This window comes from Petromyzon marinus, unplaced genomic scaffold (assembly GCF_048934315.1).
Source record: "Petromyzon marinus isolate PM22_M1 ecotype Great Lakes invasive population unplaced genomic scaffold, UKy_Petmar_22M1.pri1.0 PM_G_Scaffold_14, whole genome shotgun sequence".
Classification (NCBI taxonomy): domain Eukaryota; kingdom Metazoa; phylum Chordata; class Hyperoartia; order Petromyzontiformes; family Petromyzontidae; genus Petromyzon; species Petromyzon marinus.
The window spans coordinates 4,229,546-4,290,493 of NW_027422695.1; the positions used below are offsets into that span (position 1 = coordinate 4,229,546).

General features: G+C 44.5%; 1 protein-coding gene across 1 annotated transcript; it reads right to left on the minus strand.

Annotated features, from left to right (window-relative positions):
• Positions 1–21,690: 21,690 nt before the first annotated feature.
• On the minus strand, positions 21,691–52,725 carry LOC142910266 (uncharacterized). The gene is made up of 3 exons (XM_076059967.1): positions 52,721–52,725; positions 22,415–23,737; positions 21,691–21,703 (listed from the first exon to the last, which is right to left on the minus strand). Exons 1-3 carry the CDS (start codon positions 52,723–52,725, stop codon positions 21,691–21,693), a joined length of 1,341 nt encoding a protein of 446 aa, XP_075916082.1.
• Between the last annotated feature and the right edge of the window lie 8,223 nt (positions 52,726–60,948).

Genomic DNA, 60,948 nt, shown 5'->3' on the forward strand with positions numbered 1-60,948 from the left:
GTGTATTTTAAGAGCAGATGACCGTGAAAATGCCTTCCCACACACACTGCACTTGAAGGGTTTCTCTCCTGTGTGAGTTCTCTGGTGGGTCTCAAGAACTGATGGCCATGCAAATGCCTTGTCACACACAGTGCACTTAAAGGGTTCCTCTCCCGTGTGTGTTCTCTGGTGTGATATAAGACCATATGACTGTGAAAATGCCTTCCCACACACACTGCACTTGAAGGGTTTCTCTCCCGTGTGTGTTTTCTGATGTTTTTTAAGAGCAGATGACCGTGAAAATGCCTTCCCACACACACTGCACTTGAAGGGTTTCTCTCCCGTGTGTGTTCTCTGGTGTGTTTTAAGAGTAGATGAATCTGAAAATGTCTTCCCACACACACTGCACCTGAAGGGTTTCTCTCCCGTGTGTGTTCTCTGGTGTGTTTTAAGAGCAGATGAATCAGAAAATGTCTTCCCACACACACTGCACAAGAAGGATTTCTCTCCCGTGTGTGTTCTCTGGTGTGTTTTAAGAGCAGATGACCGTGAAAATGCCTTCGCACACACAGTGCACTTGAAGGGTTTCTCTCCTGTGTGTGTTCTCTGGTGTATTTTAAGAGCAGATGACCGTGAAAATGCCTTCACACACACACTGCACTTGAAGGGTTTCTCTCCCGTGTGTGTTCTCTGGTGTTTTTTAAGAGTCGATGAATCTGAAAATGTCTTCCCACACACAGTGCACTTGAAGGGTTTCTCTCCTGTGCGAGTTCTCTGGTGCTGTGTCAAATTTCCAGTCCGATCCGTGCTGTATGCACGCTGGTCGCATTGTTGACTTGTCGTACCGAGCTGCTGTGCTGAGGGCCTTTGCTCCATCAGACCAGCGTCAGCTGCAGCCAGAAAATAAGAATATCCACACCATCTACACGTCAGTATCGAGCCATGGAGGAATGAATATAAACAGTCACACGTGAGTTACACGTCTATATTCATTCATGTATTCACGACTAGCTGTACTACCTGGCTTCGCCCGGGACTTGGATCCACCACGTCCGGCCGCCTTTGTCTCCCCAGTGGCGATGTTCACACCACAGCAGTTCCTCGTTTGAGGCTGACTCGACCTAGGAGAGGCCCAGAAGCGGTTCAAATAATCGTCGCCGGTGGTGGCCGTGAGCGGGAATCGAACTCGGGTCGCCGGGTTCGTAGCGCGGTGTAGCGCTAACCGATACACTACAATACTTTACGCTTCCACACACACACAGATACACACACAGACACACACACAGACACACACAGACACACACACAGATACACACACAGACAACGCTAACCGCTACACTACAATGAGTGACGCTTCCACATGCGCGGGTCACGTGACAGATTTGACGTCACAGCTCACTTGCTGTGCAAAAAATCTATACATTATTGAGCTCCCCCCCCTAAAAAAACCAAAAGTGTATTTGTATAATGTTTGCACGGTGTACAGTCTGGAAAGTACCCACATGGCAAATTTCCAGTTTGTTGCATGTCGGGAAGTACGCTAAACATTTTGAACAGACAACACACAATCACAACTTTGCCTTTTATATATATATTTGGAGATGCAGTGAAAAACCTTCCCAAATTCATCACGCGGTTTCAGTTTTTTGATTTTCAGTTTGATTTCTTTTGGTTATAGTCCCGTGAGGCATTCGGCTCTTGAATCGGGTGCAACCACAACAAGCAAAAAAACAAAACCACGACCGAGAAAATCATCTTACAGTGAGTATGTGTGACTGTGCAAACAGCACTGTCATGGCACGCAATGAGAGGGCAAATGTCATAAATATTCCTGTAAGCCCTCGCATCTTCAACATTAATGTTGCCATAGAAACGTTGTGGGGTGTTTTGCTTCATTTAAAAAAATAAAATTTATTATGTTATTTTAATTTTATTTTCTATCTACGTGACTTTACCGAAAGAACCAAGAATATTAATTCCTGCAGTCACCAAAGTTTTAAGTCAAAACATTCACACACGTTGACAAAGCCTCACCTTGTGTTGTTGTGGGCAGGTCGCTTCTGATAACAAGAGCGGTATAGCAGCTCAAGCGGGCTTGGCCTGCTAACAAAAATAAAAACTGCGTGAATATTGACAATAAAACAAAGTTACAAAGTGGCGAGCCGGGTGAAGACAAATTAAACTTAAGCGAGATAATTAAAGTGAACGCAATCAGGCGAGGGCAGGAGGCAAGGCCCCGCGTGGCAAGGCCCCGCGCTGTAAAGTTCCAACCTGGACATCGATTCCCATGCTCGCTGCTACTCAACTGACATCCCTACGAGAGAGCGAGGCTCTACCTTGGTAAACAACAACAACCACCACAACGACCACCACCACCACAACGATGAGAATTTCTCACCTCGGATTTCAGTGCAAGCGCGCACACGGCAGCTTCCTGTTGCCTCGCGACAGCAGGAAGTAGTATGACGTCACTTCCCTCCAACGAGCGGCTCTGTAACTGAATAAATTATGTTAATGAGGCCTGCCCATATGTCGAGGGATGGGGGCGTGGGCACTGAACCCATCGCAATAAACTCGCGACGGCTTTAACGAACACATTATGTTAATGAGCCGCCAGTCACTGGGCGTAGCTTTGCCCAAATAAGGATTGCCACTGGAACCATATTGGCAGCGACCCGAGCGGAGGTGACGTCACGCTCAAGAGCGCGGTGGACGGGGGAGGGGTGAACACCTTGGTGACATGACGTCACTAGCGATGTACACCTCCCCCTGACGTTTCACGCCGATGAGGTAATGCAGAGTGGTGACGTCACAGAGTTGGAGTTTAAGTTGATTTAGATTCATTTTCCATTGCTCCCTCCCTTGGGTGTGTGAGCTCAGCAACAACGTGGACATTGTTGTGTGTGCACTGTGTGTGTGTGTGTACACTCTGTGTGTGTACACTATGTGTATACACTGTGTGTCACTGTGTGTCACTGTGTGTGTCACTGTGTGTGTACACTGTGTGTATGTACACTATGTGTATACACTGTGTGTGTACACTGTGTGTGTCACTGTGTGTGTGTACACTGTGTGTGTATATATATACACTGTGTGTACCCTGTGTGTGTACACTAGGTGTATACACTGTATGTACACCGTGTGTACACTGTGTGTGTGTACAGTGTATACCCTGTGTGTGTGTGTACACTGTGTGTGTACACTGTGTGTGTACACTATGTGTATACACTGTGTGTACACTGTGTGTGTACATTGTGTGTGTACATTGTGTGTGTGTACACTGTGTATACCCTGTGTGTGTGTGTACACTGTGTGTACACTGTGTGTGTGTACACTATGTGTATACACTGTGTGTACACTGTGTGTACATTGTGTACATTGTGTGTGTGTACACTGTGTGTGTACATTGTGTGTACACTGTGTGTGTACACTGTGTGTGTCACTGTGTGTCGCTGTGTGTGTCACTGTGTGTGTCACTGTGTCACTGTGTGTGTCTGTGTGTCACTGTGCCTGGCACAAGCGTCGTGGTGACGTCACCGCCACTTAGTGGCGAATGGCGGTTGTTCTTGTGTCACTGTGTACACTGTGTGTGTCACTGTGTGTGTACACTGTGTGTGTGTACACTGTGTCACTGTGTGTGTCACTGTCACTGTGTGTGTGTACACTGTGTATATGTACACTGTGTGTGTACACTGTGTGTGTGTACACTGTGTGTATGTACAGTGTGTATGTACACTGTGTATACAGTGTGTGTGTACACTGTGTACACTGTGTGTACACTGTGTGTGTACAGTGTGTGTACATTGTGTGTACAGTGTATAAACTGTGTGTGTACACTGTGTGTACACTGTGTGTGTGTACACTGTGTGTGTGTACACTGTGTGTGTACACTGTTTGTGTCCGCATTGAACCGAACCCCCGGCAAGGCCATCTACTTAATGACGAGAGAAAATTCACACGAAATGTCCTTTTCAATTAAGTCTTCCAGATGTAAATTGATACAAGCTTTTAATGAAGAAATAAAATCATCTAATTCAAAACACAACACAAGTCAAAGATGTTTCATTTTAAAACTTCAAAAGGGAGCATGGGGTACTTGTGTGAATGCGTCCTTCGTGTGCAAATGTTGTGACTTTCCTGGCCTGAAAGCCGTCAATGTGTTGGACCATTATTGGTGCACAGCGTCTCAACAACAGCAGCGGGGTTTGCTTCAACCGATGGTTACGAACATCCAGACGTCAATCAGCAAGGTGCACTTCTAGTCCCAGTTAGACAAAATCTACGTCAACATGTAAGACAAAACTACAAGTCGTGTTGTAGAGAATGTATCTCTTCTACGTGTAACTTCAAGGTGGTATGCCTTGTAACTGATGAATGATCCGAGCGTGTTCCCTATTTCAAAGACAATGAGTTGCTCCAGATGCTTCGTGAAACACAAAAATACCGTTTGACCTGTATCACAAGAACAACGGGTCCCACCTGAGTTCTCTGTACAGGTTACTTTCAAACACACACACACTTTGTCCTAACATCACTTATTCAATGTTTGACCCATATAGATCAAATGTTACAAGTATGCACAAAACCAGACAAGTATACATTCTCAATTATTGACGGGCATATTAACAAAATTGGATTACTGCAGTGAAATATCCTGCATCACGTTACATCGTATTAACAAGAAGCTTTTAAAAAAAGTGGCACAGTCTGCTTCACAGTGTATGTAAAACATACTATTGAGTAGGCCATTGCATGCTGGCGTCTGAGTGAAAATGTAGCAAATTCTAAACATTACCTACAAACTACACAAGTGAGATGACACATCAATCATCGCCCCCTACTGACAGGCTCTTTTTTCGATTTAAAGCTTTCGTGACTGCAAGGATTCATCTTCTTTGGTTCTTTCGGTAAAGTCACGTAGAATCTTAGCAGCGTTGATTGTAGCTCTGTCGTCCCGACAGGTTTGTTCCTTTCACCTGAAGAAGGCCACTTGTGTTGTGGCCGAAACGTCGTGAGAATTTTATTGTTTTATTTTATTATTTTATTCTCATTCTACGTGACTTTACCGAAAGAACCAAAGAAGATGACAGGCTCTTGTCCAGGCTCTTACCACACAGGGGCAGTAGCAGCTGCCCCTGTGTGGTACAAGGGACACCACCTTGTACCACACAGGGGCAGCTGCTACTTGGGGATGCTCTTCGAGCGTGAGATGAGATACAAAACTCCGAGTTGCTGAGGCGATTAAGCAAGCACCATGTAAAAGCAATTATTATAACATAGTGAATGCTTGGGAGCTTATTGGCTCTTGCTCCTGGTTAGAGATCTACCCAACCCACGGGCCCACAAAGTGTTCAACTTCACGTTCTTGTCATTAAAGGCCTGTGACAAAGGTGCATCTATTGTAGCGACATCGTCTCTGGCTTACACATCTACCGGGTCTCCGCTTGACTTTGTATTGTCTAGGAGCAAGTCCACCCACACCTCCACTTCCACAAACTGCTGGGAGTTGCCTCACTCTGACTCACAGTCAGAATTCTCCTCCTGCTTCACGATGTGAAGGTCCCATTTTGGAGTTGAATCTTCATCTTCAGATTTTACCTTCACTTCTTCACTCATCACTTCTTCACATTTCACCATCACCTCTTCATATTTCACCTTGATACCTTTAAAAGTGTCCAAGCTGGGATTTTCGTCCGGTTCTTGTTTCATGAGGGATGGGCTCATTGCAGCACTTTGACTTTCACAAGCTGATTTCAGACTCCGACTCCGCTCCTTGTGGATCTTCCGATGCTTTTGTGTTCTCTGGTGTACTTGAAGATTTGATGAATCTGCAAACGGCTTCCCGCACAGAGTACACTTGAAGGGTTTCTCTCCTGTGTGTGTTCTCTGGTGTTTTACAAGATCAGATGACTGTGCAAACGCCTTCACGCACACACTGCACTTGAAGGGTTTCTCTCCCGTGTGTGTTCTCTGGTGTATTACAAGATTACATGAATCTGAAAATGTCTTCCCACACACACTGCACTTGAAGGGTTTCTCTCACGTGTGTGTTCTCTGGTGTTTTTTAAGAGATGACCGTTGAAATAGCCTTCCCACAAACACTGCACTGGAAGGGTTTCTCTCCCGTGTGTGTTCTCTGGTGTAATACGAGATATGACTGTGTAAACGCCATCCCGCAGATCGTGCACCTGAAGGGTTTCTCTCCCGTGTGTGTTCTCTGGTGTTTTTTAAGAGCAGATGAATCTGAAAATGTCTTCCCACACACACTGCACCTGAGGGGTTTCTCTCCTGTGTGTGTTCTCTGGTGTGATTTAAGAGCAGATGAATGTGCAAATGCCTTCACGCACACACTGCACTTGAAGGGTTTCTCTCCCGTGTGTGTTCTATGGTGTACTATAAGATGTGGTGACTGTGTAAACGCCATCCCGCAGATCGTGCACCTGAAGGGTTTCTCTCCCGTGTGTGTTCTCTGGTGTTTTTTAAGAGCAGATGAATCTGAAAATGTCTTCCCACACACACTGCACCTGAAGGGTTTCTCTCCTGTGTGTGTTCTCTGGTGTGATTTAAGAGCAGATGAATGTGCAAATGCCTTCACGCACACACTGCACTTGAAGGGTTTCTCTCCCGTGTGTGTTCTATGGTGTACTATAAGATGTGGTGACTGTGCAAACGCCATCCCGCACAGAGTACACTTGAAGGGTTTCTCTCCCGTGTGTGTTCTCTGGTGTTTTACAAGATTATATGACTGTGTAAACGCCATCCCGCACATCGTGCACCTGAAGGGTTTCTCTCCCGTGTGTGTTCTCTGGTGTTTTACAAGATCAGATGACTGTGCAAATGCCTTCCCGCACACACTGCACTTGAAGGGTTTCTCTCCCGTGTGTGTTCTCTGGTGTGTTTTAAGAGCAAATGAATCTGAAAATGCCTTCCCACAAACACTGCACTTGAAGGGGTTCTCTTCCGTGTGTGTTCTCTGGTGTTTTTTAAGAGCAGATGGCCATAAAAATGCCTTCCCACAAGCACTGCACCTGAAGGGTTTCTCTCCTGTGTGTGTTCTATGGTGGTTCTGAAGAACTGATGACCATGGAAATGCCTTGTTACACACAGTACATTTGAAGGGTTTCTCTCCTGTGTGACTTCTCTGGTGCCGTGTCAAATTTCCAGTCCGGTCCGTGCTGTATGCACGCTGGTCGCATTGTTGACTTGTCGTACCGAGCTGTGCTGAGTGCCTTTGCTCCATCAGACCAAATCTGCAGAGGAAGCGTCAGCTGCAGACAGAAAAAAATAATATCCACACCATCTACACGTCAGGCACAGAGGAATGCACACGAGACTTACACGTCTATACTTATTAATATATTCATGATGTAGTGAAAAAGTTTCCCAAATTAATCAGATTTGATGAACGTGCAAATGCCTTCACGCACACACTGCAACTTGAAGGGTGTATCTCCCGTGTGTGTTCTCTGGTGTACTTTAAGATGTGGTTACTGTGCAAACGCCTTCACGTACAGAGTGCACCTGAAGGGTTTCTCTCCACGGGCTGTTATGGCACGCAATGAGAGGGAAAATGTCATTAATATGCCTGGAAGCCTTCATATCTTCAAGATGAATGTTAACCCAAAACTCTAAGCACACAATTTCGGCTGACTACAAAAGAAATATTTATGAAAGCTAAATTCGGCTGACATAGCAAAGGGTGTTGAAAACAATACTATTTGTGTTATGCAGAAATGCATAAATTAATGTTCAATCGCAACTCAGGTGTGAATCCAGGCTCAGGTGTCCTTGAATGCTGGGGATGAACAGTTCCGACTTCAGCTGAATGTGTGTGCTGTGTTCACCTCCTGTTTGCATTCTTATAAAGAGTTCCAGAGGAAAACAAAACTAAAATATTGTTTTGATATAACCTCCGTGTTCAACAGAATTAATAGACTTTACTTCAAACACAAACTTGACACTGTCACACACTGCCATGAGTAAACAGGTGGTGGTGTGTCCAGAACCATGCCTGACCACCTTCATCTGCTCAGCATTAATTCTTTCATTTATTTTTATTATTTTCTATCTACGTGACTTTACCGAAAGAACCAAGAATATTAATTCCTGCAGTCACCAAAGTTTTAAGTCAAAACATTCACACACGTTGACAAAGCCTCACCTTGTGTTGTTGTGGGCAGGTCGCTCCTGATAACAAGAGCGGTATAGCAGCTCAAGCGGGCTTGGCCTGGTGAAAAAAATAAAAACTGCGTGAATATTTACAATAAAACAAAGTTACCAAGTGGCGAGCCGGGTGAAGACAAATTAAATTTAAGCGAGATAATTAAAGTAAACGCAATCAGGCGAGGGCAGGAGGCAAGGCCCCGCGTGGCTAGGCCCCGCGTTGTAAAGTTCCAACCTGGACATCGATTCCCATGCTCGCTGCTACTCAACTGACATCCCTACGAGAGAGAGAGAGGCTCTACCTTGGTAAACAACAACCACAACCACCACCACAACAACCACCACCACAACGATGAGAATTTCTCACCCTGGATTTCAGTGCAAGCGCGCACACGGCAGCTTCCTGTTACCTCGCGACAGCAGGAAGTAGTATGACGTCACTTCCCTCCCACGAGCGGCTCTGTAACTGAATAAATTATATTTTGATTTAAAGCTTTCGTGACTGCAGTAATTCATATTCTTAGTTTTTTCGGTAAAGTCAACGTGACTTTACCGAAAAAACTAAGATTATGAATAAATTATGTTAATAAGGCCGGCCCATATGTCGAGGGATGGGGGAGTGGGCGCTGAACCCGTCGCAATAAACTCGCGACGGCTTTAACGGACACATTATGTTAATGAGCCACCAGTCACTGGGCGTAGCTTTGCCCAAATAAGGATTGTCACTGGAACGATATCGGCAGTGACCCAAGCGGAGGTGACGTCACGCTCAAGAGCGCGGGGGACGGGTGAATACCTTGGTGACATGACGTCACTAGCGAGGTACACCTCCCCCTGGCGTTTCACGCCGATGAGGTAATGCAGAGTGGTGACGTCACAGAGTTGGAGTTTAAGTTGATTTAGATTCATTTTACATTGCTCCTTCCCTTGGATGTGTGAGCTCAGCTACAACAACGTGTACATTATTGTGTATACACTGTGTGTGTGTACACTGTGTGTATGTACACTATGTGTATACACTGTGTCACTGTGTGTCGCTGTGTGTCACTGTGTGTTCCCTGTGTGTGTACACTGTGTGTATACTGTATGTATAGTGTGTGTGTACACTGTGTGTGTACAATGTGTACAATGTGTACATTGTGTGTGTACACTGTATGTACACTGTGTGTGTACAGTGTGTATACACTGTGTGTGTGTACACTGTGTGTGTACAGTGTGTACACTGTGTGAACACTGTGTGTGAACACTGTGCAAACTGTGTGTACACTGTATGTACAGTGTGTACACTGTGTGTGTACACTGTGTGTACACTGTGTGTGTGTACAGTTTGTGTCCGCATTGAACCGAACCCCAGGCAAGGCCATCTACTTAATGACGAGAGAAAATTCACACGAAATGTCCTTTTCAATGAAGTCTTCCAGATGAAAATTGATACAAGCTTTTAATGAAGAAATAAAATCATCTAATTCAAAACACAACACAATTCAAAGATGTTTCATTTTAAAACGGAGCACGGGGTACTTGCGTGAATGCGTCCTTCGTGTGCAAATGTTGTGACTTTCCTGGCCTGAAGGCCGTCAATGTGTTGGACCCTTATTGGTGCCCAGCGTCTCAACAACAGCAGTGGGGTTTGCTTCAACCGATAGGTAACGAACATCCAGACGTTAATCAGCAAGGAGCATTTCTAGTCCTAGTTAGACAAAATCTACGTCAACACGTGAGACAAAACTACAATTCGTGTTGTAGAGAATGTACCTCCTCCTATACGTGTAACTTTCAAGTGGTATGCCTTGTAACTGATGAATGATCCGAGCGTCCTCCCTATTTCAAAGACAATGAGTTGCTCCAGATGCTTCGTGGAACACAAAAACACCGTTTGACCTGTATCACAAGAACAACAGGTCTCACCTGAGTTCTCTGTACAGGTTTCTTTCAAACAAACACACACACTTTGTCCTAACATCACTTATTCAATGTTTGACCCTTATAGATCAAATGTTACAAGAATGCACAAAACCAGACAAGTATACATTCTAAATTATTGACAGGCATATTAACAAAATTGGATTACTGCAGTGAAATATACTGCATCACGTTACATCGTATTAACAAGAAGCTTTTTAAAAAAGTTGCACATTCTGCTTCACAGTGTATGTAAAACATACTATTGTGTCATTCAAAACGAGTAGGCCATTGCATGCTGGCGTCTGAGTGAAAATGTAGCAAATTCTAAACATTACCTACAAACTACACAACTGAGATGATGCATCAATCATCGCCCCCTACTGACAGGCTCTTGTCCACATGCAGGCCGATGCAGGGCCACCACCTTGTGCCACACAGGGGCAGCTGCTACTTGGGGATGCTCTTCGAGTGTTTGTGATGAGGTACGACACAGAACTCCGAGTTGCTGAGGTGGTTAAGCAAGCACCATGAATGCTTGGGAGCTTATTGGCTCTTGCTCCTGATTAGAGATCTACCCAACCCACGGGCCCACACAGTGTTCAACTTCACATTCTAGTCATTAAAGGCCTGTGACAAAGGTGCATCTATTGTAGCGACATTGTCTCTGGCTTACACATCTACCGGGTCTCCACTTGACTTTGTGTTGTCTAGGAGCAAGTCCACCCACACCTCCACTTCCACAAACTGCTGGGAGTTGCCTCACTCTGACTCACAGTCAGAATTCTCCTCCTGCTTCACGTTGCCTTCATCAATGTGAAGGTCCCATTCTGGAAATGAATCTTCATCTTCACATTTCACCATCACCTCTTCATATTTCACCTTCATACCTTTAAAAGTGTCCAAGCTGGGATTTTCTTCCGGTTCGTGTTTCATGAGGGATGGGCTCATTGTGGCACTTTGACTTTCACAAGCTGATTTCAGACTCCGACTCCGCTCCTTGTGATGCTTTTGTGTTCTCTGGTGTCTTCGAAGATTCGATGAATCTGCAAACGGCTTCCCGCACAGAGTACACTTGAAGGGTTTCTTTCCCGTGTGTGTTCTCTGGTGTTTTACAAGAGCATATGACTGTGCAAACGCCTTCACGCACACACTGCACTTGAAGGGTTTCTCTCTCGTGTGTGTTCTCTGGTGTACTTCAAGATTTGATGAACGTGCAAACGCCTTCCCGCACAGAGTGCACCTGAAAGGTTTCTCTCCCGTGTGTGTTCTCTGGTGTTTTTTAAGAGCAGATGACCGTGAAAATGCCTTTCCACAAACACTGCACTTGAAGGGTTTCTCTCCCGTGTGTGTTCTCTGGTGTTTTTTAAGAGCAGATGACTGTGAAAATGCCTTCCCACAAACACTGCATTTGAAGGGTTTCTCTCCCGTGTGTGTTCTCTGGTGTTTTACAAGATCAGATGACTGTGCAAATGCCTTCACGCACACACTGCACTTGTAGGGTTTCTCTCCCGTGTGTGTTCTCTGGTGTTTTACAAGATTACATGACTGTGTAAACGCCATCCCGCACATCGTGCACCTGAAGGGTTTCTCTCCTGTGTGTGTTCTCTGGTGGTTCTGAAAAACTGATGGCCATGCAAATGCCTTGTTACACACAGTACATTTGAAGGGTTTCTCTCCTGTGTGACTTCTCTGGTGCCGTGTCAGATTTCCAGTCCGGTCCGTGCTGTATGCACGCTGGTCGCATTGTTGACTTGTCGTACCGAGCTGCGCTGAGTGCCTTTGCTCCATCAGACCAAATCTGCAGAGGAAGCGTCAGCTGCAGACAGAAAAAAAGAATATCCACACCATCTACACGTCAGGCACAGAGGAATGCACACGTGACTTACACGTCTATACTTATTAATATATTCATGATGTAGTGAAAAAGTTTCACAAATTCATCAGATTTGATGAACGTGCAAATGCCTTCCCGCACAGAGTGCACCTGAAGGGTTTCTCTCCACGGGCTGCTATGGCACACAATGAGAGGGAAAATGTCATTAATATGCCTGGAAGCCTTCATATCATCAAGATGAATGTTAACTCAAAACTCTAAGCACACAATTTCGGCTGTCTGACTACAAAAGGAATATTTATGAAAGCTAAATTCAGCTGACATAGCAAAGGGAGTTGAAAACAATACTATTTGTGTTAGGCAGAAATGCATGAATTAATGTTCAATCACAACTTAGAGGTGTGAATCCAGGCTAAGATGTCCTTGAATGCTGGGATGAACAGTTCCAACTTCAGCTGAATGTGTGTGCTGTGTTCACATCCTGTTTCCATTCTTACAAAGAGTTCCAGAGGAAAACAAAAATAAACTATTTTTTTATATAACTTCCGTGTTCAATAGAGTTAATAGACTTTACTTCAAACACAAACTTGACACTGTCACACACTGGCAGTGGCGTGTATAGAATCATGCTGGCCACCTTCATCTGCTCGGCATCAATGCTTTCTCACTCCACCAAGTAATTAATCGAGGATCAGTGAACATATCCGAGGCTAACTGGAGTTTGCGTGTCTCTCTCCGTGGTGAGATGTTAACTACCTCACCTGGTACACAGGAAGTCGTGGGTTCGATCCCGACCCTGACGCCTGCTGTATATTTGGAGTTTGCGCGTCTCTCCGCTGAGTGTCTTTGACCGATAGACATTGACACACGTATTCTTGTTGATTTCGGTAAAGTTATGTAGATAGAAAATAACAATAACAGATAATACAATTACATTAAATAAAGACCACTTGTGTTGCGATCAAAACGACGTGAGTTTTTTTGCTTTATTTACAATTATTTGTTAATTTTTATTGTTATTTTGATTTAATTTTCTATCTACGTGACTTTACCGAAAGAACCAAGAATATTAATTCTTGCAGTCACCAAAGTTTTAAGTCAAAACATTCACACACGTTGACAAAGCCTCACCTTGTGTTGTTGTGGGCAGGTCGCTTCTGATAACAAGAGCGGTATAGCAGCTCAAGCGGGCTTGGCCTGGTGAAAAAAATAAAAACTGCGTGAATATTTACAATAAAACTAAGTTACAAAGTGGCGAGCCGGGTGAAGACAAAATTAAACTTAAGCGAGATAATTAAAGTGAATGCAATCAGGCGAGGGCAGGAGGCAAGGCCCCGCGTGGCTAGGCCCCGCGTTGTAAAGTTCCAACCTGGACATCGATTCCCATGCTCGCTGCTACTCAACTGACATCCCTACGAGAGAGAGGCTCTACCTTGGTAAACAACAACAACCACCACCACCACAACAACAACCACCACCACCACAACAACCACCACCACCACAACAACCACGACCACCAACACGATGAAAATTTCTCACCTCGGATTTCAGTGCAAGAGCGAAGCGATCGCTTCCTGTTACCTCGTGACGTCACGCGGCAGCAGCAGGTGACATGACGTCAGTCCGGGGTACAAGACACTCTCCTCCCACGAGCGGCTAACTGAATAAATTATGTTAATGAGCCTGGGCCATATGTAGAGGGATGGTGGCGTGGGTGCTGAACCCGTCGCAATAAACTCGCGACGGCTTTCACGAACTCATTATGTTAATGAGCCGCCAGTCACTGAGCGTCGCTTTGCCCAAATTAGGATTGTACCGGAACAGATATCGCCAGTGACCAAGCAGAGGTGACGTCACGCTCAAGTGGCGCGGTGGACGGGGTGGGGTGAATACCTTGGTGACATGACGTCCCTAGCGAGGCACACCTCCCCCTGGCGTTTCACAGCGATGAGGTCATGCTGAGTGGTGACGTCACAGAGCGGGAATGGAGTTTAAGTTGATTTAGATTCATTTTCCATTGCTCCATCTCTTGAACAGAGACCCCTTGGGTGCGTGAGCTCAGGAACTACAACGTGGACATTACTGTGTGTACACACTGTTTCTGTGTGTACACACTATGTGTATACACTGTGTGTACACTGTGTATACACTGTCTACACTGTGTGTGTGTACACTATGTGTGTACACTGTGTGTGTACACTATGTGTGTGTGTACACACTGTGTGTGCCTGTATCTTTGTGTGCCTGTCTCTGTGTGTGTGCCAGTGTGTGACACCTGATGATGATTGCTTGTGTTGCAGTCGAAACGTCGTGAGAATTTAATTGTTATTTTGTTTCCCTTCTACGTGACTTTACCGAAAGAACCAAGAATAAATATCAGCTCTATGTTTTCAAGTAAATACATTTTGGGTAGTGAATAAATTATAGTCTAAATAAGCTTCACATGACGAATTGTAGGCAATTATAGTTACAATCAAAGACATTTTTAAACAATCACGTGGTCCCTGTAGTCGCCGTTAGAGACAATCTGCTTGAAATCAGTTTATCGACATATATGAATACATTGATTCGAATAAGCAGAGTTAATTTCCTATTTATGGCATGCCGGTTATGTGTCAGTTTTCGATATCAACATCACCTTATAAAAGAATAACATTTAAAATAAAAGCGCACAACTTTATCCGTGATGAACGCTGCCCTTTCCGTCGTTTTCACGCAGGGGGCGCTGTAAACCTACACGCACCCCCTGCATGCGAACGACGGACGGGCACACCTGGCTACCCCAGTAACATTCACCACAATATGCGCAGTCTGCTAAACGGCGGATGTAAAACATAACGTTGCGTCATTCACAACGCATGTTGGTGTCACGGTCAAAATTGGGGTAATTCCAAACATTATCCAGCACCCCCTGTACCAACGGCGGAGGCGCAGGGACAGACGTTCGATTACGTTGGAATCGATCTGCAGACGGCCAGCAGCTCCGTGTCGCTTTATCTCGATCCCGCAATCCCAAACAGGCGAAAGTCCGCATCGAACCGAACCCCCGGCAAGGCCGTCTACTTAACGACGAGAGAACATTCACTCGAAATGTCCTTCTCAATGAAGCCTTCCGGATGTAAAATGAAATAAACTTTTAATGAAGAAATAACAATAATCTAATTCAAAACACAACACGATTCAAAGATGTTTCATTTTAAAACTTCAAAACGGAGCATGGGGTACTTGCGTGAATGCGTCCTTCGTGTGCCATAAACGTTGTGACTTTCCTGGCCGAAGGCCCTAAAATGCTTGGACCCTTATTGGTGCACAGCGTCTCAACAACAGCAGTGGGGTTTGCTTCAACCGATAGGTACGAACATCCAGACGTCAATCAGCAAGGAGCATTTCTAGTCCCAGTTAGACAAAATCTACGTCAACACGTAAGACAATTCGTGTTGTAGAGAATGTACCTCCTCCTATACGTGTAACTTTTAAGTGGTATGCCTTGTAACTGATGAATGATCCGAGCGTGCTCCCTATTTCAAAGACAATGAGTTGCTTCAGAGGCCGACGCTTCGTGAAACACAAAAGTACCCTTTGACCTGTATCACAAGAACGTTTCTCACCTGAGTTCTTTGTACAGGTTACTTCCAAACACACACACTTTGTCCTAACATCACTTATTCAATGTTTGACCCTCAGACAAAATGTTACATGCACACGCACAATCACACAAGTATTCATCCTAAATTATTGACAGGCATTTTAACAAAATTGAATTACTGCAGTGAAATAGACTGCATCAGGTTACATCGTATTAACAAGAAGCTGTTTTTAAAAAAAATATGCACCATCTGCTTAACAGTGTATGTACAACGTACTATTGCATTTGCATGCTGGCATCTCGGTCAAAACTTGATAACATTCTAAACATTACCTACAAATTCACGTAGAAGGGAAATAATAAGATAATAAAAATAAAATAATCAAATACAATTCTCACGACGTTCGCAAGCAGCCGAAACGTCGTGAGAATTTTATTTTATTGTTTCATTTTTATTATCTTATCGTTTCCCTTCTACGTGACTTTACCGAAAGAACCAAGAAGATGAATCCCTGCAGTCACAAAAGCTTTAAATCGAAACATTACCAACAAACTCCACAACTAAGACGCCACATCAACCAACGCCCCCTACTGACAGGCTCTTGTCCACATGCAGGCCGGTGCAGGGCCACCACCTTGTGCCACACAGGGGCAGCTGCTACTTGGGGATGCTCTTCGAGTGTCTGAAACGAGATACAAAACTCTGAGTTGCTGAGGCAATCTTGATTTGAAGTTTATGACTGCAGGGATCCATTCTCCTTGGTTCTTTCGGTAAAGCCACGTAGAGGCGATTAAGCAAGCACCATATAAATGCAATTGATAAAATAGTGAATGCTTGGGAGCTTATTGGCTCTCGCTCCTGGTTAGAGATTAACCCAACCCACAGGTCCACAAAGACTGGCCGCTCTTACTCTGCAGGTTGAACCTAAGAACTGAGTCTTCAACTTCGCGTTCTTTTCATTAAAGGCCTGTGACAAAGGTGCATCTATTGTAGCGACATCGTCTCTGGCTTACACATCTACCGGGTCTCCACTTGACTTTGTATTGTCTAGGAGCAAGTCCAGCCACACCTCCACTTCCACGAATTGCTGGGAGTTGCCTCGCTCTGCCTCACAGTCAGAATTCTCCTCCTGCTTCACGTTGCCTCCATTGATGTGAAGGTCCCATTTTGGAGTTGAATCTTCATCTTCACATTTCACCTTCACTTCTTCCCTCTTCACCATCACTTCTTCACTCTTCACCATCACTTCTTCACATTTCACCATCACCTCTTCATATTTCACCTCAATAACTTTAAAAGTGTCCAAGCTGGGATTTTTTTCCGGTTCGTGTTTCATGAGGGATGGGCTCATGGTGGCACTTTGACTTTCACAAGCCGATATCAGACTGCACTCCTTGTGGATCTTCTGATGCGTGTGCGTTCTCTGGTGTACTTGAAGATTTGATGAATGTGCAAACGCCGTCCAGCAGAGTGCACCTGAAGGGTTTCTCTCCTGTGTGTGTTCTCTGGTGTATTACAAGATTAGATGCACTTGCATATGCCTTCCCACACACAGTGCACTTGAAGGGTTTCTCTCCCGTGTGTGTTCTCTGGTGTACTTGAAGATGTGGAGACTGTGCAAACGCCTTCCCACACACAGTGCACTTGAAGGGTTTCTCTCCTGTGCGAGTTCTCTGGTGCCGTGTCAAATTTCCAGTCCGATCCGTGCTGTATGCACGCTGGTCGCATTGTTGACTTGTCATACCGAGCTGCGCTGAGTGCATTTGCTCCATCAGACCAATTCTGCGGAGGAAGCGTCAGAGGAAGCGTCAGCTGCAGACAGAAAAAAATAATATCCACACCATCTACACGTCAGTATCGAGGCACAGATGAATGCATATATAGTCACATGTGACTTACACGTCTATACTTATTCATATATTCATGATGCAGTGAAAAAGTTTCCCAAATTCATCACAGGGCTGTTATGGCACACAATGAGAGGGCAAATGGTCATAAACGTGTCTGGAAGCCCTCGTATCTTCAAAATGAATGTTCACCCAAAACTCCGAGCACACAATTTCGGCTGTCTGGCTACAAAAGGAATATTTATGGGAGCTAAATTCAGCTGACATAGCAAAGGGTGTTGAAAACAATACCATTTGTGTTATGCATAAATTAATGTTCAATCGCAACTTAGAGGTGTGAATCCAGGCTCAGATGTCCTTAAATGCTGGGATGAACAGTTCCGACTTCAGCTGAATGTGTGTGCTGTGTTCACCTCCAGTTTCCATTCTTATAAAGAGTTCCAGAGGAAAACAAAAGTAAACTATTGTTGTGCTATGACGTCCGTGTTCAACAGAGTTAATAGACGTTACTGCAAACACAAACTGTACACTGTCACTGGGTAAACAGGCGGTGGCGTGTCTAGAATCATGCCTGGCCACCTTCATCTGCTTGGCATGAATGCTTCCTCACTCCACCAAGTAATTGAGGATCAACGAACACAGCCGAGGCTAACTGGAGTTTGCGTGTCTCTCTCCGTGGTGAGATGTTAACTGCCTCACCTGGTGTACAGGAAGTCGTGGGTTCGATCCCGACCCTGACACCTGCTGTATATTTGGAGTTTGCGCGTCTCTCCGCTGAGCGTCTTTGACCGATTGACATTGACACACGTATTCTTGTTGATTTCGGTAAAGTTACGTAGATAGAAAATAACAATAACAGATAATACAATTACATTAAATAAAGACCACTTGTGTTGCGATCAAAACGACGTGAGTTGTTTTTCTTTATTTGAAGTTATTTATTTATTTCATTGTTATTTTATTCAATTTTCTATCTACTTGACTTTACCGAAAGAACCACGAATATTAATTCCTGCAGTCACCAAAGTTTTAAGTCAAAACATTCACACACGTTGACAAAGCCTCACCTTGTGTTGTTGTGGGCAGGTCGCTTCTGATAACAAGAGTGGGATAGCAGCTCAAGCGGGCTTGGCCTGCTAACAAAAGAAAATAAAAACTGCGTGAATATTTACAATAAAGCAAAGTTACAAAGTGGCGAGCCGGGTGAAGACAAATTAAACTTAAGCGAGATAATTAAAGTGAACGCAATCAGGCGAGGGCAGGAGGCAAGGCCCCGCGTGGCAAGGCCCCGCGCTGTAAAGTTCCAACCTGGACATCGATTCCCATGCTCGCTGCTACTCAACTGACATCCCTACGAGAGAGAGCGAGGCTCTACCTTGGTAAACAACAACCACCACCACAACCACCACCACCACAACGATGAGAATTTCTCACCTCGGATTTCAGTGCAAGCGCGCACACGGCAGCTTCCTGTTGCCTGGCGACAGCAGGAAGTAGTATGACGTCGCTTCCCTCCCACGAGCGGCTCTGTAACTGAATAAATTATGTTAATGAGTCTGGGCCATATGTCGAGGTATGGGGGCGTGGGCGCTGAACCCGTCGCAATAAACTCGCGACGGCTTTAACGAACACATTATGTTAATGAGCCACCAGTTACTGGGCGTAGCTTTGCCCAAATAAGGATTGCCACTGGAACTATATCGGCAGTGACCCAAGCGGAGGTGACGTCACGCTCAAGAGCCCGGTGGACGGGTGAGGGGTGAATACCTTGGTGACATGACGTCCCTAGCGAGGTACACCTCACCCTGGAGTTTCACGCCGATGAAGTAATACTGAGTGGTGACGTCACAGAGCGGGGTTGGAGTTGAAGTTGATTTAGATTAATTTTCCATTGCTCCCTCCCTTGGGTGCGTGAGCTCAGCAACAACAACAACGTGGACATTATTGTGTATACACTGTGTGTGTACACTGTGTGTGTGTATACTGTGTGTGTGTGTACACTGTGTGTATACACTGTGTGTGTATACACTCTGTGTGTGTACACTGTGTGTACACTGTGTGTATATACTGTGGGTGTGTACACTGTGTGTACACTGTGTGTGTACACAATGTGTGTGTACAGTGTGTGTGTGTGTGTACACTCTATGTGTGTGTATACACTGTACACTGTCTGTACACAATGTGTGTGTACACTGCGTGTACACAATGTGTGTGTGTGTACACAATGTGTGTGTGTACAGTGTGTGTGTACACTGTGTGTATACTGTGTGTATACTGTGTGTGTGTACACTGTGTGTGTGTGTACACTGTGTGTGTACACTGTGTGTGTGTGTACACTGTGTGTGTACACTGTGTGTGTGTACACTGTGTGTGTACACAATGTGTGTATATACTGTGTGTGTGTACACTGTGTGTGTACACTGTGTGTGTACACAATGTGTGTGTACACTGTGTGTGTACACTGTGTGTGTGTACACTGTGTGTGTACAATGTGTCTGTGTACACTGTGTGTACGCTGTGTGTGTACACTGTGTGTGTAGTGGGGGGCACAGGTGGTGCATTGGCCAGTCATCTCAGTCGACACATGGCATCTTTTCATCAATTTATTTTCAATTTATTTTTTATTTGTTACTATTTTTATTATTAAAATGTTAATTTATTATTTGTATCTTTTATTTTTCTATCTACCTGACTTTACCGAAAGAACCAGGAATATGGTAGCGCATTCTATATTTGTTGCCGAGGTTCAAGGTTTAAATCCGACAGGCATATCTGGCTACCCCAGTAACATTCACCAAAATATGCGCAGTCTGCTTAACAGCGAATGTCAAACAAACCACTGTGTCACTCACAACGCACATTGCATGTTGGTGTCACGGTCAAAATTGTGGCAATTCCAGACACTATCCAGAAACTCCACAATGGAGACACGCACCCCCTGTACCAACGACGGAGGCGCAGGGACAGAAGTTCGATTACGTTGGAATCGATCTGCAGACGGCCAGCAGCTCCGTGTCGCCTTATCTCGATCCCGCAATCCCAAACAGGTGAAAGTCCGCATCGAACCGAACCCCCGGCAAGGCCATCGTCTACTTAACGACGAGAGAAAATTCACACGAAATGTCCTTCTCAACGAAGTCTTCCGGATGTAATATGAAATAAGTTTTTAATGAAGAAATAACAATCATCTAATTCAAAACACAACACGATTCAAAGATGTTTCATTTTAAAACTTCAAAATGGAGCACGGGGCGCTTGCGTGAATGCGTCCTTCGTGTGCAAATGTTGTGACTTTCCTGGCCGAAGGCCCTAAAATGCTTGGACCCTTATTGGTGCACAGCGTCTCAACAACAGCAGTGGGGTTTGCTTCAACCGATAGATAACGAACATCCAGACATGAATCAGCAAAGGGCATTTCTAGCCCTAGTTAGACAAAATCTACGTCAACACGTAAGACAAAACTACAATTCGTGTTGTAGAGAATGTACCTCCTCCTATACGTGTAACTTTTAAGTGGTATGCCTTGTAACTGATGAATGATCCGAGCGTGCTACCTATTTCAAAGACAATGTGTTGCTCCAGAGGCAGACGCTTCGTGAAACACAAAAGTACCCTTTGACCTGCATCACAAGAACAACGGGTCTCACCTGAGTTCTCTGTACAGGTTACTTCCAAACACACACACACACACTTTGTCCTAACATCACTTATTCAATGTTTGACCCTCAGACAAAATGTTACATGCACACGCACAATCACGCAAGTATTAATTCTAAATCATTGACGGGCATATTAACAAAATTGAATTACTGCAGTGAAATAGACTGCATCAGGTTACATCGCATTAACAAGAAGCTGTTTTAAAAAAAATATGCGCCGTCTGCTTAACAGTGTATGTACAACGTACTATTGCCATTTGCACGCTGGCGTCTCGGTCAAAATTGATAACATTCTAAACATTACCTACAAAGTCACGTAGAAGGGAAATAATAAGATAATAAAATAATCAAATAAAATTCTCACGACGTTCGCAAGCAGCCGAAACGTTGTGAGAATTTTATTTTATGTTTTATTTTCATTATCTTATTATTTCCCTTCTACGTGACTTTACCGAAAGAACCAAGAAGATGAATCCCTGCAGTCACGAAAGCTTCAAATCGAAAAATGACCAACAAACTACACAGCTAAGATGCCACATCAACCATCGCCCCCTACTGACAGACTCTTGTCCACATGCAGGCCGGTGCAGGGCCACCACCTTGTGCCACACAGGGGCAGCTGCTACTTGGGGATGCTCTTCGAGTGTTTGAAACGGGATACAAAATTCCGAGTTGCTGAGGCAATCTTGATTTGAAGTTTGTTACTGCAGGGATCATTACTCCTTGGTTCTTTCGGTAAAGTCACGTGGGGGCGATTAAGCAAGCACCATATAAATGCAATTGATAAAACAGTGAATGCTTGGGAGCTTAATGGCTCTCGCTCCTGGTTAGAGATCAACCCAACCCACAGGTCCACAAAGACTGGCCGCTCTTACTCTGCAGGTTTAACCTAGGGACTGAGTGTTCAACTTCACATTATTGTCATTAAAGGCCTGTGACAAAGGTGCATCTATTGGAGCGACATCGTCTCTGGCTTACACATCTACCGGCTCTCCACTTGACTTTGGATTGACTAGGAAGTCCAACCACACCTCCACTTCCACAAACTGCTGGAAGTTGCCTCACTCTGCCTCGCAGTCAGAATTCTCCTCCTGCTTCACGTTGCCTCCATCGATGTGAAGGTCCCATTTTGGAGTTGAATCTTCATCTTCACATTTCACCTTCACTTCTTCGCTCTTCACCATCACTTCTTCACATTTCAAATTCACTTCTTCCCTCTTCACCATCACCTCTTCATATTTCACCTCGATACCTTTAAAAGTGTCCAAGCTGTTATTTTCTTCCGGTTCGTGCTTCATGAGGGATGGGCTTATTGTGGCACTTTGACTTTCACAAGCTGATTTCAGACTCCACTCCTTGTGGATCTTCTGATGCTTTTGTGTTTTCTGGTGTACTTGAAGATGTTGTTGCTGTGCAAACGCTATCCCGCACGGAGTGCACCTGAAGGGTTTCTCTCCCGTGTGTGTTCTCTGGTGTACTTGAAGATGTGATGAATCTGCAAACGCCTTCCCACACACACTGCACTTGAAGGGTTTCTCTCCTGTGTGAGTTCTCTGGTGTTCTACAAGAAGAGATGAACGTGCAAACGCCTTCACGCACACACTGCACTTGAAGGGTTTCTCTCCCGTGTGTGTTCTCTGGTGTATTACAAGAGCAGATGAATGTGCAAACACCTTTCCACACACACTGCACTTGAAGGGTTTCTCTCCCGTGTGTGTTCTCTTGTGTGCTACAAGAGTAGATGACTGTGCAAACCCCTTCCCACACACACTGCACTTGAAGGGTTTCTCTCCTGTGTGAGTTCTCTGGTGTTCTACAAGAAGAGATGAACGTGCAAACGCCTTCATGCACACACTGCACTTGAAGGGTTTCTCTCCCGTGTGTGTTCTCTGGTGTATTACAAGAGCAGATGAATATGCAAACACCTTTCCACAAACACTGCACTTGAAGGGTTTCTCTCCCGTGTGTGTTCTCTGGTGTTCTACAAGAAGAGATGAACGTGCAAACGCCTTCACGCACACACTGCACTTGAAGGGTTTCTCTCCCGTGTGTGTTCTCTGGTGTATTACAAGAGCAGATGAATATGCAAACACCTTTCCACACACACTGCACTTGAAGGGTTTCTCTCCCGTGTGTGTTCTCTGGTGTGCTACAAGAGTAGATGACTGTGCAAACCCCTTCCCACACACACTGCACTTGAAGGGTTTCTCTCCTGTGTGAGTTCTCTGGTGTTCTACAAGAAGAGATGAACGTGCAAACGCCTTCATGCACACACTGCATTTGAAGGGTTTCTCTCCCGTGTGTGTTTTCTGGTGTATCACAAGAGCAGATGAATATGCAAACACCTTTCCACACACACTGCACTTGAAGGGTTTCTCTCCCGTGTGTGTTCTCTGGTGTGCTACAAGAGTAGATGACTGTGCAAACCCCTTCCCACACACACTGCACTTGAAGGGTTTCTCTCCTGTGTGAGTTCTCTGGTGTTCTACAAGAAGAGATGAACGTGCAAACGCCTTCACACACACACTGGACCTGAAGGGTTTCTCTCCCGTGTGTGTTCTCTGGTGTATTACAAGAGTAGATGAATGTGCAAACGTCTTCCCACACACACTGCACTTGAAGGGTTTCTCTCCCGTGTGTGTTCTCTGGTCTTCTACAAGAGCAAATGAACGTGCAAATGCCTTCCCACACACACTGCACTTGAAGGGTTTCTCTCCTGTGTGAGTTCTCTCGTGCTGTGTGAAATATCCAGTACGATCTGTGCTGTATGCACACCGGTCGCATTGGAGCCTTGTCCTACCGAGCTGCGCTGAGCGCATTTGCTCCATGAGACCAATTCTGCGGAGGAAGCGTCAGAGGAAGCGTCAGCTGCAGACAGAAAAAAATTATATCCACACCATCTACACGTCAGTATCGAGGCACAGAGGAATGAATATATAGTCACATGTGACTTACACGTCTATACTTATTCATATATTCAGGATGTAGTAAAAACGTTTCCCAAATTCATCACAGGGCTGTTATGGCACACAATTAGAGGGCAAATGGTCATAAACATGCCTGGAAGCCCTCGCATCTTCAAAATGAATGTTCACCAAAAACTCCGAGCACACAATTGCAGCTGTCTGGCTGCAAAAGGAATATTTATGAGAGCTAAATTCAGCTGACATAGCAAAGGGTGTTGAAAACAATACTAAATCAATGAATGCAGGCTCACATGTCCTTAAATGCTGGGATGAACAGTTCCGATTTCAGCTGCATGTGCGTGCTGTGTTAACTTCCTGTTTCCATTCTTATAAAGAGTTCCAGAGGAAAACAAAAGTAAACTATTATGCTATAACCTCCGTGTTCAACAGAGTTAATAGACGTTACTGCAAACACAAACTGTACACTGTCACTGGATAAACAGGCCGTGGCGTGTCTAGAATCACGCCTGGCCACCTTCATCTGCTCGGCATGATTGCTTTCTCACTCCACCAAGTAATTAATTGAGGATCAACGAACATAGCCGAGGCTAACTGGAGTTTGCGTGTCTCTCTCCGTGGTGAGATGCTAACTACCTCACCTGGTGTACAGGAAGTCGTGGGTTCGATCCCGACCCTGACGCCTGCTGTATATTTGGAGTTTGCGCGTCTCTCCGTTTAGTGTCTTTGACCGATAGACATTGACACACGTATTCTTGTTTCATTTGGTAAAGTTACGAAGATAGAAAATAACAATAACAGATAATACAATTGAATTAAATAAAGACCACTTGTGTTGCGATCAAAACGACGTGAGGTTTTTTGCTTTATTTACAATTGTTTTAAATTATTTTTATTGTTATTTTTATTTAATTTTCTATCTACGTGACTTTACCGAAAGAAATTTCGATTTAAAGCTTTCGTATGGTTTACAACATGGGGTATAATAGCGCCTCGCAGCTGTCTCTCTCCCCCTCCTCTGTTCCGACCATGGATGAACTCGTCCGTCTGAACGGGGCCCGTAGCTATCCGTGGTGCTAAAGTTGAGGGTAAGAATCCACCCATTTTTTCGCCATATAGCATTGTGATATATAACGACTTATTGTTGGTAGCTTAGCCGATTGGAGAATATAGAGTTTATTGATAACATTAAGGTAATTTATATTTTAGTTTTTTATTGGTTCACTATATAGTACTGTGAATAGCTCAGATGTGTAGGCCTTGACTTCCACATAGTCGTTTCTGTGACCAGTCACTAGCTAATCACTCAGTTATTTCAATGCTAAATTTGCCTAGTTATTTCAATGTTAAATTCTCCTGTTATATTTGTACTAAGTGCCTCGGTGAATGTGTATGCTCTGACTTCAACGTAGCTATTTCTGTGACCAGTTACAAGCTAATCACTCAGCTATTTCAATGCTAAATTCTATGCTAATTCCTTTGTCAAGGGGTGCCTCTGCGGATGTGTATGCTTTAACTTTTAACATAGCTATTTCTGTGACGTCACAAGCTAATCACTCAGCCATTTCAATGCTAAATTATATGCTAATTTAATTTTGATTTAAAGCTTTCGTGACTGCAGTAATTCATATTCTTAGTTTTTTCGGTAAAGTCACGTTGAAGAGACTTCACCGAAAAAACTAAGAATATATATGCTGATTCCTTTGTCAAGGCGCTTTGTTTCCTCTCACACAGCTTAAAGGTTGTGATCTGAACGTGGCTCTTTCACTCCAGCGCTGTCCTACCAGACAGTCTCGTCCCTTCACCTGATGAAGGCCGCTTGTGTTGTGGCCGAAACGTCGTGAGAATATTATTGTTATGTTATTTTATTTTATCAATTTATAATTTTATTCTCATTCTACGTGACTTTACCAAAAGAACCAAAGAAGATGAATCATTGCAGTCACGAAAGCTTTAAATCGAAATTTAACCGCCTCTACGGGGAGGGATTCCACACATCCTTAAGATCATTCAACAGACTCCGGGATAAGAAGGCTCAACTAATCGAGTCTCTCACCTTTCTGAAAAGATGCCGCGACTCTAAGGTAATACCAACCGCATTTACACTAACCTCTGCTGTTGCAACTTCTCTCAATGCAAAACAAATTCTAGCTAGAACTAGCTTCGCTCTTTTCTCGGAAAAAATCAGACTTACACGCACCGAACTCGATCAGTTAGACAAGACACTCTACAAATCACGCTTAAAATTGACAGCAACAATGTCTACATCGGATTGGGAACATGTAGACAATATGACTACCTCTTCGGCTGCCACTATGTCGACCAAATGTAGGGACAATTTGATTTCCAAATTCAATCACATCTCCAGCAAAAAATCGGATCCACACACCGAAAAGATAGACGTCAACAAAGTCGTAATTAATCGCAGTAACAGTTCCATTTCTGATGGTCTGAAATCCGTTTTAGCTAAAGGTCTAAACTTTGCTGTCACACCGAGACACTTACCGGTTAATGATATTATTGCCCATGTCGACGTTGCACTCAAGGGCTTGAGTCACATCTCTGCAGACGTAGCAAGATCTGAAATCGCTGCAACCCTCAAAAACGCTAAGTTGCCACCCAGCAACATCAGCAAAGACGAACGTTTTGAATTATCTCAATTAAAAAAGAGGGATGATATTGTCGTCCTCTCAGCCGACAAGGGCAATGCCACTGTCATCATGGACAAAACAGAATATAACAACAAAATTCAAGAACTACTCAACGATGGCAGCTATACAAAAATAAAAAGAGATCCCACCAACAGCCTGGTCACCAAAACGAACAAAATCATTTCTGATTCAACAGCATTAATTGATGAGATCAAACAGTTCTCGTTGAAACCCTCTGCTGCCAGACCACCAAGATTATATGGCCTTCCAAAGATACACAAAGAAGATACACCCCTTCGTCCCATCGTCTCTACTATCAACTCCCCCACCTACAAACTGGCACGTTTTCTTGCTGATATACTGCGACCTTTCACTGGAAAAACCACCTCTGCGGTACTAAATTCTACTCACCTGGTATCGACAATCAAAGGCATTTCCCTGTCCCCAGACGACCTGCTTGTCAGTTTTGATGTGGTGTCCTTGTTCATCAAAGTCCCGGTACCTGACACCATCGCTATCATTGAAGACCTGGTTCATCAAGGACTGCATACTGATGTACCCCCCCTGGTGAGACATTGCTTAACCAACACATACTTCACCTGGAATGGAACTTTCTACAAACAAACTGAGGGCACCCCAATGGGCTCACCCTATCTCCGGTTGTAGCCAACGTATTCATGGAAAAATTTGAAACTGACGCCATCCAGACTGCCACTCTATGCCCGACCTTATGGAAGAGGTACGTTGATGACACCTTTGTCATCTGGCCACATGGCCAGCCTGCTCTAGACCAATTCCGCGACCACATCAGTTCCATACACCCAGCCATCAGATTTACCATGGAGGTCGAAAAAGATGGCAAACTACCCTTTTTGGATGTCTTAATTAAAAGGAGACATGATGGTTCAATGAGCCACTCTGTCTACAGGAAAGCTACCCATACAGATGCTTACTTGAAACCGGATTCCCACCACCATCCATCCCAGAAGAACTCCCTCATCAAGACTCTATACCATAGAGCCCAATGCATTTCCGACCAGGAACACATTACCAGTGAACTCAAGCACGTACACCAGGCTCTCAGGGCTAATGGTTACTCCTACTACACAATCCGCAAAGCCATCACTCCAGTCATGAAGAAGGATCCTCTTGTGGAGCCACTCAAAACCATCACCTTACCCTACATTGCAGGGGTCACTAAAAAGATCTCCAAAATCCTGAATAAACACAAGATCCAGGTCCGATTCAACACAGTACATAAAATCCGTGATTTAATTCCATCTGTAAAAGATGCTGTTCCAGACATACAGTACCCGGGCGTTTACAAACTAAAGTGCCTCTGTGGTAGTAGCTACATTGGAGAAACCAAACGACATATCTCGGACCGCATCCGCGAACATAAAGCAGACTTGAAACACGGTAGGACGAACTGCTCTGCCGTGGCAGATCACTGTTATAATTCAGTGGGCTCACATGACATTGACTTCTCCAAGACGGAGGTTCTTTGCAAACCAACCGGCTACCATGACAGATTCGTTCATGAGGCCATTCACATATACAAGCACAGAGACAATTTCAACCGAGAATATGGATTCTGGCTTAGTAACCACTGGAAAGATGTTTTAACCCATTTCTGTTCTTAATTAATTGTATTTTTACGATGACCTTCAGACCGCAGCTCTTTCGCCAGCATTGACTCTTAATACCTCTCACACCACGGTTATTGGTATGGTTTACAACATGGAGTATAATAGCGCCTCGCAGCTGTCTCTCTCCCCCTCCTCTGTTCCGACCATGGATGAACTCGTCCGTCTGAACGGGGCCCGTAGCTATCCGTGGTGCTAAAGTTGAGGGTAAGAATCCACCCATTTTTTCGCCATATAGCATTGTGATATATAACGACTTATTGTTGGTAGCTTAGCTGATTGGAGAATATAGAGTTTATTGATAACATTAAGGTAATTTATATTTTAGTTTTTTATTGGTTCACTATATAGTACTGTGAATAGCTCAGATGTGTAGGCCTTGACTTCAACATAGTCATTTCTGTGACCAGTCACTAGCTAATCACTCAGTTATTTCAATGCTAAATTCGCCTAGTTATTTCAATGCTAAATTCTCCTGTTTGATTTGTACTAAGTGCCTCGGTGAATGTGTATGCTCTGACTTTAACGTAGCTATTTCTGTGACCAGTTACAAGATAATCACTCAGCTATTTCAATGCTAAATTCTATGCTAATTCCTTTATCAAGGGGTGCCTCTGCGGATGTGTATGCTTTAACTTTTAACATAGCTATTTCTGTGACCAGTCACAAGCTAATCACTCAGCCATTTCAATGCTAAATTATATGCTAATTCCTTTGTCAAGGCGCTTTGTTTCCTCTCACACAGCTTAAAGGTCGTGATCTCAACGTGGCTCTTTCACTCCAGCGCTGTCCTACCAGACAGTCTCGTCCCTTCACCTGATGAAGGCCGCTTGTGTTGTGGCCGAAACGTCGTGAGAATATTATTGTGTTATGTTATTTTATTTTATCAATTTATTATTTTATTCTCATTCTACGTGACTTTACCGAAAGAACCAAAGAAGATGAATCATTGCAGTCACGAAAGCTTTAAATCGAAATTTAACCGCCTCTACGGGGAGGGATTCCACACATCCTTAAGATCATTCAACAGACTCTGGGATAAGAAGGCTCAACTAATCGAGTCTCTCACCTTTCTGAAGAGATGCCGCGACTCTAAGGTAATACCAACCGCATTTACACTAACCTCTGCTGTTGCAACTTCTCTCAATGCAAAACGAATTCTAGCTAGAACTAGCTTCGCTCTTATCTCGGGAAAAAATCAGACTTACACGCACCGAACTCGATCAGTTAGACAAGACACTCTACAAATCACGCTTAAAATTGACAGCAACAATGTCTACATCGGATTGGGAACATGTAGACAATATGACTACCTCTTCGGCTGCCACTATGTCGACCAAATGTAGGGACAATTTGATTTCCAAATTCAATCACCTCTCCAGCAAAAAATCGGATCCACACACTGAAAAGATAGACGTCAACAAAGTCGTAATTAATCGCAGTAACAGTTCCATTTCTGATGGTCTGAAATCCGTTTTACTAAAGGTCTAAACTTTGCTGTCACACCGAGACACTTACCGGTTAATGATATCATTGCCCATGTCGACGTTGCACTCAAGGGCTTGAGTCACATCTCTGCAGACGTAGCAAGATCTGAAATCGCTGCAACCCTCAAAAACGCTAAGTTGCCACCCAGCAACATCAGCAAAGACGAACGTTTTGAATTATCTCAATTAAAAAAGAGGGATGATATTGTCGTCCTCTCAGCCGACAAGGGCAATGCCACTGTCATCATGGACAAAACAGAATATAACAACAAAATTCAAGAACTACTCAACGATGGCAGCTATACAAAAATAAAAAGAGATCCCACCAACAGCCTGGTCACCAAAACGAACAAAATCATTTCTGATTCAACAGCATTAATTGATGAGATCAAACAGTTCTCGTTGAAACCCTCTGCTGCCAGACCACCAAGATTATATGGCCTTCCAAAGATACACAAAGAAGATACACCCCTTCGTCCCATCGTCTCTACTATCAACTCCCCCACCTACAAACTGGCACGTTTTCTTGCTGATATACTGCGACCTTTCACTGGAAAAACCACCTCTGCGGTACTAAATTCTACTCACCTGGTATCGACAATCAAAGGCATTTCCCTGTCCCCAGACGACCTGCTTGTCAGTTTTGATGTGGTGTCCTTGTTCACCAAAGTCCCGGTACCTGACACCATCGCTATCATTGAAGACCTGGTTCATCAAGGACTGCATACTGATGTACCCCCCCTGGTGAGACATTGCTTAACCAACACATACTTCACCTGGAATGGAACTTTCTACAAACAAACTGAGGGCACCCCAATGGGCTCCCCCCTATCTCCGGTTGTAGCCAACGTATTCATGGAAAAATTTGAAACTGACGCCATCCAGACTGCCACTCTACGCCCGACCTTATGGAAGAGGTACGTTGATGACACCTTTGTCATCTGGCCACATGGCCAGCCTGCTCTAGACCAATTCCGCGACCACATCAATTCCCTACACCCAGCCATCAGATTTACCATGGAGGTCGAAAAAGATGGCAAACTACCCTTTTTGGTCTGATGGAGCAAAGGCCCTCAGCACAGCAGCTCGGTACGACAAGTCAACAATGCGACCAGCGTGCATACAGCACAGATCGGACGGGAAATTTGACACAGCACCAGAGAACTCGCACAGGAGAGAAACCCTTCAAGTGCAGTGTGTGTGACAAGGCATTTTCATGGCCATCAGTTCTTGAGACCCACCAGAGAACACACACAGGTGAGAAACCCTTAAAGTGCAGTGTGTGTGACAAGGCATTTTCAGATTCATCGACTCTTAAAAAACACCAGAGAACACACACGGGAGAGAAACCCTTCAGGTGCAGTGTGTGTGGGACGGCATTTTCATGGCCATCCGCTCTTAAAACACACCAGAGAACACACACGGGAGAGAAACCCTTCAGGTGCACGATGTGCGGGGTGGCGTTTACACAGTCATGTAATCTTGTAACACCAGAGAACACACACGGGAGAGAAACCCTTCAAGTGCAGTGTTTGTGTGAAGGTATTATCATGGTCATCTGGTCTTATAAAACACCAGAGAACTCACACAGGAGAGAAACCCTTCAAGTGTACTCTGTGCGGGAAGCCGTTTGCAGATTCATCAAATCTTCGAAGACACCAGAGAACACAAAAGCATCACAAGGAGCGGAGTCGGAGTCTGAAATCAGCTTGTGAAAGTCAAAGTGCCGCAATGAGCCCATCCCTCATGAAACAAGAACCGGACGAAAATCTCAGCTTGGACACTTTTAAAGGTATAAAGGTGGAATATGAAGAGGTGATGGTGAAATGTGAAGAGGTGATGAGCGAAGAAGTGAAGGTAAAATGTGAAGATGAAGATTCAACTCCAAAATGGGACCTTCACATCGTGAAGCAGGAGGAGAATTCTGACTGAGGCAGAGTGAGGCAACTCCCAGCAGTTTGTGTAAGTAGAGGTGTGGGTGGACTTGCTCCTAGACAATACAAAGTCAAGTGGAGACCCGGTAGATGTGTAAGCCAGAGACGATGTCGCTCCAATAGATGCACCTTTGTCACAGGCCTTTAATGACAAGAATGTGAAGTTGAACACTTTGTGGGCCCGTGGGTTGGGTAGATCTCTAACCAGGAGCAAGAGACAATAAGCTCCCAAGCATTCACTATGTTATCATGATTGCTTTTACATGGTGCTTGCTTAATCGCCTCAGCAACTCGGAGTTTTGTGTCGTACCTCGTCTGAAACACTCGAAGAGCATCCCCAAGTAGCAGCTGCCCCTGTGTGGCACAAGGTGGTGGCCCTGCACCGGCCTGCATGTGGACAAGAGCCTGTCAGTAGGGGGCGATGATTGATGCGTCATCTCAGTTGTGTAGTTTGTAGGTAATGTTTAGAATTTGCTACATTTTCACTCAGACGCCAGCATGCAATAGCCTACTCGTTTTGAATGACACAATAGTTTTACATACACTGTGAAGCAGACTGCAACTTTTTTTAAAAGCTTCTTGTTAATACGATGTAACGTGATGCAGTATATTTCACTGCAGTAATCCAATTTTGTTAATATGCCTGTCAATAATTTAGAATGTATACTTGTCTGGTTTTGTGCATACTTGTAACATTTGATCTGTAAGGGTCAAACATTGATTAAGTGATGTTAGGACAAAGTGTGTGTTTGAAAGTAACCTGTACAGAGAACTCAGGTGAGACCCGTTGTTTTTGTGATACAGGTGAAAGGGTACTTTTGTGTTTCACGAAGCATCTGGAGCAACTCATTGTCTTTGACATAGGGAGCACGCTTAGATCATTCATCAGTTACAAGGCATACCACTTGAAAGTTACACGTATAGGAGGTACATTCTCTACAACACGAATTGTAGTTTTGTCTTACGTGTTGACGTAGATTTTGTCTAACTGGGACTAGAAATGCTCCTTGCTGATTCACGTCTGGATGTTCGTAACCATCGGTTGAAGCAAACCCCACTGCTGTTGTTGAGACGCTGTGCACCAATAATGGTCCAACACAGTGACGGCCTTCAGGCCAGGAAAGTCACAACATTTGCACACGGACGCATTCACGCAAGTACCCCATGCTCCGTTTTGAAGTTTTAAAAGGAAACATCTTTGAATTGTGTTGTGTTTTGAATGAGATGATTTTATTTCCTCATTAAAAGCTTGTATCAATTTACATCTGGAAGACTTCATTGAAAAGGACATTTCGTGTGAATTTTCTCTCGTCATTAAGTAGATGGCCTTGCCGGGGGTTCGGACACACACAGTGTACACACACACAGTGTACACACACAGTGTACACACAGTGTACACACAGTGTGCACACACAGTGTACACAATGTACACACAGTGCACACACAGTGTACCCTCTGTGTGCACACAGAGTGTAGACACACTGTACACACAGTGTATACACAATGTACACACACACAGTGACACACAGTGTACACACGCACAGTGTACACACACACAGGGTACACACACAGTGCACACACACAGTGCACACACACACAGAGTACACACACAGTGTACACACACATTGTACACACACAGTGTATATACACACACACAGTGACACACACACAGTGACACAGTGACACAACAACAACCGCCATTCGCCACTAAGTGACGGTGACGTCACCACGACGCTTGTGCCAGGCACAGTGACACACAAAGACAAAGATCCCCCGTGTAGCCTTAACAGACTGTAGGGGCAAGTGCTGTTAGCGAGCACCTATGAAGGCCGGAACGGTACACGAGGGGGTGGGTGGCCAGCACCACGCCCGACCGCCTTTGTCTCCCTAGTGGCGATATTTACACACCGCACCAGGTACTCAGTGACACAGCGACACACAGTGACACAGTGTACACACACAGTGTACACACGCACACAGTGTATACACAGTGTATGTCCACATTGTTGCTGAGCTCACATACGCAAGGGAGGGAGCAATGGAAAATTAATCTAAATAAACTTAAACTCCAACTCTGTGACGTCACCACTCAGCATCGGCGTGAAACGCCAGTGGGAGGTGTACCTCGCCAGTGACATCTCTGTCACCAAGGTATTCACCCTTCCCCCGTCCACCGCGCTCTTGAACGTGACGTCACCTCCGCTTGGGTCACTGCCGATATCGTTCCAGTGGCAATCCTTATATGGGCAAAGCTACGCCCAGTGACTGGTGGCTCATTAACATAATGTATCCGTTAAAGCCGTCGCGAGTTTATTGCGACAGGTTCAGCGCCCACGCCCCCATCCCTCGACGTATGGGCAGGCCTCATTAACATAATTTATTCAGTTAGAGAGCCGCTCGTGGGAGGGAAGTGACGTCTTACTACTTCCTGCTGTCGCTAGGTAACAGGAAGCTGCCGTGTGCGCGCTTGCACTGAAATCCGAGGTGAGAAATTCTCATCGTTGTGGTGGTGGTGGTTGTGGTGGTGGTTGTTGTTTACCAAGGTAGAGCCTCGCTCTCTCTCGTAGGGATGTCAGTTGAGTAGCAGCGAGCATGGGAATCGATGTCCAGGTTGGAACTTTACAGCGCGGGGCCTTGCCACGCGGGGCCTTGCCTCCTGCCCTCGCCTGATTGCGTTCACTTTAATTATCTCGCTTAAGTTTAATTTGTCTTCACCCGGCTCGCCACTTTGTAACTTTGTTTTATTGTAAATATTCACGCAGTTTTTATTTTTGTTAGCAGGCCAAGCCCGCTTGAGCTGCTATACCGCTCTTGTTATCAGAAGCGACCTGCCCACAACAACACAAGGTGAGGCTTTGTCAACGTGTGTGAATGTTTTGACTTAAAACTTTGGTGACTGCAGGAATTAATATTCTTGGTTCTTTCGGTAAAGTCACGTAGATAAAAAATAAAATAAGAAAAATAAAAAAAATAAAGTAATAAACCCACGACGTTTCGATCGCAACACAAGTGGTCTTTATCTTATTGAATTTAATCTGTTATTTTTATTTTCTATCTACGTGACTTTACTGAAAGAACCAACAATACGTGCGTCAATGTATCTATCGGTCAAAGACGCTAAGCGCGTGCCGCTGTTGACTCTGAATGTGTGGAGGGGAACACCTTCACCACGGGGAGAGAGAGACAGAGACACGGATAGCCTCGGCTATGTTGATTGATCCTCGATTCATTACTTGGTGGAGTGAGGAAGAATTAATGCTGAGCAGATGAAGGTGGCCAGGCATGGTTCTGGTCACACCACCACCTGTTTACCCATGGCAGTGTGTGACAGTGTCAAGTTTGTGTTTGCAGTAAAGTCTATTAACTCTATTGCACACGGAGGTTATATCAAAACAATAGTTTATTTTTGTTTTCCTCTGGAACGCTTTGTAAGAATGGAAACAGGAGGTGAACACAGCACACACATGCAGCTGAATTCGGAACTCTTCATCCCAGCATTCAAGGACATCTGAGCCTGGATTCACACCTCTAAGTTGCGATTGAACATTAATTTCTGCATAACACAAATAGTATTGCTATGTCAGCTGAATTTAGCTCTCATAAATATTCCTTTTGTAGTCAGACAGCCGAAATTGTGTGCTTAGAGTTTTGGATTATCATTCATCTTGAAGATATGAAGGCTTCCAGGCATATTAATGACATTTGCCCTATCATTGTGTGCCCTAACAGCCCGTGGAGAGAAACCCTTCAGGTGCACTCTGTGCGGGAAGGCGTTTGCACGTTCATCAAATCTGATGAATTTGGGAAACTTTTTCACTACATCATGAATATATTAATAAGTATAGACGTGTAAGTCACGTGTGCATTCCTCTGTGCCTGACGTGTAGATGGTGTGGATTTTCTTTTTTTTCTGTCTGCAGCTGACGCTTCCTCTGCAGAATTGGTCTGATGGAGCAAAGGCACTCAGCGCAGCTCGGTACGACAAGTCAACAATGCGACCAGCGTGCATACAGCACGGACCGGACTGGAAATCTGACACGGCACCAGAGAAGTCACAAAGGAGAGAGACCCTTCAAATGTACTGTGTGTGGGAAGGCGTTTGCATGGCCATCAGTTTTTCAGAACCACCAGAGAACACACACGGGAGAGAAACCCTTCAGGTGCACTGTGTGCGGGAAGGCGTTTACACAGTCATGTAATCTTGTAATACACCAGAGAACACACACGGGAGAGAAACCCTTCAAGTGCAGTGTGTGTGGGAAGACATTTTCAGATTTATCTACTCTTAAAAAACACCAGAGAACACACACAGGAGAGAAACCCTTCAAGTGCAGTGTGTGCGTGAAGGCATTTGCACAGTCATCTGATCTTGTAAAACACCAGAGAACACACACGGGAGAGAAACCCTTCAGGTGCACGATGTGCGGGATGGCGTTTGCACAGTCAAGTAATCTTGTAACACACCAGAGAACACACATGGGAGAGAAACCCTTCAAGTGCAGTGTGTGTGGGAAGGCATTTTCACATTTATCTACTCTTAAAACACACCAGAGAACACACACAGGAGAGAAACCCTTCAAGTGCAGTGTGTGTGGGAAGACATTTTCAGATTTATCTACTCTTAAAAAACACCAGAGAACACACACAGGAGAGAAACCCTTCAAGTGCAGTGTGTGCGTGAAGGCATTTGCACAGTCATCTGATCTTGTAAAACACCAGAGAACACACACGGGAGAGAAACCCTTCAGGTGCACGATGTGCGGGATGGCGTTTGCACAGTCATGTAATCTTGTAACACACCAGAGAACACACACAGGAGAGAAACCCTTCAATTGCACTGTGTGTGGGAAGACATTTTCAGATTCATCTACTCTTAAAACACACCAGAGAACACACACGGGAGAGAAACCCTTCAGGTGCAGTGTGTGTGGGAAGACATTTTCACATTTATCTACTCTTAAAAAACACCAGAGAACACACACAGGAGAGAAACCCTTCAAGTGCAGTGTGTGTGGAAAGGCATTTTCAGATTCATCGCATCTTCAAAGACACCAGAGAACACGCACGGGAGAGAAACCCTTCAAGTGCAGTGTGTGTGGGAAGACATTTTCAGATTCATTTGCTCTTAAAACACACCAGAGAACACACACAGGAGAGAAACCCTTCAAGTGCAGTGTGTGTGGAAAGGCATTTTCAGATTCATCTGCTCTTAATACACACCAGAGAAAACACACGGGAGAGAAACCCTTCAAGTGCAGTGTGTGTGGGAAGGCATTTGCACAGTCATCTGCTCTTAAAAAACACCAGAGAACACACATGGGAGAGAAACCCTTCAAGTGCACTGTGTGTGGGAAGACATTTTCAGATTCATCTGCTCTTAAAACACACCAGAGAACACACACGGGAGAGAAACCCTTCAAGTGCACTGTATGTGGGAAGGCATTTGTACAGTCATTTGCTCTTAAAACACACCAGAGAACACACACGGGAGAGAAACCCTTCAGGTGCAGTGTGTGTGGGAAGACATTTTCACAGTTATCTGCTCTTAAAACACACCAGAGTACACACACGGGAGAGAAACCCTTCAAGTGCAGTGTGTATGGGAAGGCATTTTCACAGTCATCTGCTCTTAAAACACACCAGAGAACACAGAAGCATCAGAAGATCCACAAGGAGTGCAGTCTGAAATCAGCTTGTGAAAGTCAAAGTGCCGCAATTATCCCACCCCTCATGAAACACGAACCGGAAGAAAATCCCAGCTTGGACACTTTTAAAGGTATCGAGGTGAAATGTGAAGAGGTGATGGTGAAATGTGAAGAAGTGATGGTGAAGAGGGAAGAAGTGATGGGGAAGAGCGAAGAAGTGAAGGTAAAATGTGAAGATGAAGATTCAACTCCAAAATGGGACCTTCACATCGATGGAGGCAACGTAAAGCAGGAGGTGAATTCTGACTGTGAGGCAGAGCGAGGCAACTCCCAGCAGTTTGTGGAAGTGGAGGTGTGGGTGGACTTCCTCCGAGACAATACAAAGTCAAGTGGAGACTCGGTAGATGTGTAAGCTTGAGATGATGTCGCTCCAATAGATGCACCTTTGTCACAGGCGTTTAATGACAAGAACGTGAAGTTGGACACTCAGTTGCTAGGTTCATCCTGCAGAGTAAGAGCGGCCAGTCTTTGTGGACCTGTCTGTTGGGTAGATCTTTAACCAGGAGCGAGAGACAATGAGCCCCCAAGCATTCACTATGTTATAATAATTGCATTTACACGGTGCTTGCTTTATCGCCTCGGCAACTCGGAGTTTTGTGTCGTACCTCGTCTGAAACACTCGAAGAGCATCCCCAAGTAGCAGCTGCCCCTGTGTGGCACAAGGTGGTGGCCCTGCACCGGCCTGCATGTGGATAAGAGCCTGTCAGTAGGGGGCGATGATTGATGCGTCATCTCAGTTGTGTAGTGTGTAGGCAATCTTGATTCGAAGCTTTCGTGCCTGCAGGAATCCACACTCTTGAGTTATTTCGGTAAAGTCACCACGTGGGTAGAAACATAACAGATCACGGCGTTTAGATCACAACACAAGCAATCGTCATCAGGTGGGACAACCACAGCAAGAGAAACTGCTGAAGTAGTAGGCGCCTACTCCAGCAGTTTCTACTTATTGCTGCTGTGCTTGTCCCACCTGATGACGATTGCTTGTGTTGCTATCGAAACGCCGTGATCTATTATTTGTAGCGTAATGTTTTAAATTTGCTACATTTTGACCCAGACGCCAGCATGCAATGGCCTACTCGTTTTGAATGACGCAACAATAGTACGTTGTACATACACTGTTAAGTAGACGGTGCGTATTTTTAAAATAACTTCTTGTTAATACGATGTAACGTGATGCAGTCAATTTCGCTGCAGTAATTCAATGTTGGTAATATGCCCGTCAATGATTTATAATGAATACTTGTCTGATTGTGCATTTAACATTTTATCTGAGGGTCAAACATTGAATAAGTGATGTTACATTCTCTACAACACGAATTGTAGTTTTGTCTTACGTGTTAACGTAGATTTTGTCTAACTGGGACTAGAAATGCTCCTTGCTGATTCACGTCTGGATGTTCGTAACCATCGGTTGAAACAAACCCCACTGCTGTTGTTGAGACGCTGTGCACCAATAATGGTCCAATACATTGACGGCCTTCAGGCCAGGAAAGTCACAACATTGGCACACGAAGGACGAATTCACACAAGCACCCCATGCTCCGTTTTGAAGTTTTAAAATGGAACATCTTTGAATTGTGTTGTGTTTTGAATTAGATGATTTTATTTCTTCATTAAAAGCTTGTATCAATTTACATCTGGAAGACTTCATTGAAAAGGACATTTCGTGTGAATTTTCTCTCGTCATTAAGTAGATGGCCTTGCCGGGGGTTCGGTTCAATGCGGACACACACAGTGTACACACACAAAGTGTACACACACACAGTGTACACACAGTGTACACACAGTGTACACACACACAGTGTACACACAGTATACACAGTGTACACACACACACAGTGTACACACAGTGTACACACAGTGTACACACACAGTATACACACAGTGTACACAAACAGTGTACACACAGTGTACACAGACAGTGTACACACACAGTGTACACACACACAGTGTACACAAACAGTGTATACACAGTGTACACACACAGTGTACACACACAGTGTACACACACAGTGTACACAAACAGTGTATACACAGTGTACACACACAGTGTACACACACAATGTACACACACACTGTACACACACAGTGTACACACACAGTGTACACACACACACAGTGTATACACAGTGTACACACACAGTGTACACAGTGTACACAGTGTACACACTGTATACACATAGTGTACACACACAGTGTACACACACAGTGTATACACAGTGTACACAAACACAGTGTACACACAGTGTACATACAGTGCACACACTGTACACACACAGTGACACAGTGATACAGTGTACACACAGTGTACACACACACTGTACACACACACACAGTGTACACACACGCACAGTGACACAGTGACACAACAACAATCACCATTCGCCACTAAGTGGCGGTGACGTCACCACGAAGCTTGTGCCAGGCAGTGACACACACAGTGACACACACAGTGACAGTGACACACAGTGACACACACAGTGTATACACATAGTGTACATACACACAGTGTACACACACAGTTTATACACAGTGTACACACACACAGTGTACACACACACAGTGTATACACAATAATGTCCACGTTGTAGCTGAGCTCACACACCCAAGGGAGGGAGCAATGGAAAATGAATCTAAATAAACTTAAACTTCAACTCTGTGACGTCACCACTCTGCATTACCTCATTGGCGTGAAACGCCAGGGTAAGGTGTACCTCGTTAGTGACGTCATGTCACCAAGGTATTCATCCCTCCCCCGTCCACCGCTCTCTTGAGCGTGACGTCACCTCCGCTCGGGTCGCTGCCGATATCGTTCCAGTGGCAATCCTTATTTGGGCAAAGCTACGCCCAGTGACTGGTAGCTCATAATGTGTCCGTTAAAGCCGTCGCGAGTTTATTGCGACGGGTTCAGCGCCCACGCCCCCATCCCTCGACCAATGAGCCGGCCTCATTGACATAATTTATTCACAAGCTTAGTTTTTTCGGTAAAGTCACGTTGAAGGGAAACAACAAAATAATAAAATATACATAAAACAATAAAAAATTCTCACGACGTTTCGACCATAACTCAAACGGTCGTCTTAAGGTGAAGACGACCGTTTCAGGTGAAGACGACTGTTTGAGTTATGGTCGAAACGTCGTGAGAATTTTTTTATTGTTTTATATACATTTTATTATTTTGTTGTTTCTCTTCAACGTGACTTTACCGAAAAAACTAAGAATATGAATTACTGCAGTCACGAAAGCTTTAAATCAAAATATAATTTATTCAGTTACAGAGCCGCTCATGGGAGGGGCGTGTCTCTTACCCCGGAATTGACGTCATGTTACCTGCTTACACGCGTTACGTCGTGAGGTAACAGGAGGCTGCTGATCCGCGCTTGCACTGAAATCCGAGGTGAGAAATTCTCATGGTGGTCGTGGTTGTTGTTTACCAAGGTAGAGCTTCTCTCTCTCTCAGGGATGTCAGTTGAGTAGCAGCGAGCATGGGAATCGATGTCCAGGTTGGAACTTTACAACGCGGGGCCTAGCCACGCAGGCCCTTGCCTCCTGCCCTCGCCTGATTGCTTCACTTTAATTATCTCGCTTAAGTTTAATTTGTCTTCACCCGGCTCGCCACTTTGTAACTTTGTTTTATTGTAAATATGCACGCAGTTTTTATTTTCTTTTGTTACCAGGCCAAGCCCGCTTGAGCTGCTATACCGCTCTTGTTATCAGAAGCGACCTGCCCACAACAACACAAGGTGAGGCTTTGTCAACGTGTGTGAATAGGAATAGGTTTTACCCTTTTAACTGGCACAAAAACTGACACCTTTATAATTAAGGTGTCAGCTTTATAATAAAGGTGTTAGTTTTTGTGCCAGTTAAAAGGGTAAAACCTATTCCTATATCTTGTTTCTGGCAAATGAGGTCTCATAATGTAAATGCTCACCCCAAGCCCTCAATACTCTGATAGTGCGCTGTTTTTGAGTTGTACGCCTTTTGGCGTCTTCTGGTCCAACACCAGTGGAGACTAAAGGGCTCTAAGAAAAGCCGTCTCGGGTGTGGACCAATGAAATTCAAGGACAGTGCCAATATTATTATCAGAGTTGTCCTTTTTTGTTTGCATTTTGACTGCTTGTGTTGTGGTTATTGCAAACATGATGCCTTGAACAAAGGTGTCAGTTTTTGTGCCAGTTAAAAGGGTAAAACCTATTCCTAAAAATTGATGCTTGCAAGAAAGAAAAACGCCGAAACAAATCAATTTACCTAAATCGGATGTTTTCACTCAAGGAACTTTAACCTTACCCCACTTCTACATAAGGTCGATTTTGGTCACTCGGGGAAGGGAATAATTACGTGGCGAGCTGGAAATAGTCACGTTCACTTAGAAATTCCAGACAGCGTTAGCTGTGCAAATTTTCACGACGCCAGAGCTCAGCGTTGGAGAGGTTTTTGCTGCTTCGCACAAACAAACAGATGGAATGTTCTGCTTCATATTTAAGATAGCAGTTCTACCCGTTCTTCGCACGGAGGATATGTATTGAACTCCCGAGAAGCCAATGGCTTCATCGGCCAGGAGCGAAGCGGCACCTAAAATCTCCCGGCACGCTGTTAACAGCTCTAAGCATTGCAGAGCGCTTAACTCAGAGGTGTTGCGGGTTGACGCCAGACACTTCATGGTCATTCCCCCCCCCCAAAAAAATATACAAAAGCCAGTATAGTATGGAACATACCCACATGCCAAATTTCAAGTGTGTGGCACGTTGGGAAGTATGCTAAACATTTCGAACAGACACAAGTATCCACACATTTCCCTTTCATATATATAGATTAATCAGCATTTTGCGACCCCCACGGCCACCGTGTGGCATATTATTACGTGCCAGGGACTCTATGAGAGGACAACAGTCCGAGTCCATAATTGGCAATAAGTAATGGCAGAGCAGTTGTGACTCAGAATTTTGCGCAGTTGCGTATACAGTACACGACTTCCCTGAAGGCAAACACCTTCAGCGAGCACAATGCCGATCACACGCGTCGAATAAAAAGCAAGGGACAAGTCATTACTTACTAACAACTCCTTACTAACAACTCCTTACTAACTAACAACCCCTTACAACTCCTTACTTACTAACAACTCCTTACTAACAACTCCTTACTAACAACTCCTTACTAACAACTACTTACTAACAACTACTTACTAACAACTCCTTACTAACAACTCCTTACTTACTAACAACTCCTTACTAACAACTCCTTACTAACAACTCATTACTTACTAACAACTCCTTACTTACTAACAACTCCTTACGTACTAACAACTCCTTACTTACTAACAACTCCTTACTTACTAACAACTATCATTTTTCATTGCTGGAGGGGTTGCCCCCCCTACCTGAAAATCCTGGCTCCGCCTCTGAGTGTGTGACAATGTCAAGTTTGTGTTTGCAGTAAAGTCTATTAACTCTATTGAGCACGGAGGTTATATCAAAACAGTAGTTTAGTTTTTTTTTCCTCTGCAACTCTTTGTAAGAATGGAGTCAGGAAGTTAACACATCACACACGCGCAGCTGAAGTCGGATCTGTTCATCCCAGCATTCAAGGACATCTGTGCCTGGCTTCACACCTCTAAGTTGTGATTGAACATTAATTTATGCATTTCTGCATAACACAAATAGTATTATTTTAAACACCCTTTGCTATGTCAGCTGAATTTAGCTTTCATAAATATTCATTTTGAAGCCAGACAGCTGAAATTATGTGCTCGGAGTTTTTGGTGAACATTCATTTTGAAGATATGAGAGCTTCCAGGATATGTGTATAACCATTTGCCCTCTCATTGTGTGCCATAACAGCCCGTGTGATGAATTTGGGACACTTTTCCACTATATCATGAATATATGAATAAGTATAGACGTGTAAGTCACGTGTTACTGTGTATATATGCTTTCCTCTGTGCATCGATACTGACGTGTAGATGGTGTGGATATTATTTTTTTCTGTCTGCCGCTGACGCTTCCTCTGACGCTTCCTCTGCAGAATTGGTCTAATGGAGCAAATGCACTCAGCGCAGCTCGGTATGACAAGTCAACAATGCGACCGGTGTGCATACAGCACGGATCGTACTGGAGATTTCACACGGCACAAGAGAACTCACACAGGAGAGAAACCCTTCAAGTGCAGTGTGTGTGGGAAGGCGTTTGCATGGCAATCTGTTCTTCAGACCCACCAGAGAACACACACAGGAGAGAAACCCTGCAAGTGCATTTTGTGCGGGATGATGTTTTCACAGTTATCAAATCTTAAAGTACACCAGAGAACACACACGGGAGAGAAACCTTTCAAGTGCACTCTGTGCGGGAAGGCATTTTCACAGTCACCACATCTTAAAGCACACCAGAGAACACACACGGGAGAGAAACCCTTCAGGTGCACGATGTGCGGGAAGGCGTTTGCACAGTCATCAAATCTTAAAGTACACCAGAGAACACACACGGGAGGGAAACCATTAAAGTGCACTTTGTGTGGGAAGGCGTTTTTACTGTCATCTGTTCTTATAAAACACCAGAGAATACACACAGGAGAGAAACCATTCAAGTGCACTTTGTGTGGGAAGGCGTTTTCACGGTCATCTGTTCTTAAAAAACACCAGAGAACACACACAGGAGAGAAGCCCTTCAGGTGCATTTTGTGCGAGATGATGTTTGCACAGTCATCAAATCTTCAAGTACACCAGAGAACACACACGGGAGAGAAACCCTTCAGGTGCACTCTGCGGGAAGGCGTTTGCATATTCATAAAATCTTCAAGTACACCAGAGAACACGGAAGCATCAGAAGATCTGCAAGGAGTGGATTCTGAAATCAGCTTGTGAAAGTCAAAGTGCCACCATGAGCCCATCCCTTGTGAAACACAAACCGGAAAAAAATCCCAGCTTGGACACTTTTAAAGTTATCGAGGTGAAATATGAAGAGGTGATGGTGAAGAGGGAAGAAGTGATGGTGAAGAGGGAAGAGGTGATGGTGAATAGCGAAGAAGTGAAGGTGAAATGTGAAGATGAAGATTCAACTCCAAAATCGGACCTTCACATCGATGGAGGCAACGTAAAGCAGGAAGGAGAATTCTGACTGTGAGGCAGAGCGAGGCAACTCCCAGCAGTTTGTGGAAGTGGAGGTGTGGGTGGACTTCCTAGACAATACAAAGTCAAGTGGAGACCTGGTAGATGTGTAAGCTTGAGACAATGTCGCTACAATAGATGCACCTTTGTCACAGGCCTTTAATGAAAAGAATGTGAAGTTGAACACTCAGTTCCTAGGTTCAACCTGCAGAGTAAGAGTGAGCGGCCAGTCTTTGTGGACCTGTGGGTTGGGGAGATCTCTGACCAGGAGCGAGAGCCTAGAAGCCCCCAAGCATTCAATATGTTATCGTAATAATTGCATTTACTCGGTGCTTGCTTAATCGTTTAGGCAACTCTGATGTTTGTATCTCGTCTGAAACACTCGAAGAGCATCCCCAAGTAGCAGCTGCCCCTGTGTGGCACAAGGTGGTGGCCCTGCACCGGCCTGCATTTATTTTTTCCACCTGAAGACGACCGCTTGTGTTACGATCTAAGCGTCGTGATCTATTATTATTTGTTCTACCTACGTGACTTTACTGAAAGAACCAAAGAGTATGTGAACAAGAGGCTGTCAGTAGGGGGTGATGATTGATGTTTCATCTCAGTTTTGTAATTTGTCGCTAATGTTTAGAATTCGCCAGCATGCAATGGCCTACTCGTTTTGAATGACACAATAGTATGTTTTACATCCACTGTTAAGCAGACGGTGCATATTTTTAAAATAGCTTCTTGTTAATACGATGTAACCTGATGCAGGATATTTCACTGCAGTAATTCAATTTTGTTAATATGCCTGTCAATAATTAAGAATGAATACTTGTCTGATTGTGCGTGTACATGTAACATTTTGTCTATGAGGGTCAAACATTGATTAAGTATTCAAATCTAGATTGATTAAGTGATGTTAGGACAAAGTGTGTGTGTGTTTGGAAGTAACCTGTACAGATAACTCGGGTGAGACCCGTTGTTCTTGTGATACAGGTCAAAGGGTACTTTTGTGTTTCACGAAGCGTCGGCCTCTGAAGCAACTCATCGTCTTTGAAATAGGGAGCACGCTCGGATCATTCATCAGTTACAAGGCATACCACTTAAAAGTTACACGTATAGGAGGAGGTACATTCTCTACAACACGAATTGTAGTTTTGTGTTACGTGTTGACGTAGATTTTGTCTAACTAGGACTAGAAATGCACCTTGCTGATTCACGTCTGGATGTTCGTACCTATCGCTTGAAGCAAGCCCCACTGCTGCTGTTGTTGAGACGCTGTGCACCAATAAGGGTCCAAGCATTTTAGGGCCTTCAGGCCAGGAAAGTCACAACATTTACAGCACACGAAGGACGCATTCACGCAAGCGCCCCGTGCTCCGTTTTGAAGTTTTAAAATGAAACATCTTTGAATTGTGTTGTGTTTTGAATTAGATGATTCTTATTTCTTCATTAAAAGCTTATTTCATTTTACATCTGGAAGACTACGTTGAAAAGGATATTTCGTGTGAATGTTCTCTCGTCGTTAAGTAGACGATGGCCTTGCCGGGGGTTCGGTTCGATGCGGACTTTCACCTGTTTGGGATTGCGGGATCGAGATAAGGCGACACGGAGCTGCTGGCCGTCTGCAGATCGATTCCAACCTAATCGAACGTCTGTCCCTGCGCCTCCGTCGTTGGTACAGGGGGTGCTGGATAATGATTGGAATTACCCCAATTTTGACCGTGACACCAACACGCGTTGTGAATGGCGCAACGTTATGTTTTACATCCGCCGTTTAGCAGACTGCGCATATTGTGGTGAATGTTACTGGGGTAGCCAGGTGTGCCTGTCCGTCGTTCGCATGCAGGGGGCGCGTGTAGGTTTACAGCGCCCCCTGCGTGAAAACGACGGAAAGGGCAGCGTTCATCACGGTTAAAGTTGTGCGCTTTTATTTTAAATGTTATTATTTTATAAGGTGATGTTGATATCGAAAACTGACACATAGCTGGCATGCCATAAATAGGAAATTAACTCTGCTTATTCGAATCAATGTATTCATATATGTTGATGAACTGTTTTCAAGCAGATTTTGTGTCTCTAACGGCGACTACAGGGACCACGTGATTGTTTAAAAATGTCTTTGATTATAACTATAATTGCCTACAATTCGTCATGTGTAGCTTATTTAGACTATAATTTATTCACTACCCAAAATGTATTTACTTGAAAACATAGAGCTGATATTTATTCTTGGTTCTTTCGGTAAAGTCACGTAGAAGGGAAACAAAATAACAATTAAATTCTCACGACGTTTCGACTGCAACACAAGCAATCATCATCAGGTGTCACACACAGGCACACACACAGAGACAGGCACACAAAGATACAGGCACACACAGTGTGTACACACACACATAGTGTACACACACAGTGTACACACATAGTGTACACACACAGTGTAGACAGTGTATACACAGTGTACACACAGTGTATACACATAGTGTACACACAGTGTGTACACACAGAAACAGTGTGTACACACAGTAATGTCCACGTTGTAGTTCCTGAGCTCACGCACCCAAGGGGTCTCTGTTCAAGAGATGGAGCAATGGAAAATGAATCTAAATCAACTTAAACTTCATTCCCGCTCTGTGACGTCACCACTCAGCATGACCTCATCGCTGTGAAACGCCAGGGGGAGGTGTGCCTCGCTAGGGACGTCATGTCACCAAGGTATTCACCCCACCCCGTCCACCGCGCCACTTGAGCGTGACGTCACCTCTGCTTGGTCACTGGCGATATCTGTTCCGGTACAATCCTAATTTGGGCAAAGCGACGCTCAGTGACTGGCGGCTCATTAACATAATGAGTTCGTGAAAGCCGTCGCGAGTTTATTGCGACGGGTTCAGCACCCACTCCACCATCCCTCGACATATGGCCCAGGCTCATTAACATAATTTATTCAGTTAGCTGCTCGTGGGAGGAGAGTGTCTTGTACCCCGGACTGACGTCATGTCACCTGCTGCTGCCGCGTGACGTCACGAGGTAACAGGAAGCGATCGCTTCGCTCTTGCACTGAAATCCGAGGTGAGAAATTTTCATCGTGTTGGTGGTGGTCGTTGTGGTGGTGGTTGTTGTTGTTTACCAAGGTAGAGCCTCTCGCTCTCTCTCGTGGGGATGTCAGTTGAGTAGCAGCGAGCATTGGAATCGATGTCCAGGTTGAAACTTTACAACGCGGGGCCTAGCCACGCGGGGCATTGCCTCCTGCCCTCGACTGATTGCATTCACTTTAATAATCTCGCTTAAGTTTAATTTGTCTTCACCCGGCTCGCCACTTTGTAACTTTGTTTTATTGTAAATATTCACGCAGTTTTTATTTTCTTTTGTTACCAGGCCAAGCCCGCTTGAGCTGCTATACCGCTCTTGTTATCAGAAGCGACCTGCCCACAACAACACAAGGTGAGGCTTTGTCAACGTGTGTGAATGTTTTGACTTAAAACTTTGGTGACTGCAGGAATTTATATTCTTGGTTCTTTCGGTAAAGTCACGTAGATAGAAAATAAAATGAAAATAAATGGAAAAAAATGTAAATAAAGCAAAAAACTCACGTGGTTTTGATCGCAACACAAGTGGTCTTTATTTAATGTAATTGTATAATCTGTTATTGTTATTTTCTATCTACGTAACTTTACCGAAAGAAACAAGAATACGTGTGTCAATGTCTATCGGTCAAAGACGCTCAGCAGAGAGAGGCGCAAACTCCAAATATACAGCAGGCGTCAGGGTCGGGATCGAACCCACGACTTCCTGTATACCAGGTGAGGTAGTTAACATCTCACCACGGAGAGAGACACGCAAACTCCTGTTAGCCTCGGCTATGTTCGTTGATCCTCAATTAATTACTTGGTGGAGTGAGGAAGCATTCATGCCAAGCAGATGAAGGTGGCCAGGCATGCATGATTCTAGACACGCCACCGCCTGTTTACCCAGTGACAGTGTACAGTTTGCAGTAACGCCTATTAACTCTGTTGAACACGGAGGTTATATAACAGTAGTTTACTTTTGTTTTCCTCTGGAACTCTTTGTAAGAATGGAAACAGGAGGTGAATACAGCACACACATTCAGCTGAAGTCGGAACTGTTCATCCCAGCATTTAAGGACATCTGAGCCTGGATTCACACCTCTAAGTTGCGATTGAACATTAATTTATGCATTTCTGCCTAACACAAATAGTATTGTTTTCAACACCCTCTGCTAGGTCAGCTGATTTTAGCTCTCATAAATATTCCTTTTGTAGCCAGACAGCCGAAATTGTGTGCTCGGAGTTTTGGGTTAACATTCATCTTGAAGATACGAGGGCTTCCAGGCATGTTAATAACCATTTGCCCTCTCATTGTGTGCCATGACAGCCCGTGTGAGGAATTTGGGAAACTTTTTTACTACATCATAAATATATGAATAAGTATAGACGTGTAAGTCACATGTGACTATATATGCATTCCTCTGTGCCTCGATACTGACGTGTAGATGGTGTGGATATTTTTTTCTGTCTGCAGCTGATGCTGGTCTGATGGAGCAAAGGCAGTCAGCACAGCAGCTCGGTACGACAAGTCAACAATGCGACCAGCGTGCATACAGCACGGATCGGACTGGAAATTTGACACAGCACCAGAGAACTCACACAGGAGAGAAACCCTTCAAGTGCACTGTGTGTGGAAAGGCATTTGCTTGGCCATCTGTTCTTCAGACCCACCAGAGAACACACACAGGAGAGAAACCCTTCAAGTGCACTGTGTGTGGGATCGCGTTTGCACAGTCCCCACATCTTCTAGTACACCAGAGAACACACACGGGAGAGAAACCCTTCAAGTGCAGTGCGTGTGGGAAGGCATTTGCACAGTCATCTCCTCTTGTAGCACACCAGAGAACACACACAGGAGAAAAACCCTTCAAGTGCAGTGTGTGTGGGAAGGAGTTTGCACATTCATCTGCTCTGGTAACACACCAGAGAACACACACGGGAGAGAAACCCTTCAAGTGCAGTGTGTGTGGGAAGGCGTTTGCACAGTCATATGCTCTGGTAACACACCAGAGAACACACACGGGAGAGAAACCCTTCAAGTGCACTCTGTGCGGGAAGCCGTTTGCACTTTCATCACATCTTCAAGTACACCAGAGAACACACACGGGAGAGAAACCCTTCAGGTGCACTCCATGCGGGATAACGTTTGCGCAGCAACCACATCTTCAAGTACACCAGAGAACACAGAAGCATCAGAAGGTCCACAAGGAGTGGAGTCTGAAATCGGCTTGTGAAAGTCAAAGTGCCACAATAAGCCCATCCCTCATGAAACACGAACCGGAAGAAAATCCCAGCTTGGACACTTAAAGGTATCGAGGTGAAATAAGAAGAAGTGATGGTGAAGAGCGAAGAAGTGAAGGTTAAATGTGAAGATGAAGATTCAACTCCAAAATCGGACCTTCACATCGATGGAGGCAACGTGAAGCAGGAGGAGAATTCTGACTGTGAGGCAGAGCGAGGCAACTCCCAGCAGTTTGTGGAAGTGGAGGTGTGGGTGGACTTCCTCCGAGACAATCCAAAGTCAAATGGAGACCCGGTAGATGTGTAAGCCAGAGACGATGTCGCTACAATAGATGCACCTTTGTCACAGGCCTTTAATGAAAAGAATGCGAAGTTGAACACTCAGTTCCTAGGTTCAACCTGCAGAGTAACAGCGAGCGGCCGGTCTTTGTGGACCTGTGGATTGGGGAGATCTCTTACCAGAAGTGAGAGCCAAGAAGCCCCCAAGCATTCACTATGTTATAATAATTGCATTTACTCGGTGCTTGCTTAATCGCCTCGGCAACTCGGAGTTTCGTATCTCGTCTGAAACACTCGAAGAGCATCCACAAATAGCAGCTGCCCCTGTGTGGCACAGGGTGGTGGCCCTGCACCGGCCTGCATTTATTATTTTTTCCGCCTGAGGACGACCGCTTGTGTTACGATCGAAACGTCGTGATCTATTATTATTTTGTCTACCTACGTGACTTTACTGAAACAACCAAAGAGAATGTGAACAAGAAGCTGTCAGTAGAGGGCAATGATTGATGTTTCATCTCAGTTTTGTAATTTGTCGCTAATGTTTAGAATTCGCCAGCATGCAATGGCCTACTCGTTTTGAATGACACTACAATAGTATGTTTTACATCCACTATTAAGCAGACTGTGCGTATTTTTTAAATAGCTTCTTGTTAATACGATGTAACCTGATGCAGAATATTTCACTGCAGTAATTCATTTTTGTTAATATGCCTGTCAATAATTAAAAATGAATACTTGTCTGATTGTGCGTGTACATGTAACATTTTGTCTATGAGGGTCAAACATTGATTAAGTGTTCAAATCTAGATTGATTAAGTGATGTTAGGACAAAGTGCGTGTGTGTGTTTTGGAAGTAACCTGTACAGATAACTTGGGTGAGACACGTTGTTCTTGTGATACAGGTCAAAGGGTAATTTTGTGTTTCACGAAGCGTCGGCCTCTGCAGCAACTCATCGTCTTTGAAATAGGGAGCACGCTCGGATCATTAATCAGTTACAAGGCATACCGCTTAAAAGTTACACGTATAGGAGGAGGTACATTCCCTACAACACGAATTGTAGTTTTGTCTTACGTGTTGACGTAGATTTTGTCTAGCTAGGACATGAAATGCTCCTTGCTGATTCACGTCTGGATGTTCACGACCAAGGGTTGAAGCAAGCCTGACCGCCAGCGGCGCCCCTCATAACCATTTGCGGCCTTGGGCCAGGAAAGTCACGAAAGAAATTGCACGCGAACAACGCCTCCACGCAAGCTCCCGATGCTCCGTCTTGAAGTGTGAAAATGAAACAGCTTTTAATTGTATTATGTCTTGAATGGTATAATTGTATTTCTTCATTAAAAGCTTATTCATTGAAAACGATATTTGGCGTGAATTTTCTCTCGTCGTTAAGTTAGACGATGGCCTTGCCGGGGGTTCGGTTCGATGCGGACTTTCACCTGGTAGGGGATTGCGGGATCGAGATAAGGCGACACGGAGCTGCTGGCCGTCTGCAGATCGATTCCAACGTAATCGAGCGTCTGTCCCTGCGCCTCCGTCGTTGGTACAGGGGGTGCGTGTCTCCGTTGTGGAGTTTCTGGGTAATGTTTGTAATTGCCACAATTTTGACCGTGACACCAACATGCAATGACCTGTGCGTTGTGAATGACACCACGTTATGTTTTAAATCTGCCGTTTAGCAGACTGCGCATATTGTGGTGAATTACTGGGGTAGCCAGGTGTGCCTGTCGGATTTGAACCTCGGCAACGGATAGAGAATGCGCTACCATATTCCTGGTTCTTTCGGTAAAGTCACGTAGATAGAAAAATAAAAGATAAAAATAATAAATTAAAATTTCCATAATAAAATAATAACAAATAAAAATAATTAATTGAAAATAAATTGATGAAAAGATGCCATGTGTCGACTGAGATGACTGGCCTATGCACCACCTGTGCCCCCCACTACACACAGTGTACACACACACAGTGTACACACACAGTGTACACACACAGTGTGCACACAGTGTACACACACACATTGTACACACACAGTGTACACACACACAGAGTACACACACAGTGTACACACACAGTGTGCACAGTGTACACACACACACAGTGTACACACACAGTGTACACACACACACAGTGTACACACACACAGTGTACACACACACACAGAGTACACACACAGTGTACACACACACACAGAGTACACACACAGTGTACACACACACAAACATAGTGTACACACACAGTGTACACAGTGTACACACACACACACAGTGTACACACAGTGTACACACACACACAGTGTACACACACAGTGTACGCACACATTGTGTACACACACATTGTACACACACAGTGTACACACACACAGTGTACACACAGTGTATATACAATAATGTCCACGTTGTTGTTGTAGCTGAGCCCACGCACCCAAGGGAGGGAGCAATGATAATTAATCTAAATCAACTTAAACTCCAATCCCGCTCTGTGACGTCACCACTCAGGATTACTTCATCGGAGTGAAACGCCAGGGGGAGGTGTACCTCGCTAGTGACGTCATGTCACCAAGGTATTCCACTGCGCCCTTGATCGTGACGTCACCTCTGCTGGGGTCACTGCCGATTGAGTTCCAGTGCCATTCCTTATTTGGGCAAAGCTACGCCCAGTGACGGCAACTCATTAACATAATGTGTTCGTTAAAGCCGTCGCGAGTTTATTGCGATGAGTTCATTGCTCACGCCATATGGGACGAGTTACATTAACATAATTTATTTATTCTCTAATTTATTTAGTTACGGAGCCACTCATTGTGGGAGGAGCGTGTCTCGTACCCCGGATGTGACGTCACGTCACCTGCTGCTGCGTGACGTCACGAGGTAACAGGAAGCTATCGCTTCCTGCACTGAAATCCGAGGTGAGAAATTCTCATTGCGATTGTTGTTGTTGTGGTGGTTGTGGTGGTTGTTGTTGTTTACCAAGGTAGAGCCTCGCTCTCTCTCGTAGGGATGTCAGTTGAGTAGCAACGAGCATGGGAATCGATGTCCAGGTTGGAACTTTACAACGCGGGGCCTAGCCACGCGGGGCCTTGCCTCCTGCCTTCGCCTGATTGCATTCACTTTAATTATCTCGCTTAAGTTTGATTTGTCTTCACCCGGCTCGCCACTTTGTAACTTTGTTTTATTGTAAATATTCACGCAGTTTTTATTTTCTTTTTCACCAGGCCAAGTCCGCTTGAACTGCTATACCGCTCTTGTTATCAGAAGCAACCTGCCCACAACAACACAAGGTGAGGCTTTGTCAACGTGTGTGAATGTTTTGACTTAAAACTTTGGTGACTGCAGGAATTAATATTCTTGGTTCTTTCGGTAAAGTCACGTAGATAGAAAATAAAATAAGATAATAAATTAAAATAAATGTTTTTTTTAAATAAAGCAAAAAACCCACGACGTTTCGATCGCAACACAAGTGGTCTTTATCTTATTGAATTTAATCTGTTATTTTTATTTTCTATCTACGTGACTTTACTGAAAGAACCAACAATACGTACGTCAATGTATCTATCGGTCAAAGACGCTAAGCGCGTGCCGCTGTTGACTGAATGTGTGGAGGGGAACACCTTCACCACGGGGAGAGAGAGACAGAGACACGGATAGCCTCGGCTATGTTGATGATCCTCAATTCATTACTTGGTGTAGTGAGGAAGAATTAATGCTGAGCAGATGAAGGTGGCCAGGCATTGTTCTGGTCACACCACCACCTGTTTACTCATGGCAGTGTGTGACAGGTTATATCAAAACAATAGTTTATTTTTGTTTTACTCTGGAACTCTTTATAAGAATGGAAACAGGAGGTGAACACAGCACACACATTCAGCTGAAGTCGGAACCGTTCATCCCCAGCATTCAAGGACATCTGAGCCTGGATTCACACCTCTTAAGTTGCGATTGAACATTAATTCATGCATTTCTGCATAACACAAATAGTATTGTTTTCAAAACCCTTTGCTATGTCAGCTGAATATAGCTTTCATAAATATTCATTTTGTAGTCAGACAGCCGAAATTGTGTGCTTAGAGTTTTTGGTTAACATTCATCTTGGAAGATATGAAGGCTTCCATGCATATTAATGACATTTCCCCTCTCATTGTGTGCCATAGCAGCTCGTGGAGAGAAACCCTTCAGGTGCAGTGTGTGCGTGAAGGCGTTTGCACGTTCATCAAATCTGATGAATTTGGGAAACTTTTTCACTACATCATGAATATATTAATAAGTATAGACGTGTAAGTCACGTGTGCATTCCTCTGTACCTGACGTGTAGATGGTGTGGATATTATTTTTTTATGTCTGCAGCTGACGCTTCCTCTGCAGAATTGTTCTGATGGAGCAAAGGCAGTCAGCACAGCTCGGTACGACAAGCCAACAATGCGACCAGCGTGCATACAGCACGGACCGGACTGGAAATCTGACACGGCACCAGAGAAGTCACACAGGAGAGAAACCCTTCAAATGTACTGTGTGTAACAAGGCATTTGCATGGACATCAGTTTTTCAGAACCACCAGAGAACACACACGGGAGAGAAACCCTTCAGGTGCACGATGTGCGGGATGGCGTTTACACAGTCATATAATCTTGTAATACACCAGAGAACACACACGGGAGAGAAACCCTTCATGTGCACTGTGTGTGGGAAGGCGTTTGCACAGTCATCTGCTCTTAAAACACACCAGAGAACACACACGGGAGAGAAACCCTTCAAGTGCAGTGTTTGTGGGAAGACATTTTCAGGTTCATTTGCTCTTAAAACACACCAGAGAACACACACAGGAGAGAAACCCTTCAAGTGCAGTGTTTGTGGGATGGCATTTTCATGGTCATCTGCTCTTAAAAAACACCAGAGAACACACACGGGAGAGAAACCCTTCAGGTGCACTGTGTGCGGGATCGCGTTTGCACAGTCACCACATCTTCAAGTACACCAGAGAACACACACGGGAGAGAAACCCTTCAAGTGCAGTGTGTGCATGAAGGCATTTGCACAGTCATCTGCTCTTGTAACACACCAGAGAACACACACGGGAGAGAAACCCTTCAGGTGCACGATGTGCAGGATGGCGTTTGCACAGTCATATAATCTCGTAACACACCAGAGAACACACACGAGAGAGAAACTCTTCAAGTGCAGTGTTTGTGGGAAGGCATTTTCACGGTCATCTGCTCTTAAAAAACACCAGAGAACACACACGGGAGAGAAACCTTTCAGGTGCACTCTGTGCGGGAAGGCATTTGCACATTCATCAAATCTTCAAGTACACCAGAGAACACACGTGAGAGAAACCCTTCAAGTGTACTCTGTGCGGGAAGCCGTTTGCAGATTCATCAAATCTTCAAGTACACCAGAGAACACACACGGGAGAGAAACCCTTCAGGTGCACTCTGTGCAGGAAGGCGTTTGCACAGAAACTACATCTTCAAGTACACCAGAAAACACAAAAGCATCAGAAGATCCACAAGGAGTGGAGTCTGAAATCAGCTTGTGAAAGTCAAAGTGCCGCAATGAGCCCATCCCTCATGAAACAAGAACCGGACGAAAATTCCAGCTTGGGCACTTTTAAAGGTATCAAGGTGAAATATGAAGAAATGATGGTGAAATGTGAAGAAGTGATGAGCGATGAAGTGAAGGTAAAATGTGAAGATTCAACTCCAAAATGGGACCTTCACATCGTGAAGCAGGAGGAGAATTCTGACTGTGAGGCAGAGCGAGGCAACTCCCAGCAGTTTGTGGAAGTGGAGGTGTGGGTGGACTTCCTCTGAGACAATACAAAGTCAAGTGGAGACCCGGTAGATGTGTAAGCCAGAGACGATGTCGCTCCAATAGATGCACCTTTGTCACAGGCCTTTAATGACAAGAACGTGAAGTTGAACACTTTGTGGGCCCATGGGTTGGGTAGATCTTTAACCAGGAGCGAGAGACAATAAGCTCCCAAGCATTCACTATGTTATAATATTTGCATTTACACGGTGCTTGCTTAATCGCCTTGGCAACTCGGAGTTTTGTGTCGTACCTCGTCTGAAACACTCGAAGAGCATCCCCAAGTAGCAGCTGCCCTTTTTTGGCACAAGGTGGTGGCCCTGCAGCAGCCTGCATGTGGACAAGAGCCTGTCAGTAGGGGGCGATGATTGATGCGTCATCTCAGTTGTGTAGTTTGTAGGCAATCTTGATTGCGAAGCTTTCGTGACTGCAGGAATCCACACTCTTGAGTTATTTCGGTAAAGTCACCACGTGGGTAGAAACAACAGATCACGGCGTTTAGATCACAACACGAACAATCGTCATCAGGTGGGACAACCACAGCAAGAGAAACTGCTGAAGTAGTAGGCGCCTACTCCAGCAGTTTCTTCTTCTTGCTGCTGTGCTTGTCCCACCTGATGACGATTGCTTGTGTTGCCATCGAAACGCCGTCATCTATTATTTGTAGCGTAATGTTTTAAATTTGCTACATTTTGACCCAGACGCCAGCATGCAACGGCCTACTCGTTTTGAATGACGCAACAATAGTACGTTGTACATACACTGTTAAGCAGACGGTGCGTATTTGTAAAATAACGTCTTGTTAATACGATGTAACGTGATGCAGTCAATTTCGCTGCAGTAATTCAATGTTGTTAATATGCCCGTCAATGATTTAGAATTAATACTTGTCTGATTGTGCGCGTGCATGTAACATTTTGTCTGAGGGTCAAACATTGAATAAGTGATGTTAGGACAACGTGTGTGTGTGTTTTGGAAGTAACCTGTACAGAGAACTCAGGTGAGACCCGTTGTTCTTGTGATACAAGTCAAAGGGTACTTTTGTGTTTCACGAAGCGTCTGCCTCTGGAGCAACTCATTGTCTTTGAAATAGGGAGCACGCTCGGATCATTCATCAGTTACAAGGCATACCACTTGAAAGTTACACGTATAGGAGGAGGTACATTCTCTACAACACGAATTGTAGTTTTGTCTTACGTGTTGACGTAGATTTTGTCTAACTGGGACTAGAAATGCTCCTTGTTGATTGACGTCTGGATGTTCGTACCTATCGGTTGAAGCAAACCCCACTGCTGTTGTTGAGACGCTGTGCACCAATAATGGTCCAACACATTGACGGCCTTCAGGCCAGGAAAGTCACAACATTTGCACACGAAGGACGCATTCACGCAAGTACACCATGCTCCGTTTTGAAGTTTTAAAATGAAACATCTTTGAATTGTGTTGTTTTGAATTAGATGATTTTATTTCTTCATTAAAAGCTTGTATCAATTTACATCTGGGAGACTTCATTGAAAAGGACATTTCGTGTGAATTTTCTCTCGTCGTTAAGTAGATGGCCTTGCCGGGGGTTCGGTTCAATGCGGACACAAACAGTGTACACACACACTGTACACACACACAGTGTACACACACAGTGTACACACACACAGTGTACACACACAGTGACACACAGTGACACAGTGTACACACACACAGTGTACACACACAGTCCACGTTATTGCTGAGCTCACACACCCAAGGGAGGGAGCAATGGAAAATGAATCTAAATCAACTTAAACTCCAACCCCGCTCTGTGACATCACCACTCTGCATTGCCTCATTGGCGTGAAACGCCATGGGGAGGTGTACCTCGATAGTGACGTCATGTCACCAAGGTATTCATCCGTCCACCGTGCTCTTGAACGTGACGTCACCTCCGCTTGGGTCGCTGCCGATGTGTTTCCAGTGGCAATCCTTATTTGGGCAAAGCTACGCCCAGTGACTGGTGGCTCATTAACATAATGCAACCGTTTAAGCCGTTGCGAGTTCATTGCGACGGGTTCAGCGCCTACGACCCCATCCCTCGACATATGGGCCGGCCTCATTAACATAATTTATTCATTTTGATTTAAAGCTTTCGTGACTGCAGTAATTCATATTCTTAGTTTTTTCGGTAAAGTCACGTTGAAGAGAAACAACAAAATAACAAAATATATATAAAACAATAAAAAATTCTCACGACGTTTTGACCATAACTCAAACGGTCATCATCAGGTGTGTCGGTTTGCATAAATTTATTTAGAAAACGGCATATTTATTTATTTATATAAAATAACGTTTGCGTCACGCGCAACGATGGCAGTTTGCCAGGACTAGTCCATCTATTTTTTGAAAAGAGGAGGGGGGAGACGAAATTTGTTTTTATGTATGCTGTCTGAAAGGCACTGTAAGCGTGAACAATCAATCAAGAACTGAAATGATTTATCAAATCTTTCCAATGATTGCTAAGATAGAATCCATCTTCTCGGTTGAAATTGTCTCTGTGTTTGTATATGTGGATAGCCTCATGAACGAATCTCTCATGGAAGCCAGATGGCTTACAAAGAACCTCCGTCTTGGAAAAGTCAATGGCATGTGAGACTACTGAATTAGAACAATGATCTGCTACGGCCGAGGTGTTGCTTATCTGAAACCGGATTCCCACCACCATCCATCACAGAAGAATTCTCTCATCAAGACTCTGTATCATAGAGCCCAATGCATATCCGACCAGGAACACATAAGCAGTGAACTCAAGCACGTACACCAAGCTCTTAGGGCTAATGGTTACTCCGACTATACAATCCGCAAAGCTATCACTCAAACCATGAAGAAGAACCCTCTTGAGGAGCCTTTCAAAACCATCACTTTACCCTACATTGCTGGGATCACAAAAAAGATCTCCAAAATCTTGAATAAACACAAGATCCAGGTCCGTTTCAACACATTACATAAAATCCGTGATCTGGTTCCGTCTGTAAAAGATGTGATTCCGGACATACAATACCCTGGTGTCTACAAACTAAGTTGCCTCTGTGGTAGTAGTTACATTGGAGAAACCATATACGTTAAGTGGAATTGGTAAAAAAAATATTTGTACACGTAGAGGCGTTGTGGTCCATAAGTCTGGTGACACAGAGCCGTTGTGGTCCATAAGTCTGGTGACACAGGCGTTGTGGTCCATAAGTCTGGTGACACAGAGCCGTTGTGGTCCATAAGTCTGGTGACACAGAGGCGTTGTGGTCCATAAGTCTGGTGACACAGGCGTTGTGGTCCATAAGTCTATGGGCTGTGTTGAGTCTATGGCAGTGTTGAGTCTATGGAAGTGTTGAGTCTATGGGTAGTGCTGAGTGTGTAGACAGTGTTGAGTCTGTGGGTAGTGTTGAGTCTATGGCAGTGTTGAGTCTATGGGTGGTAGTGTTGAGTCTGTGGGTAGTGTTGAGTCTATGGCAGTGTTGAGTCTATGGGTGGTAGTGTTGAGTCCATGGGTAGTGCTGAGTCTATGGGTAGCAGTGTTGAGTCTATGGGTGGCAGTGTTGAGTCCATGGGTAGTGCTGAGTCTATGGGCAGTGCTGATTGTATGTGCAGTGTTGAGTCTATAATAGTGTTGTGTCTATAGTAGTGTTGAGTCTATGGGTGGTAGTGTTGAGTCTATAGTAGTGTTGAGCCTATGGTAGTGTTGAGTCTATGGGTGGTAGTGTTGTGTCTATGGTAGTGTTGTGTCTATGGTAGTGTTGAGTCTATGGTAGTGTTGAGTCTATGGGTGGTAGTGTTGTGTCTATGGTAGTGTTGTGTCTATGGTAGTGTTGAGTCTATGGGTGGTAGTGTTGAGTCTATGGTAGTGTTGAGTCTATGGTAGTGTTGTGTCTATGGTAGTGTTGAGTCTGTGGGTGGTAGTGTTGAGTCTATGGGTGGTAGTGTTGAGTCTATGGTAGTGTTGAGTCTGTGGTAGTGTTGAGTCTATGGTAGTGTTGAGTCTATGGTAGTGTTGAGTCTATGGTAGTGTTGTGTCTATGGTAGTGTTGTCTACAGTGAGGGAAAAAAGTATTTGGTCCCCTGCTGGTTTTGTACGTTAGCCCCATGACAAAGAAATGATCAGCCTATAATTTTAATGATACGTTTATTTGAACAGTGAGAGACAGAACAACAACAACAAAATCCATAAAAACGATTCGCTACGTGGCCATGAGTGACGGTGAAATATGAAGAAGGGGCGACCTTGAAGCGTGAAGGTCAGGAATCTTCTCCGGGTGCTCCTCCCACGTTTGCAGGCGCCTATCAACGTCATCACAGCATCCCAATGGCAGTATTCTCGACACGAATATCTCGAGACTCAAGAAGGCTATTCTGGATAAAAATCATACGCGTTATTCTCATGATTATTGTAATCCTCATGTGTGTATGTTGAACTCCTTTCGCACAGTACGTAGCCAACCTTGCTATACATCCTAAAAATAATAGAAGAGTCATCCTATGCAGAGACCGGTGCCTGCCAATAAATGTGTAACTTCCACCCTCGAGCTCAGATAAGAGCCGTCAAATGTATATTTGACAATGGTGACACTTTGCTTTGTGTTTCTGGATAAGGTTAACATATAGGTTGCATTTTGCATTCAAACAGATGACTATACAGGAATACAGCTTCTGACCTTCAAGTGTGCATAACGTTCATTTTATTTAAGCCGAGATGCCATTCATTAATGTGAATGGAAATAAGCTCAAATATGTTTTATGAAAGTATACCACATTGATGAAATTTATGGTGTGCATTATTGAAGGTCTGTGAACTTTATAACAGTCTTCCCAGCAAGTGAAGAAACTTGTCAAGCATTTCTAAAACACTTTATATAAACAAGGTTAATGTTTTAATGGTATCTGTGAAAGCAGAGGATGGAGCTCTTTTTTCATCAGCGGAGTACGGTGCCACACTCTTACACAGCAACTCTTTGAGTTTATGGATCACGCAATGATCGTAAAACTCTGCACGCCCGACTTGCAGGGCAGCACTGTGGTGTCTGTCAGAGCGTTCATTTTGATCTATGCACGTAGTCTTCAGTCTCGGTGGTGCTTTCCTGGGTAAATATTCTAATGAAATATGGATGATGAATGTTAGCAACTGCTCAATCTGCTGTGTG